The sequence below is a fragment of the Ichthyophthirius multifiliis genome (assembly GCF_000220395.1).
Source record: "Ichthyophthirius multifiliis unplaced genomic scaffold scaff_1120509250879, whole genome shotgun sequence".
In the NCBI taxonomy this organism is placed as follows: domain Eukaryota; phylum Ciliophora; class Oligohymenophorea; order Hymenostomatida; genus Ichthyophthirius; species Ichthyophthirius multifiliis.
This window is the reverse complement of record NW_004086411.1, coordinates 1-59,218: the sequence shown is the minus strand read 5'-3', so window position 1 is coordinate 59,218 and position 59,218 is coordinate 1. Positions and strand designations below refer to the sequence as shown.

Genomic DNA, 59,218 nt, shown 5'->3' with positions numbered 1-59,218 from the left:
AATTGTTTTATTAATAATTAATATTATTTAATTAATTAATATCTTTGTTATTTTAGTTTATTTTTATATTATTTTTAAATAATCGATTGTAATTAGATAAAAAATTATTATTATTTTATTAATAATTATTATATTAATTATATTTTTTTTATATTTATAAATAATTATTAAAAGTATTATTTTAAATATTTTCTTAATCAAAGTTTTTATAATAGTTTATATTTTAAGGCGTTTTTGAATAGATATTAGATATTTCTTTTTAAATATTAGAAATATCATATAAATCATTATATTTATTAATATTGTCTGAATATTCTGTTTTAAAATAAATTTTATTTTCTATACTATAATTCGGAAAAGTATAAACTTTTTAAAATGGTTCTTCTATTAAAATCTAATTTTAAATTTATAATTATTCACATTCTTATTTTTGTTTTTATTAATTTGAATTTATATTATTATTTTTTTATAATTATATTAATTATTATTATTATTATTATTATTATTATTGATATTATTATTAATTTGTTTATATTTTATTATTTTAAATTATTTTTTCTTAATGTTTTTAATTTTAAAATTCCATTTCTTGATCATCTTCTAAATAATAATTTTTTTTATATTTGTTGTCATTAATTAATTTTTTTTTATTTATATTTTATTAATAATTAATTCCATTTTTTTATTTTTCTAAAACTTGAATTTCTTTTAATTTTTATTGTAAATGGAAATTGTAATAATTATCATCTAATTTTAAGAAAAGATAAATAATGTTTTCGTATTTTATATATTTTTTTAAAATTTATTCTTAAACATTTTATTCTGTTTGTAATTCTTATAAAACTTTAATGATTCCTTCAAATATAAGTTCACATTTTTTATCTGAATATTAAAAATAATTTTACAAAATTTTTGTGAAAATACTTAAATCATAATTTCCATCAAAAAATATACTCTAAAATTTCGAAAAATCCTTTTTGACATTTTTATTAAATAAATTAAAATTTCTACAATATTTTCCTCATCAATTTCTTCATTTATATAATAAATCCCCTAAAAAACCGCATGTTAAAATATTTAATTAAATCCAATTCTTTCAACTAAATTAATTGTAAGCATTTTTCTTAACAAATCCTTTCCGTTATTCGATAAAGGCACATTATTTTCAAAAAAAAGTTCTTTATTTTCAATTAATTTTAATAAATCCCTTTCATTTCTTGCATTCCAAGGAGTTTTACCAAAAATCATTTCATAAAAAATAATTCCAACTGACCATATATCACATTTATAATTATATTTATAATTCCCTAAAACGTTTGGATCCATATAAAGCACAGTTCCTACTTTTGACTATACGCATACAGTGTCTGTATTTTCCAGACTTCTCGCGAATCCAAAATCACAAATTTTATATTTTACCTCTTTATTTTTTTCAATATTTAGTAAGATGTTTCCTGGTTTTAAATCTCTATGTACTATATTTTTATTATATAAAGAATAAACGCCATTTAAAATTTAAAAAAGAATCTCTATTGCTTCATTTTCCTTTAAGTTTTTTTTCTTTTATATTATTTCTGATAATTCTCCTCCGTTGCAATAATCCATTATTAAATAATAATTATGATGTCCTATTTTTACATCTACCATTCGAACAACATTTTCACATTGTATCGTTTATTAAAGTTTTATCTCATTTTCTAATGCTTTTTATAATTATTATTCGTTTGATCTTAGTATACTCTTGCTTACTACTTTTATGGCCACAGTTTGTTTTGTATATTAATTTTGCCCTTTATATACACTACCATATGAACCTTTTCCTATTTGGTCTTTGTAATAATATATATAAGGAGGTATTTATTTCATTTTTTTTTATTTAAATATAATTTTTTTTTTTTTTTTTTTTTTTTTTAGTATTATTAATTAAAACATATTTTATTTTATTTCGTTATCATCTTTAATATATTTTTATAATTTATTTAAACAAAAATAATAAAGAAAATCTATATATATCAAGTATTCAGTTTAATAAATATCATAATTATAATTTTCTATGTTTTATTCAATTAAAAATAGAGTATAAATAAATATTTTTAAATTTTATTTAATTTATATTAAAGTAAATTATATATTTTAATTATAATTTTAAGTATAATTATATTTATATAAATATATAATTCATTTTTTTTATATGATAAAGAAAAAAAAAAAAAAAACAATAAAATATATATAAAATTATTTAAATATAATTTATTAAATATATATTTTAATAAATTATATAAAAATATATATAATTAATTCTAATTATTTAAAAAAATAAAATCAGAAGCGTATATATTATGTTTATTTTTTCTTAAAAAGATTTATATCATAATCATATTTACCAGGTCCAATACATTTAGGAACAGATTTAGATGTTAATAGTGTAAAATTTCTAGGTACTTTATCTAAAACATTAATTGAATGATTGTAAGGCTTTTTTAGCTAAAATATATGATTATAGCTTCCAGGACCAATATCTTGATGAGGAGTTTCCTTAAACCTTCCTACTTACGATCCAAAAGGAGAAAAACTTTTTTTTTTTCTTTTTTTTTCTACAGAATGTTATTATTAATGAATAGTAGTTTTTTTTTTTTTTTTCTTGTTATTAATTATACATAGTTCTTAATGATTTTATTATTCTTCAATTTATTAAGTTATATACACTATAATGTTAAAAAAAAAAAAAAAAATAAGTATAAAATAAATTTTTGAAAATAAAAATATGTATTTATATATATATATATATATATATATATATATATATATATATATATATTTATATATATTTTTACCTATTTATTTTTTCATTTTTTATTTTTTAATTTTAAATGATGTATAATTTTTTAATAAAAATCTACTTAACTTTAATCTTCATATATATTTTTATTCATAAACCTCCTAGACCCACTCCCAAAAACTGCCGGATACATACTTTTTTATTATTATTAATATTAATTAAATTTTCTTCTATCTTTTTCTTCACTTATAAAATCATTATCGCATTAATTGTTTTTATTTTATATTTTTCCTTCCCCGAAAAATGTTTTTTATACTTTACAAAATGTAAAACCTGTCTAATTGTAATTTTTATTTTCTAAATTATACTACCCAGGCCCTATTTCTTTAGTTGTTGGTTTATGAAAGTCAAAAAATCTTTTTTCATTTATATCAAAACACTATAGTTTTTCCGGAATCATCCTATATTTAAAAGTCGATAATTTTTTCTCATCATAATAATATCCAGGAGGTGGAACAACATCTTTTTCATTTTTTTCCTTTTTTATTTTTTATATATTAATGTCTAATTCTACATTATAAGCTTTTCTGCTTGTTACAACAGGTTTTTAATAATCTTCTATTTTTCTATATACAAGATCGTATTTTTCCTCTTTCTTTAATGGACTGAATTTTTATTATACATATAAATGCTTTAAACTGACATTTTGTAGTGCTTTTTCAGGATTATTAGGTTCAAATTATTTTTTTGTGTGATTTTCTTTATTAAATTTTTCCTTTATAAATGCTGTATTTGTTTTTTTTTTTGTCATTTCATAGTTTGTGTCATATGTACCAGGTCCTACAGTTGATTAGCTTTCCGTTTTATTAATATTTTTTATTTAAATTAACATTCCGTTACCTAATTCTTAATATCCGGGTTAGAAATGATTACTTGGAATTGAAGGAACTGCATTTACTTTAAATAAAGGTTAAATTATTTGTTTTTGTTTTACAATATTTTACTCTTTTTAAAACTTTTTGTTATAATCAAAACATGTAGAGAGTGTGTATTTTCCAGGACCAGGATTTTTATGTTATTCATAGGAATATTTTTTAAATCTTATGTCTTAAGTAAAGGTTTAAGCTTATTCTGAACCTCCATAATAGTTATTTGCATATTTTAATATTTGAGAATATTTTATGTCATTTCCTAAATAAAAACCAGGTCCTGGGTTATAGTTTTCTTAATTAAATTAAATATTTTTATCTGATTAAAGAAATTTCATTATTTTTAATTTATATTTTATTTTTAAAAAAAAAATGTTATATATATATAGCAAACATATCTATTAATATTTATTTTATTTTTTTTAAGAAAAATATATTTTTTTTAATATAAAAAATAAAATCAATTTTTTTTTTAGGTAAATTTCGGTTCATCTTCTATTTAGTTCATTAAATTTTTCCAATTCAAAAATGAATCTTCTTTATCTTTTTAAAAAAATTCCTAATTTAAAGGATAATCAATATGTCTTTATTTGCTTCTTTAATTTTCATTAATGTTTTTACTACAAATATTTTAAGTAATTCTCAAAAATGATTTAATTAGAAAAACAAGAGGAGACTGATCTTTATACTTGTGTAATACTTATTCATATTAAGTTTGTATTTTTTCAATTATTTTTTTATCATTTAATGTATTATAATTAATTTATTTTGAAATTTCAATTAATTCTAAAATAAATAATTAAAATATATAAAAAATATAGTAAGAAATTAATATATATATATATATATATATATATATTTTATTATTATATACCTTTTATTGGATGGGAATAAGTTTACGAATATTTATAAACTTAAATTATTATTGCTTCTGCGAAAAGAATAATAGTAAATATACATATTACTATTAGTACATTTTAACATTTTTATAATCTCAAATGAAATTCATATTAAAATTATTAAAGTTTTTCTTTTTCACCATAAAAAATTATCAGGTAACTATAATCTTAACTCTATTACTTTTTTATAAAAATTAAATCATATATTTATGATTTATTATCAATATATAAATATACATTTTAATTTATATATGTCTTTATATTAGATGGATCGAAATTATTTTATAAAAAGTAAGGATAAACATAATACTCAACAATTTATTATTCATTATTATATTTTTTCACACTAATTAATTATTAATCATTTAAAAACTAACCAAAACTATATATATTAAATCCACTTATATCTTCCAATTAATATATTTTTGTAAAATTGTTTTCTATATTCCAATATTCAGGAGCAAATAGAAACTTACCTTCTTTATTTATAATAACATATTCATTAAAAGAATCTATTACAAAAACATCTTTTAAAGCATCTATATGAATTTCAATTTAACTTACTTTTTTATATAGAGAGTTATTATTATTTAAATAAAGTTATATATATATAAAAAAAACAAATATTCATATTTATATAAAAAAAAAAACTCACTAACGAATTATCAGATATCTATTTAAATTTCGATATAGATAATAATAAATTATTAGATTCATCTTTAACATCTAAATATGGTCCATAAATAAAAATATTATTATTTTAAAGCTATTTAGCTTATTAGAAAAAATAATCTAGATTTTTATTAAGAAATATATACATAAATATATGAATATTAAATATATATATATAAAATACAATTTTTTTATTATATATCTTCTTGAGGATCAAATTAATTTATCATATTTTATCCTGGATAATATTATATTGCAAAAAAAATACCATTTTAATAAGTTATTGTTATTCTTTTAATTTTATCTTTTTATTTTTCATTTATTAAATTTGGTAAAATCAATTAAAAGTCTTTCATTTTTAAACAAACATTAACAAAGTCTTAATTTGATATTCCCAAATTTTTTTTTAAAGAAGGAAATGTATAAAATCCTACTGTACTAAAATCTTATATTTCAAAAAAAGAGTCTGAATTGTCTAACTATATATATTAGTCTGGAGAATTTAATTCTCTTGTTGGAAATATTATTTTATTACTTCTATTTTCTTTTTATTTATTTTTAAAACAATAAAATAATATATTACCATTTGTTAATAAATCGAAAAATGTGTGTGTTTAAGACACTAATTACGAATAATTAAATAAAAAACTTGAATACGAATTTGCTTATTATTATACGTTATTTTATATATCTTTTAAAATTAATTCATTTAAGTATTATTATGATGATTATTTTGAATTTACAACAATATTATTTTATATTGACTTTGTTTTTTTAGTTTTTTTATTTTATAAAAAAAGTATATTTTTAAAAATTTTATTTTTTACTAATTATATTATCAATAAAATAAATGAAAAAAATGAAACAATCAAGAAAAATTTCAAAAGAAATTAAGTTTTTATGCTATATCTTTAAAAAAAGGTATTTTTTTATTCTGCATAAATTATATTTTTATTAAAATTTATATAAAAAAAAAAAAATATAAATAAATATATATAATATAAAAGGAAATTAAAATATTTGTTTAAAAATAAATAGAATGAATAAAATAAATATATATATATAAATATAAATATATATATATATATTTATTTATATTTATATATATATATACATATTTATATATATATATGTTATTTATTTTTTTCATTTATTAATTTAATTTATATTTTTTTTTTTTTTTTAAATAATATATATTTTTTTTAAAAAATATTTTTTTTTTTATTTATAAATATATTATAATAATCATTATTTAAGCTATTACTATATCATATATTTATATATACATATATTAATTATAAGAAATATTCATTTGTCTTATAATTTTTTTAAACCTATTTTTTTATTTATTATTCCGATATATTTTCTATTAAAAAAATTAAATATGCTCTATTTATGTAAAGTTTATTTTAGTAATAAATTTCTAAAAAAAAAGTAAACATCATTTCATAAAAAAAAGTAAATAGCTTATAAATTATTAAAAAATGTTTTTATATAACTCTAAGGTTATATTTTAAAGTAAAATTTTTTTCTAAGCACTAAAAATATAAAGAAGAAAAGAAAATTCATAATAAAAATTTCTTTCAATAATACTAGATATTGTGATATTTTAAAGAAATTGAAGATTAGAATTTAAATGATGTTTGAAAAGTTATAATAGAACATAATTATTCTAACGGTAATTACGAATTTATTTTTTTATGCTTTTTACTTGATTTTTAATACATGCTAAGTGCAAATTATGTAAAAAGATATAAATTATATTTTACCTTTTATAAAAACTAAAAAACGAAAATTTATCTTAAAAAAATAAATCCCTTAATTCTTTATGTTTTAACTCTGAAAAATACTAAATTTATTAATTTCTTCCCTAAAACAAATTTCTTTGAGAATTTAAAATTAGTATTGAATAATTAAAAAAATTTACAAAACTAATTAGTTTTTTAGATTATAATATTTAAAAAATATAATAAATATATTTAAAGACAAAATTGGGTTTAGTTGTAGTTGAAATATATGTTTCGTACTTTAAGAAAAAGTATAATATAGTGAGAAAAGTAAAATAAATAAATTATAACTAAAAGATACATTAATTTTTTAATAGGTTTATCTATATTAATTCCAATTAAAAAGAAATGTGAAACTTTAGTAACTAACTATTACATTTTTTTCTTTTAAAAGAATTAAAAAACGCTGGCTACTAATTAATGGAAAAATTAACTCAAACTCAAAAAAAAATTAATACTAAGATTTAATAGTTAACTAAATGAAACAAAAAGTACAAAAGACTTAAGTATAATAATAAATAAAACAAAAGAATTTTAGATTATAAAAAAAATTATATATTAAACAATCTATAAATAAACTATAGATATTAGATGCTAAATGGTTAAAAGAAAAATTATAAGTCTAAATTAAAAAAAAAAAAAAAAATTAAAAAGATAATAGAAATGTATTTTCTATCTAAATTTTAAATAAATTTAAATATTAAATATTATATAAATTTAAATATTTATTATACAAAATAACTCTTGTAAAAATATTTTTTATAAAAACTAAAAAAAATATATAAATTTTATAAAGAAAAGAATAATTATAATAAAAATATTAAAAATTATAATATATATAACAAAATAAAATAAAATTATATAAAATTGAATATAATAAATAAAATTTTAAAATAAATATATAAAAATAAAAAAAATAATGATATATATATAATAAAAAATATAAATATATAAATATATAAAATAAATATAAATATATATAAATATATATAAATATATTATATATTTTTATATAATTTTACTTTTGAATTAAGTAAAATAATATATATTTAATTTAATTTTTTTATAATTCATATCAACTCTTATTAGTTTAATTTTTTTTTTAATAATAAATATATTAAAGTAAATAAAAAATTGAAAAAAAAAAATATATATATATATATATAAGTATTTTAAATAAATAAATAAATAATAAATATATCAATTTTATTATTTTAACAATTTTTATTATTATAATTCTTATTTTTTTCTTTTTACTTTAACAATCTTTCTCGGCATTTAAATTTACTCAGATTTCTCATCTCCTTCTTTTTTCTATCCAACCTCACATTAAACTCTTTAAATACATAAAAGATGTTACAAAATTTATTAAACTTAAGGTTAAAATGATTTAATAAATGCATTAAATTCTGCTACTCCCATTTGATTTTTAAGGTTCTCCACTTAACTATTAAAAAATTTAAACTCGTCCACTTATTTAAACTTATATTAGAATAAATCTAATAAAGTCCTATCATCAATTAATTCATTATCAACTCCACCTAATTGATTTTCTTTAAATCTTTCAAAATCTTACTAAGTTTCATCTAAGAAATTGTTTTCATTTTCACTTGAATAATCATCATCATAATCTTCATAATCACTGTCATTTTCTGAATTTTTATGGGCATTTATTCGATTTTTTTTTTCCTAAAGTAGTTTAATTTCTTCACTTTCTTAAGTTTTAACCCACAAGACTATTTTCTTGAAAATATCTAAAAAGCCATTTTTTAATTAAGGTGCAAATTATGAAAAATACAATCCGAAAATTTCAGTTAGGCAAATAATATAGATTTTCCTATCATAAAAACTACTTAATTACACTTACAATATAAACTCGTTAAAATTTAAAAGCCCGAATTTCCTTCCCAAAAATTCCTACATGAAAAAAAAACTTTTCGCAAAACCAATCAAAAGACATCCAAAAAGCCTAATTTTTATTAAAAAATGTAAATTTTCCATATTGATTTTCTATATAATTTTCTCAAAAATAAACTCTAAATCTATACTTTCTAATTTATAAATCTATAATATTTATTAAAGTAAAAGTACCCCTTAGTCCACATTTTATAATTGGTCTTCATTTTCTTCCAAAAATAAAGTCTTTAAGCACATTTCGATTATATTTTTTAATATCTAACTGTTTTATTATATATATTATTCGCCGAAAACAAGTATAGAGTTTAATGGATAGAATAGGTTTTGGAAAATATTAGCCTTTTTATTGAAAAAAGAAGGAAATAAAGGTAATAAATATATACATAAATTTGTTATTTTTTAAGATTTTTGGACTGTACATAACATTATTTATACTAAGTCTTCCTCTAAGTCTTCGTTTGGGTTATTTTCCATATATTTATATAGTATAAGTAGTTATTATTCTATTAAATTTAAATAATTAGGCATATAATTATCATTTTCACATATTCCTTTTATAATACTCATACCCTTTAATTAGAAAATAATTTTTATTTAATTTTTAAATAATTTTTACTTTATTTATACATAAAGTAGAGTTCTAATCTTTCATATTTTTAACATTATCGTATTCTATACACATTCTTTAACATATAGAACCTACTATTTTACCCACTAGAGCCTAATTGAACTTAATATGAGAAGCAAATTTAATACTTATAGAGTATAAGAGGTCAAAAAATCTATTGTTAACATCTTTAAATACCACCAATAAGCCTGTAAGTACCTCCACAGCCCTATCTATTGTCTAAATAAGCCTTTAGGAATGCTATTAATCGAAGTACATACTATCTAGGGCTTCTATGGAGGCTAATTGTAGGCTTTTTTCGCCTTTTAGGAATTCGAAAATTGTATATAAGCATGTATAAAAGGCTGTAAGGTCGTCTTTTTTGTAAAATATTTTATCATAATAAAGAGATATTAAAACATACGAACCTACACTTGGTAATTAAGGAATCTGTTTTTTGGAAAAAATAGAGATTTTATTTTAAAAAATCTTCTAGAAGTAAAATTAAGTCTTCTCTTTCTTACATTTTATATGAAATTTAGGCTATAATCAAAATACTGGTTTCGAGCGAATTTATATCGTTATTTTAGATAGAATCTGATGCTTTTTTTAGGGAAAAAAAGCCTATTTTATAGGTCGAAGAGTCATAATAATCCAAAAAAGTTTCAATTAATTTACAGGCGGCAGTTTTAGGGGAATCTCCAGTCTATTTATTACAACAATCTTCCTATAAAAGGATAAAATCTTCAGGATTTTCAGTCAATAGTTCGTATTCTTTTCTTGTAGATACTAAAAAAGGGAAAATTATTTCCGAAAAAATTCCTTCTAAATTTTATTCGAAGAAATTAGTGTATTCGGGCTCTTTTCCAACTAAAGTAAGGAAGTTAAGGCAAGATATTTATATTTAATGTTCGTTCTTGTCTTCTTTTTGAGAATTTTTAAGTGAATATGTTATTTAAGTTAGTATTTATGGAAAAAAATAGTCTATTAGTGTTATATTGTTATCTTTTTGGAGTTTTTGTTTGTTTTCGAATATGAAATTTAGAAAAATATGGAAAATATTTAAAATTGTAAATTTAAACTCGTTTAGAGATTCGTCAATTTCTTATATTTATGTTTATGATATTATTGTTAATTATTATTATTAATTGTTTTAAAAAAGAATTTTTAAGTTTAAGCTTTTTTATATTATTTCAATTATGTCTTTATTTTATAGAATTTTCCAAAAATGCATTTTATATTATATTGTTACTTTTTCATTAAATATATTTATTATTTTTCTTAATGTTTATGCCCATAAATTTATTATATTAAGACTAAATAGATTATAATAAATTATAAATATATATATATATATATATATATATATATATATATATATATATATATATATAATTATAGATATTTTCATTTTTATTTTTTACCATTCAACAACATCTTTTTTAATGTTTTAAGAAAAATTATTAATTGATTAGAGTGGGTTGAAATAAAAGAGAGGAATTTAACAGAACTATATGCATACGGTTTCGAAAATTTTATATTATTAATCTAGTTCTAATACGTTTTAAACTAAAGCTTATAAAGATAATAAAGAAGCTATAATAAATTAATTATCTTTAATTTAAATCCACTAAAGTATTTTTATAAAAACTTCGGTCTACAATTTATTATTTTTACTACTACTACTTAATACTTAACTTAAACTATAACTTAATTTAAGCTTATTTTTTAATTCAATTCCAGGCTCTTTTAAGGAATTCATAAATAATTCACACCATGATATTTTTTATTCTTTTTTAGTCTTTTTGTCATGCAAAAATATACGTAAATAAGTATTTATATATAAACATGCACTTTCTTTTATTGGACTTTAGATTTCAGTAGAAGAACATATTATTAATAGATTCTATAAAAAATCAGGGTCTTTTTATAAATGTTCATGTAAAAGTTATTCATTTTATTTTTGTTCGGCTGTAGATTATGCTTAAAATGTTCCTTTTAAAATGTTTGCGATTGTTTAATAAGACATTTTTTTTTTTTTTTAAATGTATATTTATAAATTTTAGTTTCTTTTTTTTTCAATGGAAATTATTTAGAATTAAAATAAATATATATATATATATATATATATATATATATATATATATATATGTATTATTTATATTTAATATTGGCTATATTTTTTATTTTTATATTTGTTATTATATTTTTTAATTTTATTGAAAAAATATTTAGAATTATAATAATTAAATTTTTATATATTAAATATTTTATTATTATTTCGCTAATAATAAAAACAATATATATGATTTTAATTATATACTTTTTAAAATTACAAAGATTAAAATTATTAAATATTCTTAGAAAAATCAATTTTATGAATTTCTTTTAATTTATTTCAATTATATTATAACAATTTTTTATTAAATTTGATCTAATTTTATTTTAAATATAAATTACATAATTAACAAAACTTACTATTTATAAATAATATTAAACAAAAATAAATTCAAATAATTATATAATATATGAAAAAAATAACAATAATTGATAAAAAACATTATATATATATATATAAATATATATATATATATATATATATATATATATATATATATATATAAGTATATATTATTAAAAATATATCTAAAAGAAAATAAATAAATATATTAACTAATTTTTTTATAAAAACAATAATTTATCTTATAATAATATAAAATTAATATTATATTTTATTTTTCACAATTTTAAAAAAGAAAAAAAATTATAATTATGGTATTGATTACATTTTGAAAAAAAATAGTGCCTAATTTTTAAAAATGAATGTTAATTTTAATTATAAATGAAAATATATATTAATAAATAACTTAATATAATACTAATAAAACTATCTAATTTATTACTAATATTAAATAAAAGATAAGCTCTTAATTATCTTAAATAACTATAAAAATTATATATATGTATATAATAAAGCTAATATTCCAATTTTCAAAATGATTACAATTTCAAAAAAATCTAATAGTAAAAAAGAAAATATATATTATAAATCTTAATTTAAACATAAATTACTAATAAATTAAATTATTTAAAAACAAAAAATATTATTATATTTATATATATATATATATATATATATATATATATATATATATATAATAATATCATATTTAATATAAATATAAAACTTGAAAAAAATAAATAAAAAAAATGTTTCTAATATAAATAATAATCTTAATAACAACGCTTCCTTTATTAATTAAAACCTCAACCGAAAATCACCCAATAAAAAACATCGTCGTATTAATGATGGAAAACCGTTCATTTGACCATATGTTGGGCTGGATGACTAAAGGCGGAAAATTCGGCAACAAAAATGTAGACGGTCTTACTGGTTAAGAATGTAATCCAAAAAATGTTTATTTCCCGTTTTTAGGTTAAATATGTGTAGATGACAAAGCCTCTGAATTTTCCTAATACGATCCTGATCATGGCCATTAATCTACTGTTTAACGAATTTTTGGTTGCCTATATACCCTTAACTAATAAACAGGTGATAATCCTTGCAAAAATCACTCAACAAATAAGGGAGATGCAAACATGAAAGGATTTGTTATGAGTGCAAGGAGAGAAGGAAAAAATGGAATAACTGAAATGTCTATGTAATCTCCTAAAAATGTACCCATATTGACTACTTTGGCTAATGAATATGCACTTTTTGATAATTATTTTTCCTCTTATCCAGGTCCTACTAATCCTAATAGACTTTTTATGCATTCGGGGACGTGTAATGGTTGCTTGGGTAACGAATAGACGACTGGATCGTTTAAAAATTAGACTTTGTAGTCTGTATTGGAAAGAAATGGACTCTCTTGGAGATATTATTGGGAAAATGATGCTGATGACTGGTTTTTATTTATAAACCATTTCAATGAAAACTTCAATAATTCAACTAAATTTATACCCATGGAATAATTTTATTAAGATGCCGAAAAGGGAGATTTACCAAATTATACATTCATTAATCCTTCCGAATCATACAATAGTACTCTAAATAATACCAAATCTTTCGGTTTAATGAATGATTAGCATCCTAATCATAGTATAAAAGAAGGAGAAAGGCTAATTAAAAATGTCTACGAAGCACTAAGAAACGGACCTTTATGGAATTAGACTTTATTTATAATCACGTATGATGAACATGGTGGTTTTTATGATCATGTATCTCCCCCTTAGGATGGAGTACCTAATCCTGATGGTATAGATAATGTAGATGGGTTCAAATTCAATAGATTAGGTATTAGAGTACCTATGATAGCTGTTTCGCCATGGATTGAAAAAAATACACTTATAAATAAACCTATGGATAATCAAAAACCTTAAAATAGTTCATAATGGGAGCATTCGTCAATAATTTCTACAGTTTTAAGGATTTTTAATTTATAAGACTAATAATTTTCAAAAAGAATAGAATGGGCAGCTCATTTTGATGATATTTTAAAAATAAGAAAAGAACCAAGAACTGATTGTGTTAAAGAATTACCTTATGTACCACCTCCGACTAAGTAAGATTTCTAAAGGTTTTAAAATTAGAAGATTAAAACTAGTCATTAGAAATAAGTTAAGGAAATTTGTGAAACTATAAAGAAAGATGATACTAATTGTGGGGGAAATGTAATAAATTTTAAAGAATTCGAAGTCTTTATAAATGAAAATTTATAAAAATATAAAGAAATAATTCTATAACAGAAATAATAAAAAATGTGAAATTTTAAAAGTTAAATTTTATATGTTATTTTAATAAAAAAATATTTATATTAATAATATAATTTTTTAAAAAATAAAAGATTTAAGAAATAAATAAAAAAAAGAAAAAATATAGTACATAATTTTTATATAAATATATAATAGATAATAAATATGTATTTTTATTATATTAATTTAATTAAAAATATATAGTATAATAATATATATATATATATATATATATAATAAATAAATATATATATATTTATATATTTTTTTATATATATTTATATATTTTTTTATTTATTGTAAAAAATAGTTATTAAACTATAAAAAATTCTATTAAAATAAAAATAGGAAATATTAATTTTTTGTAACAATTATTTTACTAAATATAATTAAAAAAATAAAATTAAAAAATAATCAAATAAATGAATAGTTAATCAAAATATGGAAAAAATGCTCGTCCAGATGAAGAATATGAATATGGAAATACACAAAAAGGTTTTAATAATACTCAATCATAATTCGGATCAAATCCTGCATCTTTAAAAGGCAAATTAATGTCTTTAGAAGTAACAACTTATATTAATATTTATTTTAGAAATAAATATATAGGAAATGATTAAAGGAATTGCTGAGGAAATGAATTTCCATAAGAAAGAAGTATAAATTTTAAAAAGTGAAAAAGATACTTTATAATCAGTTTTATCAATGAAAACTTAGGATGTAAAAAAAACATTAACTAATGAACTTACAAGAATTGAAGAAGAAATGAAACGCCATTTTGCTCATCAAAAAGCTGAAAATGCGCGTTTATAATAATAAATAACATCTCTAAAAGGAGAAAAAACAGCATTATAATAATAATTATTAGGACTTTAAAGACGTATAACTGAATTAGAATTACAAGTAGGAAATGAAGAAGCTAATTGATTATTTAAATATATAATAAATATATATACACATTTATATATATTTATAACAAAAAAAATTAATAAATAAAAAAATAATTATTATTTAAATACATATATATAAATGGAAAAATATATTAAAATTATATTTAAATATGTTTATATTTATTTTTTGTGAAAAAATATTTAAAATTTGCAATATTTTTTAAAATAAAATAAAATAACAAACAAAAATATACAAAAATGATAAAAATTAAATAATATATTTATATTTATATTTATATATATAAAATATAATATAATAATAATAATTAAATAAAAAAAATCTATATATATTTTACTTTTTTTTTAAATAAAAAATAACTCATTTTAACTTTTTTTTTATAGATAATAAAATAAACTCAAATATCTATTTATCAATTCTTTTTATTTTTTTTCCTTATACTTTTTTTTATTTTAACCTTTCTTACATTATTCTTTATTTATCTATTTTTTTATTCAAAACTACTATATTATTTATCAGAAGACTAAAAGTTTTGCTCTTCGTAAATTTATTATTATTTAATCCACTATTTAAACTACTTTACTTTTTCAATACCTATCAAATCAGGTCTTTTTTTCAACAAATTATTAATAAAATTCTAAGGATTAATACTCACATTATCTAAATGGCATTTACAAGGTTTACTTTCTTGAAAAACTGTAAGCCAATTTAAACTTGCGAAATTTACAGCTTCTGCAATGTTAAATCCCCAATTAAATCCTGTATGATAGGCTCCACTAAATACAATAATAAACTCTCCTTCATTTTATGCTATTTTACACATTTTTATATTACCTTTACATTTTCGAAGTATTTAATAAGGATTTATTATACTTGTTTTATGTCGCAAAAATTAATTACATTTTGCAAAAGCATCCGGAAAGTTGTTTTTTGCAATGTTTTCTAGTTTATAATCTTCACTTTTAGGAATACAATACCAAAATCTATTAAAATTAAAATATATTTATATAAGTCATCTAAATTGTTTTTTTTTACTTAGGTTTTCCATAATGTAAAAAATTAATTCCAGATAGATCTAAATCTTCTTTGTGCCATGAAAATAGAGTTTTCCAACTTCCTATATATAAATAAGGAGTATTTACACCAGAAATCTTAGAATCTAATCCTTAACTATATTTTATAAAATATATTTTATTATAAAATACAAACTTATTAGTATTTATATTTATATTTTTATATTTATATATATATGTAAATATAATATTATTTTTGTTTATTATTATTATTTTATTTTTATATTTTTTAATATAAAAGAATATAAATTTTATATTTTAAAAACTTTAGTATAGAATCTAAATTTTTTAAATTCCATTTGACATTTTCATCAAAAATAGACATTTAAATATCTGATCCATATAATGGTGGACTAAATGAAATGCTTTTCCAAAACTAAAAATATTTTAAAAATATTTTTTTTTTTATAAATAAAATTGATTACTAAATCTTCTACTTCTACAATGGATTTTCCATCTGTTACTTTATCAAAGGCTATAGCTTTTTTTTTATATTCACGGAAAGACATTGATTTTCTAATTATATGGACACATTCATAAACACCTAAGAATATTTTAATTTAAAAAAAATAAAAAAATAAAAGTTTTAATAATAATAAATAAATTATATTTAATAAAAAGTAAAATAATTCCAAATATTATATAATATTTAAATACAAGAGGATAAATATTAAATTATCCGAAAAAAATATAATTTATTTTAATAATAATAAAAAAAATACATTAGAAATAAAAAAATTATTAAAATAAACCTTCTTTTCCTTATGGATTTTGTTCTATTGGGTCAATTATTATTTTATTTCCTAAAGCCTCTTAACAATCTGTAGATCTAGCTTTCCATCCTTAAGGAGGAATAATCTTTTTATTATTTACATATTATATAATAAATTAAAAAAAAGAGAATAAAATATAATAAAAATATAATTTTAACTATAAAAATGATAAAAATAAATTATAAATATTAATATTTATTATTTTATTATTATTATATATTATTTTTTATATTAAAAATTATATAAATTAAATATTATAATTATAAATTTTTAAATTAAGAAGTTAAAGAAATACTTTAACCATTCCATATTCTTTAGAATATTCTTTTTCAATTTTTTCTATGTAACTTTAAAATTCATTAAAATCCGTGATAGAAGGATAAAGAACTGGACAAAAAGGAATAATTTAGTAATCAGAAACACGAGATTTCATAAATTTTAAAATTAATTTTATATTTTTTATTATTTTTTAAAGTATTTCTTTTTTATTTTAATTTTTTCTTTTTTCTGTTTCTTTAAATTAAAAAAAAATTATTATGTTTAATTTTTTTTTTTTTCTTTAAATATATTTTATCATTTTTCATTATTTTTTTGTCTATTATAATTATTATAATTTTTTGTTTTATATATATATATATATTATATTTATATGATAATTTTTTATTAATTTTATGTATATATACCATTAAATTAAGGATTTACTACTAATTCATTTTTTGTAAATAGAAAATATATTAAATAAATATGAATTAAAAATATATAAATAGATATAAGAAACCTATAATTATATTAATTTATATGTTTTAAAAATGAATAAATAATAAATTTATCTGTAATTTAAATCAAAAAATAAATTATTTTATTTTTATAATAATATTAAATATTAGATTATATAAAAATTATATTAATTTTCATTCTTAATTGTTATTATAAAAATTTGTAAAATTATAAAAGATAATTTTTGAATTATGAAGGATATTTAAGTATAAGAAATGTTAATTAGCATATAAATTATTTAAGATTATATAAATATATATATTTAAATAAATATATATAAAAAAAATAATATTATTAATAATTTAATAATATATGTTTTTTAATGTAATTAATAATGAAAAAAATAACCTTATTAATTATTCATATAAATATTGAAATAAAATATTATTATTATTATTATATTTATTATTATTTTATTAAAAATTTATAATATTATGTATAAAATTAATATTAATATATATTATTTTTAAGAATAATTTATTTTATAAAGTTTATGAATATTTTTTAAAATTTGTATAATTATTATATTTTTTTTATAATTATTATATTTGGTATATTTTTATAATATAATTTAACAATAAATTTTTTATTTAAAATAATTTTTATTTTAAATATATTTTTTTTAAACTAAATATTATATTTATAAAGAACATTTTTTTTATTATATAGTTAATAATTATAATTAATAAAAAATATTATATATATAAAATAAAATTAATTTATATCAAAAATTTTATATTAAAATAATTTTGTTTTTAATTTTTTTATCCTATTTATAATTATTTTTATTTATAAAATTAATTTTAATTTGAATAGTTTTTATTTTTATTATTAATTATATTCCATTTTAAAATAATTTTTTTTTCCATTTATAATATTTTTTTTTATTTTATTATTTATTTTTAAGAGATTAATAGATATAATAAAATAATAAATAAAATAAAAATAAAATATTTAATATAATAAATTTTATTTAAAAAAATTTTTCTTATTTAATAAATAATCTTTTAAAAAAATATCTATATTAAATATATATATAGATATAAATAAAATATATAATAAATAAATATAAATATATATATATATAAATATATATATTTATACATATAAATAATAAAAATATTTTTCTATAATGTTAAAATAAATATATATTTTTATATTAATTAAAGATAAAAATTAAAAAATTTTAATTTTTTATTTTTATTATGAAAAAATTAATAAAAATTATAAACTATTATTTTTTTATTTAAATATATAAATCTTTCTAATTTATAATATAAAATATTTAAGAATCAGAGAAATATTTATTTTAAATAAATGTTTTAATTTTGCAATATTTATATAAAATTTAATCAAGTAATAAAAAAATTATTATTAAAAAAAAAAAAAAATATTATAATTTTTTTTTCATTTTTAACCCTAAGCATTTGACATCATTTCAAGTACTTATTCTATTAATACTTAGAATTCTTCCATTGATAATTTTCCATCTCCATTTTCATCTAATTCTTTTAAGACCTCATCAACTTCCTCTTTAGTTGGCTTTTCTACACCTATATCTGAAGCAACATTAATCATAACTTATTCAAGCTCGTTTTTTTCTAAGTATCCTGATCCATCAATATCTACAGCTTTAAAGGCGGTTTCAGTGACTTTTTTTAATTTTTGCTTATCATTGATGATATTTTTGATTCCTTGACCACTCATTATTAATATATATAGTTTTTTTTATATATTTTTTTTATTTAATTTTTTTTTTTAAATTAATAGTTATAATTTTTTTAAAATAAAATTGTTATTAATATATAGAGAATAAAAATAATCATAAATATAAAATATAAAAATATTTTTAAAAAATAAATGAATTAAATTATTAAAAGAAAAAGATTAAATAAAATTACTATATATATAAAATAATTATATATATATATATATATATATATTTATATTATTTTATATATTATTTTTCAATTTTCTTATGTTTTTTCTTAGATTTAATCATTTTAATTTTCTTCTTTAACATCCTCTTTTTTTATAAAAATACAATCAATTAATAATAAATAATTATATAATTATATTTACCTTCTTTTTAATTTTCTTCAATTAATTAATCTTATTATTTATCTTAAATAATAGAAATATTATTTTCATATAAAGATCCATTTTTATTTTTTTTACTAGAAACAGGGTTATATCTAATTAAATCTTTTGGATCTTTTTAAATCTTTATATTTAAATCTATATATTATTTATATATATTTAATTTTAACAAAAATAAAATAAAATACCTCTTTTTAAATGTTAATCAGGCTTAGGTTTACTTTCAATAACATTTTTAAGAGCTTCACTAATACCTAATTTGTCATTAGGTAGACCTAAATAATATATAAGAGATTCTAAAGTACAAGACTTAGCCTCTTCTATATTTCCATAATCATCAATTACATTTTTCATTTTTTCTAAAGCTTCAGTTTTTTAAGTTTTAACAGTTTTACTGTCATCTAGTTAATTATTTTTTTACATATTATTTTCTTTATTGGCTATATTTTCCATTTCTAATTAATTTAAATTTTCGCCTTTTTCTATTTTTTCAGAAAACTTATTAAAAATTTTTTTTCCTTTTATAGCTAATCTTACAAGCGCTTCTTTAAATTCTTTTTCATTAACTCCTAATTAATATAAATAAAAGAATACAAATTAATATATATATTTATATATATATAAATAAATATAAATATAAATATATAAATATAAATATAAACATATATTTATATATATATATATATATTTATATATATATATATATTTTTTAAATACCTATAGGTTTATTGTCTATAACTTATTTATTCCTAGTAATAGATCTGAAAATTAGTAAAATATCTTTTGCATTAGTTATGACTTCTGGATAAATATTAAATCTATAAACAAACCAATTAAAAGTCTTAAAATCTATTTCTTCATCATTTAAATCTTATCGTGAAATAACTCTATAATTATATTTTTTTAAATAACTAAATAGTTAAGATATTTTAAATTCATTTTCTTTAAAAACATATTAAATTTCTTAAGATTCAATTAAGTCTTTTATTTTATTATTTGCAATTTTTTCTATTTCTATTCTTTCTTCACTATCTTTTACAATTTTCATAAACAATTTCTCCCTAAGTTTTTTTTGATACTATTCTAATTTTTTATATTCTTCATCCATCTACATATATAAATATTATTAATGATTATATATTTTTAAATATTAATTATTTCTACTTATTTTTCTTTTTCTTTTTATTTTTATTAAGTTTCTTTTAATTTAATAATTTGATTTTTATTAAATTCTTGAAATTCCTTTTCTTTTTTATCTTTTTCTTCTTATTATTTCTTATATAATTCTTCCAATATTCTTTTTTCATCTTCGATTTTTTTAGCTTTTAATTTTTCATAACTTTCTTTTTTTTATTACCAGAATTTATTATTATCCTCAACCCATTTTTTTTCCTATATTTCTTTTTATTATTTGATTTTATTTTCCTTTTCTTTTTTATCTTTTTCCAAAAGTTCGTTCTATTATTATATTTCTTTTGCCCTCATTTAAATAAATTCATGATTTTTTAATCTTTTTTCTAAGCTTTTTTTTTTATGTTTTTCTTCTTCTTCTTCTTCTTATTCTTCCTTTATACTTTACTTATCAAATTTTCTATATCTAGATACACTATCTTTTTTATTCTCAACAGCTTTTATAACATCATCTAAACAAAAAGCACACTATTAAAATATGATTTATTATAGTTATTAAAATATTTAATTGGTATATTAATATATATATAATTATATGAGTAAAATTATATACATATATAAATTTATATATATATATATGTATATATATATATATATATATATATATATATATATATATATTTATATATATATTTACTTGTTCTGCAGTATACTTATCTTTATAACTATATTATGAAATAACTAATTTCATTGTTAAATTTAGATTATGCAAAGAATCAATTTCTAACACTCTCTTATCACTGTATTTTTTTTATCCATATAAAGTACTTGGTAAAGATTTTGTACTGTCTTTAGGCCCTTAATTATCTATTTACATACTTTAATTAATACTTTTTATTTATTTTTTCCCACATGTTTCTGGATATTTAAAATGATCTAAATAATGTGCTTCTACTTCTATAATTTATTATATTATAGGCTATGCTTTTACAACTTCTTTAATTATAGATTTTGGTTCAATTAAATGAAAACCTAGTTTTTCATTTAAAAGCTCATTTAAAAATATATAGGCATATTTAAAGGATTCTTTTATTGGTATATTTCCTTACTTATCTATATTATAATCAAATTTTAATTATTTTTCTTTTATTTTTTTATATCCCTATTAAAAATATATTATTTTATATTATATATATATATATATATATATATATATATATATATAATACTTTTGGTAAAGGATAATCAGGATTTTATTAAAGTTTTTTATTATATTCTTTAATAACTTCACTTTCTCCGAAATATTAATTATCCGGATCATCAAATAAAGCAGTATTTTTATTTTTATTTTTAGTAACAAATCTCATATGGTCAAAAAGTTTCTATAGTGAACAATTTAAAGGTAAATGTCTAAAATCATTAGGCAATTTAGTATATATATAACTCGATAATTATACAATATAATCTTAAAAACCAAAAAAATCGAATGCTTTAACATCTTTAATATCGTTTTTCGCATAATTCCATTGATTTTTTTAACTATTTTTTTCAAACATATTTTATTTTTATTTTTCTTCTTATATTTTTTCCTAGCTTATATTTTCTATATTTTTTTTTAATAATTTTCTATTTCCTTTTGTTGCCACTAATCTTACTAAAACCTTTAATTTTTTTTTTTTTATAATTTAAATAAGAAAAAAAAAAAAAAAAAAAACTTACTTTATGTTCTTCATTAGATAATAAATCTGAAAATTCATAATATTTAACAAATTAATATATTTCTGGTACACTAATCATAGAACTATGTTATTTAATATTATCAAAGCTATTTATATTTTAATTAGTAAATTAAACCGAAAAACCTGAATTTGAATATTTAACAAATATGTTTTTGAGAACTTTATGGTATCTTCTGAGTATTATTTATATCATATTTTTATCCCTTTCTTCTTCTAAATTTAAATCAATGTATTATATTTAATATAATCCCGTATTATTTTCTCTTTTTAATTGTTTTTATCTAGAACCATATTCAAATAATATTTTTGCTTCAACGTCTCTTTAATTATAACTAGCAACTCCTTATTCTAAACTTCTTTTAATTAATATTTTCCTTAAAGTATCTTTTTTATTCCCAAAATCATCTAATTCTTATTAAGCTTTTAATTATTTCATTTCTTATTTATTAATAAAATTATTTTTTATTTCTATTAAATTTTTTAAAATTTTAGGGTCTGCTTTTGGATTTCTTAAAAGTGCTATTTATATAAATATATTAATATATATAAATTATTATATTATTAATATTAATATATATAATTATTTATTTATATATATATCTATTTATATATATATAACCTAATTTAGTTGTTTCTTCTTTTGTTAGTTAATATTTTTTATCTTTAAGTCCTATACCGTATTTTTTTATATTATTTTCAACTGATTTAAGTATATCTTATTATTCTATATCCAAATTATTATAATTTTAATTTTAATCTTCTATTTCTTTTCTTTCTTTTTCTTCCTTTAATAATTGCTATTAATGTTCTTTATATTCAATTTCATATTTCTCTAATATTTACTCAGGATCTCCAAAATATTAAAGAATAGAAAGCATTCCTTTACAATTATGTTACATAAAAACTTTAATTTAGATATTAGTATGAGCAACCAATGGCATAATCTTCTCATTAATCTCCATATTATTTAACTATACTATACTTTTAATAATTTATATGATCTGGGCCCTTTTTTAAGCTTAAAAGATTTCGTTATCGATTTCTACAGGGAGTAAATTATTCACATTTTATGCCGGACTTTTGTTATTATATAAAGGAAGATTTTTTTCTTTTGGTTTTTTTTTTTTTTCACTTGCATAAAACATTGCTAATGCAACCTTTACAAATTTAATCAAAAATTCATTTAAAGTCTCATTTTCAATATATTTTTTTATTAAACTTAAAATTATAAATAACGCAGAATTCGCAAAAACAACATTATTTAGGTAAATTTTAAAAAGCAAATCTAAAATTTAAATTGCATTTTTAAATTATAATTTCTCGTTTTAGCAAATAAAATTAAAAAACTCAAAATCAATGACATTATAAAAATAAGTAATATTCTCACTCACTTATATTTACCTAATTAAAGGTTCTAAAAGAATATTAAAAGGAATATTTTCAACATTAGAGTATATTTAAATAAAGTTATATAACATAAACTCCCTAATCTGAATATTTTAGTGATTTTCAATTAAGCTTAAAGTCAATATACGGTATATATTAGGTGCAGATGGACTTTTTAAAGTAGCAAATTGATCCAGAAGTTCAAAAAGAACCGTCAAACAACTTATTATTAACGAAGTAATTTTCGATTTGGAAGCATTTGTGAACAAAGAAAGAATCATTTAATAACGATTCTCATTTTCTTCAATTTTAAAAGGAAATAAAATCCATACTTCGCCTATAAATTGTAATGAAATAATCCTAGTATCACCAATATTTTTATAATCTTCTTCGGCATACTATATGGCTTAATCAATCCATTCATCTAAAATGCCAGTACTTAACATCTAAGATATAAATAAATTATTAAAATAAATATATATATATATATATATATATATATATATATATATATATTTTTATATATATATATATATAAATTCACTTCTTCTTTTGCTAAATCAGATTATGTTAAAGGTTTTAATATCTAGAAATAAACAGAAATAAGATCCTTTGAATCAACTTATACTCTTTTCATAAAAATTGTAAATAACTCGACAAAATTAAACTTTGCAAACTATAATAAAACACTAAGAATAAGTTCTTTTAAATCAGGATGTCTTTTTAATCCTAATAAACAAGTTTATAAGCCACCATGTTCGCTAATAAACCAATCCCAGCAAGTAGAAAACAAATTAGTATCTGCTAATTCGAATCCCATTTTAGAAAACAAACGAGCTGTCCAAGAAGATACTTCTATATTTTTACTTATAATTCCGGGTTTCAAACACTATATATATTAAGTTTAAAACTATTAATATATATATATAAAAAAATATATTACATTCATAGTAAAAGTTATGTTTTATCGGGTATTGTCTTCATTAAAAAGCTTTATTAAATGAGGAATATTCATATAAACTTCTTAATAAAATTATATTATAGGATCAAATAAACTCTTTACTCCTTTTGCAAAAAGATATGCTAAATATTTATTATTATTAGTAAAAAGACTGATTGTCTGTAATAATTTAAAAACAAATATAAATATATATATATATATATATATATATATATATATATTTATATTTATATTTATATATTTATAAGTTTATATATATACTTATTTAACAGGCAATGAAAGATTATTTGAAAGTAAAATAACGAAAAATTCTAAACAACTTGAAGTTTTTGTAATTTCTTTATTTAAGTCTATTTTACCTATATTTATTTAATCTTTATCTATATTATTTTAAATAAAAATATATTACATTATTATATATATAAATATACAATCATTTTATTTATATTTGCTTTTATATTCTTTTTTAAATTTTTTTCTGTTATTATCTATTAAATATTTTAGATTATATTTAAAATAAATTATTATAAAATATCCTAGTCTCCAGCAATTATTAAAGATTTTATATCAGGCTCTAAAATAATATTTAATTTTTTAAATATTTCGCTTAAAATATTCCAATTATATAATCTGGCTTATGGAGTATTTATTTCTTTTAAAGAATCTAATTCAGGAAAAGGTTATTCCAGTTTTTTTTATGTATCTAATTTTGATATATATTTTATTATTTTAATAAATTTTTGCCCATTTTCTAGTGATTGAGTTGTATTTTTTGACAAAGTATATTAATGTTTGCCGCTTCTTTGTAATTCTTAAGGACTTATTGCATTTACACTTATTAAGAATTACGATATTTATTCTGAAACTTACATTATTTTTTTATATGTTAGTTTATTATTTTTTATTTAAATAATTAATTATTTAATTCCTTTGTAAATATATTAATAATATTTATTAATTTTTAAAAAAATATATTAATTTTGAAATTCGTTTCATAAATATATAAATATACTATATAATTATAAATTTTTATATACATATAAGTATGCATATAAAATAATATAATTAAAAACATATCATTTTTAATAAAATAAAATTTATATTTTATTTACATATTTAGATATATTTAAATTTTTAGAAAAGATTAATTTATATTTTATTCGAATATTTTTTTTATTTATTTAATTTATATATTAAATTGATTTTTAATTTAATAAGAATTTTTTAAAATATATTATTTTATTTAGTCGATGATGTTTTATATTTTATTAAAAATTATTTATATAAATATTTTATTTATTATTATTTTAGTTATAATATATTTTTCTTTTCTTTTTTTCTTTTTTTCAAATTATGAATTAATATATATAAAATATTAGTTAAAATTATTTATTTATAGATATAATATAATTTTTATATATCTATAAATATTTATATTTTTTTATTTCTTAAAATTATTTTTTTTATAATTTTTTAATATTAAAAATTATATTATTTATTAGAAAAAAAATAAAAACATTATATATTTTTTTAAATAAAATTCATTAATATTTGTTTTTTATATCTTAAATTAATTTTTTTTATATTATTTTTAATAATATGAAAGAAGTTAAAGTTTTATATATTAAAATAATTTTATTTCATTTATATTAATTTTATATTGATTACTATATTTTTAAATTTTGGTATATAATTTAAAAATAATTTAATATAAAATAAGTAATTATATATTATTTATATTTTGATTCATTGTTTTTTAGTCATTTATAATCAAAAATATGAATTTTTTATTTATTATTATATTTATAAAATTTTAAAAATATATAATTAATATTAAAATTTATAATTAAAATATATTTATATAATCAATTAATTATATATAAAATATTGTTTTTTTTTTCTATCCTCAAGTAATTTTATTCCATTTATATTAAAAATATATTTTTTTTTTCATATTTTGAATATATATTTATTATTTATACTTTTTAAGTTAAAAATAATGTTATTTTAATATTATAATAATAAAAATATTTAATAAATATATTTTAAATTAATAACACAAAAAAATTTTAACATAAAAATAAATAATTAAATTTTTTAGAAATTATTTATTTATTTTTTTCAATTAAAATAAATTATCAAATTGACCAGATTCCTTTTTTAAAAAAAATTAGATATTTTGAGTTTACTTATATTCCTTATAAGAGAAATTTTTACTTTATTAATTATTTGTAAAACTTAATAGACTTAAAAATTATATATAAATATATATAAATTAAAACCTATTTTAAATCAAAATATATATAATTTTAATTTGAAAATCTTAAAAAGCAATAATTTTATTATTAAAAAATTAATGCTAAACTTAAACAAAAAATCAATTATATTTTTTAAAAATAAATAAAAACATAAAAATCATATATCTATAAAAAATATTAAATCAAAAAGTTTATTTATACAATTTTATAAAAAGAAAAAAAAAATTATTCTTGAAAAGCAAAAAAAACATAACAATGGAAACATATAAAATATTTAAAATAATTAAAAAAATAGAAATTTTGTATAACAATTATAAAAATAAAAATTACTAAAACAAAAAAAATATTCAAAACAAATAAAAAAACATATAATAAATTACCTCTAAAAACAAAAAAACTAAATATTATTAATTATTCATATTAATATAAATAAATGGAAAGTCAAAATTCCCAATAAAAATGGTATTTTCGAAATCCTCGCCTTTCTCCAACTGAAAAAGACGACTGTATCTAAAACTACGAAAATTTTGAATACGTAGATGAAGGAGGAAACGGTTAAATTCGAAAAGTAAAAAAATAAACCTAACAAAAAAAATAAAAATAAAACAGGCAATTAAAAAATCCAATAGATAAACATATGCTATAAAATAAATCAAAAAATCCAAACTAACCCCACAATAAATAAAATTAATAGGTAATGAACTTGAAAATATGTACAGAGTAAATCATGATAATATAATAGATGTCGAATCACATTTTGAAGATAAAGAAAATATATATATAGTGACTAAATATTATCAATAAGGAAATATGTACGACTATTTGAAAAATAAAGGAGGAAAATTAGATTAAAAATAAAGCATTTTTTTCTTAAAATAAATTATATAAGCGATCTCCTATTTGCATAATTTGGACCCCCCAATAATACATAGAGATATAAAACCTGAAAATATACTCCTAGCAAATAATCTTTAAATAAAACTAATTGACTTTGGTTCTTCTAAATAATTTTAAAAAAACTAAGTAAATATGACTTAAACAGGAACTCCAGTATACATGGCCCCTGAAATAATACAAGGAGGAAATTAAAATGAAAAAGTTGATATTTGGTGTTTGGGAGTTCTCATATTCGAATTATTAACAGGGAAAACTCCTTTTGAAGACTAAAAAGATAATATAAGTTTATAATAAATAAATACAAATATTTTAAATTAAGAAATTAATTTTGGAAATGATTTCCCGTTTTTGGCAAAGAATTTAGTTTTAAAAATGCTCGATAAAAATCCTTTAAACAGACCTAATATTGATGAAGTTAAGAATCATTCTTTTTTTAAATAATATAAATATGATATAGTTAAGGTATAGAGTGGAATAGAGAAAAAAAAAGTAAATAAGAATAAAATTTCGAATATTTAAATTCTAAATTAAGAGAATTAAAGTCATTTACTTACGATAGAATAAATAAAGAAAAAATGGAGGAGCTTATTGATTAAATTAATTCTTTAAAAAATGATATTAGTGATTTAGAAATTTAAAAATTCACAGAAAATCAAAAATTTGACTTTTTATTAAATTATTTAACAAATAATAAAGAAATAATTAAACTTAATGTAAAATATTTTTTTTTTTTTTTTAATACTTTTTTTTTATTTTTGAACTAAAAAGAATGCCTTATATCATCCAAATAATATAGAAAAATATATATAAGAAAATGAATTATTTTAATAAAAAAAGCTTATTTTAGAGGAGAAAATCAAATAAAAAGAAATCCAAATATTAAGGAATAATTTAAGTATATAAACAAAAACAATGAAATAGAATAAAAAATAATAAAAAATAAAACCTTATAGAATAATTAAATGAAGAGTTTTAATAAAAAAATGAAGAATTATAAAAATTAAAAGAAATAATAGCAAAAAATGAAGAAACACTATAATAATATCACACTAAATATAAATTAGATTCTTAATAAGAATTAGAAAAAAGTTAATAATATGAGAATAATAGAAAATCATCTGCTTTAAATTAAGATACTTAAAAAAAAATAATTAACGAAATATTAAAATTTATTAGCAACCATAAATTATCAGAAAAAGAAATGAAAGAAAAAATATAAGAGCAGGAATTAGTACAAAAAATAAATTAAATTAAAGAAGAAACAAGTATTCTTATTCACGATAAAGAAGACAAACTAAAAAATATGTACTATACTTTAATATAAGAATAGGAAGAAGAAAACAAGAAAACCTTAGAAATGGAAAATTAAATATATTAAGATAAAATATAAGAGCTTTTTAATACTTATTAGAAAAAACTGGAAAAAGTAGAAAATGTTTCTTAATTTAAGGTTCTTGTATAAGGATATGAAAGCGAAAGCTATATTAAATAAAATGTACTAGAATCTTTAAAAATGTAAAGAGAAATTTATGAATAAAAAAAGCATTTGTTAAAAGTTATTTTTTGAATAAATATCTATTAAATTTAAAAAAAAATTAAATATAACTATATATATTAAAGTTAATTTAATTTTGTATTAAAAAAATACTAGAGTTTATTATTAATTTAAAAATATTTTTATTTTATTTTTTTATATATGTATATTTATTTTATTTTTTTAAATATAAATATATATATAATTTAATAATTATATATTTTAGTATTTTTATTTTTATTTAATTATATTTTTATTTTTAATATTTATAAAAGATAATTTTTTCTTTTATTAGAAAAATGTTATTATAATATATTTTTTATTGAAATTTTTTTAAATATATATATATATATTATAAATAAAATTTATTTTTATTTTAATATTTTCTAAATGTATTTAATTTTGATATTACGATATATAGGTAAAATATATAAATAAATATTTGAATGAGATTAATGTCAAAAAATTTAAATTTACATTTATAAAAAAATAAAAAAATATTAAATTTAAAACATTTACTCTATAAAATTAAACATATTTCAATATATATTAATAAGTATATATGTATTTAACATTCATCTTTTAGCAATATTAAATTTTTTAAAAACAAATATTTTTTAATAGATTTTTTAATTGATTAATTATTAATTTAAAACATTATTGATTAAATATTAAATTTAAAATAAAGAATATATATATTAAAAATTTATATATTAAATGTATTAAAAATAGAAAGTTTATAATTATTTAAATATGAATTCATCAAAATAAATATGGTATATTATATATTATATTATATATATAAATATATAAATATATATCTTTAAATATCTTTTATTTATATATTAATTTTATATTTATATTTATCTTTAAATAAAATATATAATCTTTTTTTTTTAAAAATATTTATTTTATATTAACATATTTTTCTAATAAAATATCAATTAAAATATTTTTACTTAATCTTTTATTTTTTTTATTTATTTTTTTTTTATTTTTTTAATAATTAAAATATCTTAATTTAAAAAAAAAAAATAAAAAAAAAAATATTAAAAAAAAATAAAAATAAAAAATAAAAAATAAAAATAAAAAATAAAAATAAAAAAAAATAAAAAAAAATAATAAAATAAAAAATAAAAAAAATATATAAATATAAATATGAAAACATAGAAATATGAAAAAAATAGATAAATAATATTAATTTAATTATTATATTTGAAAGGAGTTGCATGTATATTTTATTAAATAATATTTTGTTTAAATTAAAAAAGTAATATACTTAAGTACTTTCGCTTCTTTTTTTATATAAATTCCTGCATTATATGGGACTGATGGTTTATTACCAATAAAAGTTAAAAAAAACATATATATAAAATATATAATTTTATTGTCAAAAATTACAATAGAATTTATTTAAAATAATAAGATAAAAATAACCTAATTTGAGTTTTTTCTAATACCCGACAATATTTATATATAGTTAATAAATAAACAGTTATATAATAAAATTATTTACTTAACTTTCCCAAAATGATGAATTTGATAATACATTTCATTTTTTATGTATTATTGGAATTTTTTTAAGTTTTTGTGTACTTTTTGATAGAAAATAAAAATATTTTTATAATTTTATAACTTTTGGTATACTTTGGTTTTTATATTTATCTATTTTTCATGTCGGTTAGGTTTTTACTTCATTTTAATGGGACATTATGCTACTAGAAGCGGGTTTTATAACTATATTTTTTACTCCAAGTTTTAACAAGAATATAATTTATGTAGATGAATTTTCAAGTATTGCTAAAGATTTATTAAAATGGATTTCGTTTAGGTTAAATTATGCAAGCGGAATAGTTAAATTGACAAGGTATATTTAAAGATAATTTTATAAAAGATATTTTTTAAAAAAAAAGTTAATGCCCTACATGGTGGAACTTAACTGCTTTAAATTATCATTTCGAATCTTAACCCCTTCCTAATGTAATTTCTTGGTATTTTCATAATTTACCTGATTATATAAAGAAAATTTTTGTTGCCTAGAATTTTATTATTTTAGTAAATAAAAAATAACATAAATATAAATATAAATATAAATTTATAAAAAAAAGATAGGAGGTACTTTACTTATGTATTTTCCTATAAGGAAATTTTAAATTTTTGGATTTTTATTAGTAGTAAGTGAATAAATAATGATTATTTTAACAGGAAATTATAATTTTTTTAATTTTTTAACCATTTTAGTGTAAAACAATAAATAAAAAATAAATATATTTTAATATATAAATATATTTTCTTTATTCAATATTATTAGTTCTTTTTGTTCTATAGATGATTCTTTCTTATAATCTATTATTCCTAATTTAATATTTGTTATTTTAGGTATTAAAAAGCCATTAAAAAATAAAAAATTAAATAATATAATAAAACAAAGTCTTTTAAAAGTTATATTTCTTATTTTTAAATATTCCTATTAATATTTTTAATGATATTCTTTCATTATTATTTTTTTTATGAAACTGTTTTTAGAAACAAAGCATTACCTTTTAATCTTTAATAAATTAAAGACATTTTTGTAGAAGGATAATTACCTTTAGTAGTATGTTTTTATCTTTTTTTATTCCCTTAGTAATATGTTTTATTACTCTTACTAAAACAATAGTTAAAGCTTTTATTAAAAAATTTTCAAAAAATATACTGCATTAATTTTCTTAATATTGATATATTCTTGTACTTTTTATTCATTTTTTTAAGGCTTAGAAAAGTCTCGAAATTCATTTCCATTAAATCTTCCTTACCAATAACATATAAACTAATTTACACAACCATTTCTTATAGCAAATAACTATGGGCTTTTTAGAAGAATGACAGGTATTGAAGGACGAGAGGAATTAATTTTTGAAGGAAGTTTAGATGGAAAAAATTATAAAGAAATAAATTTATATTATAAACCAGGAAATTTAAAAGATTTTCCGAAAGTAAATATACCTCATTAGCCTAGGTTAGACTGGTAATTATGGTTTTCGGCTATGTAGCCTTATATAAGTGATACTTATTTAGTTACTATGGTTTATAAAATATTGGCTAATAGTAAAAGTTTAAATACTTTAATAAAAGAAAATCCGTTTTTTTAAAATTAAGGTCCTAAATATATTAAAGTAAGTAAATATATTTATTCTTTTACTAATCCAGAAGAGAAATAATAGACAGGGTATATTCTTTTTATTATTATTTTATATTTTTTAATTTAAACAAATAAATATAGATAATATTGGAAAAGAAAATTTAAATAAAATTTAGTTAACAATCTATAAATAACAGATAAATAATTTATTAAATAGTTAAAAAACTTTAATATAGATATAGAATCTAACAATTATCCTATTAACCCTTTATAAAAAATATATTTACTTTAATTAATTTTTACACTTTTAATTTCATTATTTATATATAATTATATAAAGTAATGAATTTTAATGTTTTTTTTTTTTTAACAAAAAAATAATTAAATTAAAAAAAATTTAAATTTTATTTTTATATAAAAAGTTTCTTTTTTTTAAAAAAACATAAATAAAACAAAAAATACTAAAAAGCTATAACATCAAACATCAAAAAAATAACATTATAAATACAACAATGGATAAACAAAAAGAAAATAAAAGAGCTTAAATGGAAAGTGAATTTGATGTAAAAGATATTATTGTAATAGATAATGGTGCAGATTCAGTCAAAATTGGAATTTCAGGTGAAGATCATCCAAGAGTAAAAAAAAAAAAACAAATAATGAAAAGTTAAAAAAAAAAAAAAAAAGATAGTATTAGAATCTGTAGGAGGAATTCCTTAACTAAATCCAAATGACGAAGCAACAAATTAAAAACCGTAATAAAAAATTAAAATATCAAAAAAATTAACTAAAAAAAGGTCATATTTATTTGGATAATAACTTTAATAAGCAAAATTAGACAATAAATTTAAATTAGATATTTCTTATCCAATAAAAGATGGGGTTTTTTTTAAAAAATAATAATAATAATATATTTTATAAAAGAAAATCGTTGATATTGACGCTATGAGAGATATGTATGTATATGTGTTAGATTAATTATTATAAGTAAATGAAATATCTTCATGTAATATTTTAATTATAGACTCACCATTGAACTCTAAAGAATATAAAAAACAAATAGCTGATATATTATTTGATGATATGAAAGTATAAATAATTTAAATATATATATGACATAAAAAATAGGTAAATTCAGTTCTTTTCTAAAATAGCTCTACATTAAGCTTATTTTCGACTGGAGAAACTACAGGACTAGTAATTGAATCTGGACATAGTTAAACTACATGTATTCCTGTTTTCGAAGGTTTTCCAATTCTTCATGCATTTTAACATACAAACTTAGCAGGATAAAAAATAACTGAAATTTTGAAAGAAGTAAAATATATATATTATTTCTTTTTTTTAATAAATACATATATAATTAAGGAATTAAATAAAGCTTCTAGTATAACTGTTACAGATGCAATATATAAAAGCATAAAAGAAACTATGTGTAATGTAGCTAGGGATTATCATATTGATGTAATAATTTTTTATTTTATTTTTAAACAAAAAAAATTCATTATAATATAAAAAAATAGTTAAATAATGATAATATAAGTTTAGAAGAAAAATCTTATGAATTACCAGATGGAAATATACTTGATATTACAAATACTATGAAATATAAACCACCTGAGATATTATTTAAGTAATTATATATAAAAAATATATAATATATTAATAATATTTTTCCCAATAAATAAATTAAAATATATAGTCCTAGTATTATTGGAGATAATAGTATGTCTATTAATTAAATGATTATGGATACTTTAGGTAGATGTGATAACGAGTTTTAAGAAGAATTATTAAGAAATGTTGTTCTTTGTGGAGGAAGCTCTTTATTTAAAGGATTTTTGCAAAGAATTGAAAAAGAATTAATTTCTTAAGTTCCTAGTCATATATAAAGAAAAGATATTAACTTTATTTAAAATTCTCATAGAAGATATTCTGCATGGATAGGTTTATTTATTTTAAGAAATATTTGTACATAATTTTTGTTTTTTGTTTTTTTTCAATATTGAAAAAAATAATATTAGGAGGATCGATGTTAGGATCTTTATCAACGTTTTAAAGTTTAGCTATAACAAAAAACGAATATGAAGAAAATTCTGAATAAAAATTAACTATTATAAATAAAAAAGTATTTTGATAAAGAAATAAAAGTATTAAAGACAGAAGTTTATTTTTTTAATAATTTTTATAAATTTAATTATTTGAATTAATTCATATTATCGATTTAATAATGTTTTCTTTTAATTAAATTTTACATAAATAGATAAGTTTATATTATATAAATTATTAAATATAAAAATTTAATATAATCATTACTGTTTATTATAAAAATATTTATAAATTATGAAATTAAAATAATAAAATAATTATAATTTTACATAAAATTCCTCTATATACTTATAAACGAAAATTTAAAAGGTAAATATATATATATATATATATATTTAAGTAATAATTTATTTATAATATATATATTTTAGTTTTTACAAATTTTTATATATTATTTTCATAATTATTTTTTATTAAATATACCTTTTAACTTAATTTTTTCATTTTAAATGTCTATTTCTTTTTAAGAAATATCTTGTAAAGATTTTAAATATAAGCATGAGTTATTTTTTTTATTTTATATATTTAACATAATTTTTAACTTCTATTTTTATTAATTATTAATTTCTTTTAGAAAATTTATTTTATATTAATGATTTTCAATTATTTTAATATAATTTTAATTATTATTCTTTTTTCTATTAATATTTAAAAATAAATATTATAAGAATATAAAAAAATACTACAATTAATAATTAATTTAATCTTATAATTTTCTGTTTTAAGTTTTTTAATCTATCAATTTTTTTTTATTTTAAACATTTTCATTTAAAAGTTTTTAAAATTCTTCTTAAAAATTTATCTATATATATTATACAAAAAAAACTTAAATAATTTATTTGTTTTTTACAAAAATCTAATTAAATTATTAAATAATAATTTATTATTTAGATTTTTCCATCTAAAAAAATTTTCCAAATTTTCTTAATTTTATAAATATTAAAATTTAATTTAATCAAAACTCTATTTCTATTAAAATATCTATTAAAAAAAAATACAAAAAAATAATAAATATATAGTATAACGTTTTATTTAAAATCTTCATTTTATTTTTATATTTCTTGAATAAAATTTTATTAAATTGATAATTTTTATTCATATTTTTCTTCTAAATTATTTTCAATAGTAAGTTAATTAGTAGTTTTTATTTTTTTCTATTAATAAAATAAATAAATAAACCATTTAAAAATAATTAATTACTTAACTAATCATCCATCTACTAATATATTTCTTACTAGGTTTTTCATCCAAGAAAAAATCTTCATCTTTAAATTCCATTCCAAGTGCATTTTCTTTATTTTCTCTTTCAAAACTTTAATTACATTTAATTTAATTTTACAAACCTTAAATCATATTTTAAGCCAAATCTAATTTCTCTTCCAAATTTTAAATATCATTTAATGCTTCTTTTAGAGTATCTTCATATTGGTGATTATTTTCAATTAATTCTTTTATTTCTTATTCTTTACTTATCAATATTTTAACAAATTAATCTTTTTATTATTAAATTTTCTAAATTTGTTCATCTTTTTCTTCCTATAACTGCTATATATTACTTTAAAATTATTAATTTTATTTTTTCAAACTAAAATTTTTATTTTTAGACTTTTCATTTTTTTATTTTAACTATTAATTTAAAAATTTTTATTATTATAATTAATCTTATATTAGATTTAATTCCTATTAAAAATTGTTAATAATTATTTATTATTCTTAATCTTTTAACAATAAGTCTTTGTTTATTTTTTCTAAAATTGAAATTTCTTCTTATTATTTTTGTTCTAATTCAACTTTTTTCTCAAATTCTAATTAAAAATTCTTATTATATCTTTCTTCGTATTCCAAAATCTGTTTCTAATATATTTTATATTAAATTTAATATTATTCTTAATTCAAATCAATTAAATATTATTTCTCTTTATTTTAATTATTCAAGTTTTCTATTGAAACCTTGTTCTAATCTAATTAATCTTACAAGAAAAAAATTTAATTCATTTTTTCAGTAATATCGTTTATAGCTACATTTTTGAATTCTTCAATATTTGTTTATAAATTTTAATTTTCTTATTCTAAAGTTTTATTCTAATTTTATAAATCAATACATAATTATAATAATTTCTCCTTTATATATAAAAATATGAGAATATATATAAATATAATTATTGTTTTTATAAACAAGAAGTATGATTTTTTTCTTTTTATTACTTAATCTATTTCTTTATTATTTATTTAAAGAATATTAAACCTTTCATTTGATATATTTTATTAAGATTTTTATTATTAAATATTAGTCAATTAATTCTTAGTTTTATTAAAGTTTATATTTTTTCTGATTAAATTTAATGTTAATATTAGTTGTTTTGCATTTTTTTTTTAATTAAAAATTAAAATAATTTTTTTTTTTAGTTTAAATTAATTTAATTATAAAATTTATTCATTCTATTTAAAATTAATTTCTATTTTTAAATATATTTTTAAGTAATATTTATAAATTCTTTATTTCGTATTTTTTTTATCTAATTTTTAACTAACATTAATTTAATTATAAATTATATAAAATTAAAAATTATTAATATAAATTTTGCAATAAGAAATATATATAAAATTAAAAATATAGGTTTTTTAATATAAAATTCAAATATTAATTAATTAATATTTATTTATTATAATGGAAAACATAAATAAATTTGATATCTTTAAATAAATATATTTTAAATAATAAAAACATATATATATATATATATATATATATAGAGAATATAAATTAAATTATATTTATAAATTTACTAAAAAATACGAAAAAACAACAATAATAATTATTAATAAAATTAAAATTTATATCTTAAAATAATAAAATTATAAAGATTATAAACATACAATAATAACAATTTATTTTTACTTATCTATAATATTTAGTTTTATCAATAATATTTATATTTTTTATAATAAAAATATTGAATTGCTGCCATAAATAAATAAAAGAAAATAATATCAATAATTTTTTTTAAAAATTATAAATAAATATAAAATGAAAAATTAAAAATAAAATATTATTGTTTTGAAATTCGATGATAACTTTTTGATTACATTTTTTTTTCTCATAAATAATTTATTTAAAATGCATGTTAAAATTATAATCAAAACTTAACTAAAAATAGATTAAATAAATATTAATTGAAAATTATGAAATTAATAAAGATAATTTTATAAATTATAAGATGATTAGAATTAGTAATTTTTTATAATATATTTTATACTAAAAAAAAACATAAAAATTATTAATTATATATTTTTTTAAAAAATAATTAAAAATACAATAAAAAATGTTAAAAAAATAATTGTAGATATAAATTATAAACATGAAAAAATATATTAAAAATACAGATAATTATGATATTAAATATTTATTGAAAGTAATAAAAACAAATATAAAAATTATAAAAGATAAATTAATAATATAAAATAATGTTAAAATAAATATATAGTTATTATGAATATATAAGTATTAAAAATAATATTGTTTTATTTTAATAATAAAAGAAAAATATTTAATTTTTTTTAATATATACAAATATATATTTATAGATATAAACATAACTTTATATAAATATATAAAAATATATACAAATTTATAAAAAATATTTAATTATATATATAAATATATATAAAAAAATAAATATATAAATATATAAAAATATATATATATTCAATTTATACTATAAAATAATAATTAATCAAGTTTCAACTTACAAGTTTTTAAATGTTATTTTTTAATTTTCTTGCCCTATTTTTTAAACTAAGAATTTCTCTATTAAAAATATTGACATATTATTATTTAAAATCCAATCCAACTTTATCATATTCTCCACTTACTAATTTATATGTATTATATTCTTCTTATAAATATTTATTAATATCTTTTTTCGATGGTTTTGAAACTCTATAGTTGCTTAAATTTTTACTATTTTCTTATTATAAATTATTTAATTATTTTTCTTTTGGAAAATTCAATCTATCATTTATTGAATTTCCCGAGTTTTTATTGTCTTATTTATTCATATTTACTAAATGTTAATAATTTAATATGGAATTTACTTTAATGTTTTTTTTGGGAATATCATCAACTGAATTATTTTCTACTTTGTAAAAAACATATTTATTATTTTTTTTTTTAGTTTATCCTATTATCTTATTACATTATAAAGTTTAAAGTAACTCTTATTTATTTTCAAAAATAATCGATGATTTATTTTTTTAAGTATTTTATTATTTATTAAAATTAATCCTACAATCATTTATTTTATCAATATTATAAATAAAAAATTTATGATTAATATAATTTTCCCTTTCCGCTAAAGTTTCTTTCTTTTTGTATATGTTTCTTGAAAATATATTAGTTTAAGATCTTCTTTTTAAATACTTATCTAAACAATCATTTACGTTTTCTGTTTATTCTTAATTGTAATGATCTTTTATTAAATTGCTTAATAGATATTAATTTAAAATAGATTTTTTTATATTATATTCACTTTTTATTTATGAATTATTATGAAATTTTTTATTTTTATTTGTCAATAAATAACCTATATTATCACGTTCTTAAATAAAAGGTAAAAACTTTTATTTTTAACATTTTTTTTTTATATTAGACTATTTATTCTATTCACTTGTTTCCGAAAATAAATATTAGATTATTATTTTTTTTGGATTCATTAATGTTTAATTTAAACTGGTTTACTGCCGTTAATCTTAGATTGATTTCGATTTTATTAAACGTTTCTTATTATTTTATTTAGATTATTACATTTTTTTTTAATAATAACGAATTAATGTAATTATATTTTAATAAATTTATACATATTATATATAAAATAATTTTATTTTATTATTATTACAATATAAATAAATATTATTTATATATGTTAATAAAAGAACAAAAATAAAAAAGAAATGTTAATTAAAAAAATTAATAATTAAATATATAAATTTAAAATAATATTTAAATTATTATATTATTGATATTTATTATTTCTTAAATAATAAAATATCTCTTATTAGATAAAATTATATTTAAATAATATTTTATATATATACTTCACTAAATAAACTATATATATTTTTGTTTAAATTCTATACTATTTTTAAATCAACTTTTCATGTCTTTTTATATTAATAAAAAATAATATTGTTGTTGTTCAAATAATTAGAATTATTTAAATATAATTATAAATTAATATATGATATTAATAATTTCTTTAAATTTTTATTTTTTTTATAAAAAAAAGAATTAAATTAATACGATTTCATAAAGTAATTCCGAACATTAAATTTCTCGACATTTTAACGAAAATTAAATGACATAAATATAATAAAAAAATAAATACTTAAAAGATAAAGTTAATCAATTAGATATTATAATAATAAAAAAAAATGCCTTCTTTTTCATAGAATAAATAAAGGATAAAATATTCGAAATGTGTATTCTATTATAAAATTAAAATAAATCATTTGAATAGAAAAATTAAGATTTAGAATAGAAAATAGAATAAATAAAAGAAATCGCAATAAATACTATAACCGAAATAAAAACAAGATATAATGCAATTAAATGAAGAAATAGAAGAAGCGTAACATTTTATATAATTAAGAAACTAATATGAATAAAAAATAAATTAATATGAATAAAAAATGGATTAATATTAATTATAATAAAGTATATATGAGTAAAAACTATAAGACTTCCAAGAGCAAAATGTATAGAATTAAATAATGTAATAAAATTTAGAAAAAGATTAAAAAAAGATAAAATCAATTAGTCTTTTGGAGGAAAAAATAACTGAATAATAAATAAAAGAAACTGAATATATAATTTAAATCTAAAATTATAAACAGGAATTATAAAAATTACAAATATAATTAGAAATATAAAAAATTTAATAAGAATAATTTTTCGTAAGAAAAAAATAAATAATTTGAAATTAAAAAAGGGAAATATAAAGAAAAATAAAAACATCTTAAAATAAGCTCAAGAAAAAGGAAATTAAGAAAATGAAAACTTGATTTTTAAGCTTTAAAAAGGAAAAATATAAATCATTAAAATTAACTGTTTTTTATCAAGAAAGAAAATATTGAATTATAAGAAAAAATTGATCAATAAGAAAATCTTATTTAAAAATAATTTCATAAAATTTTATAATTAGAGGAAAAAATTGAATAGTCTTAGTAATAAGTTTTTAATTTATAAAATTAAATATAAAACAATTTATAAAATAACAAACTAAATCTTAATTCTATAAGAACCGAATTAAATGATGAAGATTTTAATATGTAATTTGATGATGAAAAATAATTAAAAACATAATTTACTTAATAAGTTTAATTTTTTTTATTTTTGTTGTTGTATTATTTATTATCTTATATATTTATTAGTAAAAATTTAAAAGATTTGTTTAAACAAATAGCGAATATAATTATAATTTAGATAATATAAATATAGAAAAATTATAAATTTTGGGATAAAATAAATAGAAAAATGGAATGTATATTAAATATATTTAATAAGAAAATATTGATTTAAAATCTTAAGTATTAAAATAAAATAAAAATCAAATAAAAAATTGTTTTTAGTAAAAAAAATAAAATAAAAAATTAAAAAATTCACTTTATATATATAAATAAAAATAACAAGAAATTATAAATTATTGTAATTAGTTATTAGTAAGATAAATATAATTATAGTTATAGTATAATATAATATAATTATAATTGTAATTATTTTTAACAAATAAAGGCAAATTATTAAGAAGAAATTCATTAAACTAAATTATAATATGTATAATGTAAAAAAGAATTAATAGAAAATAATCTTTATATAAAAAAATTAAAAAAATAAATACAATATTTTAAAAGTAATATATAATAATTTTTTTCTTTTTCTTTAATTTATAGACAAAATAATATTTAAAAGTTTTAATAGTCAATAAATATTTTACAAGATAATAAAAATTTATTAAAATATTTAATCTTAGATTATACAGTATAAGTAAGATTTTTAAAAGATTAATTAGAAAAGAAAAATGAGATAATTTTCTAACTTTAAAAAAAGATAAAAAACACTTCACAAAATGAAATTAATTAAATAAAAACATATTATGAGTAAAAAAATAATGGATTTAAAACATAAACACACTCATTTTTGTAAAAAATATAAAATTTAAACTAAAAGTGAGAAAAAAACAATTAAAAAATGATAAAAATAGATATTAATTTTTTAAAAGTTTATAATAAATTTTGTAGAGTCTAAATAATAATATGTATTTTAAATACTTAATAAATTAATGAGGATAATTAAAAACAAATAAATCTATATTAATATTATTATTTAATTAATTCAATTATTAATTTAATTCTTACAAAAATTTATTATTAATATTTTATAAAACAACAAAAAGAATCTCAATATAAATTAAGAAAATTTAAATATTATATAAATAAATATATATTTAAACTTTTTTTTTTTTTTCTAAATAATAAATACTATATATATTTTATTTAAAAATCAGTAATATTATTATTATCAAAAATAATAATATATAATTTTTTTTTTTGTTATATATTTTATTATATTTGGCACAATTTTTTAAAATTTTGAAAATTTTTGTATTTATTTGTCAAATATTTTAATAAAAAATAATTAGAATTTTTTATTAAATATTTTTATATTATAACTAATTTAAGTATTTAAAAATTTTATATAGATATTTTATATAGATTAATTCTTAGTATATAAAAATTTTCTTTTTTTTTTAAAAAAAAAAAAAATATATAATTTAAATTTTTTTTTTTTTTTTTTTTAAGATTATTTAATTATTATAAAAATGGGTTAATTAAAAAAAAAAAAATATAATAGAAATTAATTGTATATATTAAAAAATAATGAAAAAAAAATCAATTTAATTAAAACAAAAATTAATTAAAACTAAAAAAATTATAGTTGTTAATAAATTAATAAAGTTTAAATTGATAAATTATTAAAACAATATAAAATTTAAAATAAAAAAGTCAGATAATAATAAAATAATTTTAGCATAATATATAAAAAAAAGATAAATAAAAATAATTATTATATATGTCTATCTTATTATATAAGGAATAAAGAAAATAAACAAAAAATAAACAAAAAATAAAAGACAAATCTTTTTTTTATATTTATATTTAATTTTTTTTTTTAAAAAAAATAATAAAATTATATTTTAAAAAAAATAATAAATAAATAAAAAAAATATTAAAAATCTTTATTAATATAAGTTAAATGAAACATTAAAAATCAGAATAAGTTATTATAAATCTACAAAAAATAAGCGGAGGATATTAAGTAACATCAATAGAACAAACTCCATAAAGTAAAAAATTAAAAAAAAAAAAAAAAAAAAAAACTAATAAATTAATATAGATTAAAAAGTGAAAGAAGTCAAAGAATAATAAAATAAAAAATTAAACACAAAAAATATATAAAAAGCTTAAAGTGAAGAAAGTGAAACTAAACAATAAAACTCGCCAAAAGAAGAGTAAATAAAACTTTAATAAAACTCATAATAATAATAATAATAGTAATAAATATAATAAATAAATATATCTTAAATATAATAATAATCATAACAATTATAATTACCCTAAATATAAACATAATAATAATAATAATTATAAAAATAATCAATTTTAAACTAAAATTAACCTTAATATAATAACATAAACACATAAATTCCAAATGCAAATTAATAGTAAATTATTTTATATAAAAATAACATATTATATAAAACAAAAATATTAATATGTTAATATCTTTATAAATGTTTGAATAAAAAAATATAAATATATGTATATATATATATATATTTATATATATATTTAATTTATTCTATTTTTTTGTTTTTTTTAATTTAATTTTATTTAAATAATAGCTAAAGTTAATAATCATAAGCAAAATTAGAAGAAAAGGATATTTTCATATATAAAAAAGAAGGCCAAAAACTTGATTTATAAGATCTTAATAATACTAACTAAACAGAAATAAAAAAATATTAAATTATTATACCTTCATGTTCTAGATGGTAAAAAGAATTTTTTATTTTATTTTAAATATTAATATAAAAATAGGTTAGATTTAGATAAAATACATTAAATAGAAAAAGAGGCTTTACCTGAATTTTTTTAAGGAAAACCATCAAAAACGCCTGAAATATATAAAAAATACAGAAATTTTATTATTATGTTATACAGAGAAAATCCCCGAAATTATATAACAGCAACAGCCTGTAGAAAAAATTTAGCAGGAGATGTTTGTTCTATATTAAGAATTCATGCTTTTTTGGAACATTGGGGTATAATTAATTTCAGTTGTGATCCAAAATAAAATAGTTAATCAATTTTGCTTTAAAAACCTTCTTTAGGCAATTAATCTTTATATAAATTTGCTGAACAATAAAGTATTTATATATATTTACTTTTATAAATACATACATATAAATAGAAAGACTAGAACATTTGGAATTAAATGGAAGTATAAATTAAGAAAATAATGAATATGATTTAATTATTAATTCAGTTAAAATTTTATCTAAAAACTACAGGTATTTTTTTCTTTATATATAAATATATATATAAATTTATTTTTATATATATATATTAATTTTTATATATATTATTATTTTTTTATAGACCTATATGTGATTTTTGTGGTATAATTTGTGGTTTTGTATGGTTTTAATAAAAATAAATTTAAGAAAACTATCCTGGAATGATTTTATGTGTAAAATGTTATACAGATAATAACTACCCTAATATTTTAAGTGATAAAGATTTCGATAAACATGACATAATAAATAAATTATAATAATAATAATAAATGTAAAATTCTGAGCTTAAATAAACAAGTAAACCCTGGACAAATGAAGAAACATATAAATTACTAGAACTTATAGACTAACATTAAGATAATTGGGATACTATAATGTAAAGTATATCTAATAGATCAAGGGAGGAAATCATTTTGCATTTTTTAAAATTGCCAATATAAAATATAACTAAAGTGAACTTATTCTAAAATGATAGCAATTAATAGAAAATAGGAAAATATCCATACGAAACAATATGTGAAGAAGATCCGAATATTTTTTCTGATTATTCAAATCCTATAATATAACACGTATATATATAAATAATATAAATAATACAAATATATATATATATAAATATATTTATTTTTAATTTTATATATAAATATATTTATTTTTAATTTTATATATAAATATAAAAATAAGGTTGCTTTATTTAAAAGTTTATTAGACAAATACAAAAAACAACAAGAATATGAAAACATTGTTAAAAAAGAGTAAAAAGTTCAACAAGAAGCGAAAAATATTCAAGAAGTAAAATAATAAGAAGAAAACAAGATAAATGAAATGGAAATCGAATAAAATAATAATAATAAAAATATTAAAAGTTAAACTAAAATAATTAATAAAATCGAAGAAGTAAATGATATAGATGGTTAGATATTGCTACAATTAGAAAAAAACACAATTGATAGAGCTAAATATTTGCAAAATAGAGAAGATGAAAAGATACAAAAACTAGTTCAAAATCTAATCAGTCTATAATTAAGTAAACTCGAAAATAAATTAAGTTATTTAGAAGAATACGAAAAGCTACTTTGGTATGAAAGAAATCAGCTAGAGGTTATTTAAAGTAATCATATAGCAGAAACAGTGTCTTTATCATATAGAAGAAATGATTTTAATAAATAATTTACAAAAATGTATTAGGAATAACATAAATAGAAATAATAATAATAATAATAATAATAATAATAATAATAATAATAGTAATAATAATAATAATAACCAGCTATTATGAATCAATTTTTATAAAAATCATCTTAATTATCATAATAAAATATTAACTTAAATCATTTATCTTTATAATAATAATCTTTATAAAGCATTCCAAATTAAAATTAAAATTTAAATTAAAATTCAGTTCATAGTTAAAATTAGTAAACCTCTTAATAATAATTAAATTAACAAAATTTGTCTAATATTTAAAGTGATTCATCTTTAAGTCAAAAAAATTCATAACCCTCATAAAAATAATAGAGTAATTCTTAATAGGTCCAACTTTAATAATAATAGCCCAATTCTTATTCATAATTACAGCATGGAATTTAACATACTCCCCCATAATAAAACTAATAGCAATCATTTTAATAATAATTAAATATTTAACCTTTAAATATTAGTTCTTTTTATTAATAATAAACTAGGGAAGCTTAAGGACCTTAGTATCAATAAAATTATTAATAATAATAATCTATTACTGGATAATAATTTGGAATCAATAATAGTTAATTATATCAACTAAATTAATAATAAGGTCTTTATAATAATTATTTAATGGAACCTTAAAATTTATAGGAAATTAAGAATAATAAGTAAGCATAGAACCCAAATTATAATAATTTTGATTAATTTTAATGATTTTATTTATTATTCTTTTCTTATTAACATAAATAGTTAATTATTTATTATCATTATATTTTTTTTATTTTTAATTTTTTTTTTTTTTTAATTTTTTTATTTTCTATAATTTTTATATTAAAATATTTTAATAAAATAATTATATTTATTATTATTTTTTTTTATTTAAAATAAAAAAAAGGTCATTTAATAGGATTTTTAATTTAGAAAAAAAAAAATAAAAAAATAAAAAAAAAAATAATAAAAATTTCCATATGTATTTTTTTTTTTAAATCACATTTATTCTTTAATAATACTTATTACTTTTCTTTCCATTAATTATTTATCTTTTATTTCTTCATGGGATAAACTAAAGTTTTTAATTTCAATATATTTAAACCCAATATTCTCTAAAAATTATTTCTTTAAGTAAGTAATCCCATCTAAATAAAAAACATTATTTTCTTAAACAACATAATGAAATTATCCATTAATTTCAAAACATAAGCTTCCTTTTCTGCAATCAATAGTGAAAGGTACAACTAACTGTTCTTAAGGAAATAATTTATTATCTTCTAATAATTTCAAATCATCATAAAAAACTAGAGGTATTTAATTATTCTTTATATATTAAAAAATAATAAAATAATTATTTTTAAATTACTTACTTTTTATATAACTAATATATTATTTTCAGGATTCGGATCTTTAACCTTTTTATGAATAATTTATGAAATTTACTTTTCAATTTCTGATTTAAAATATTTCTTATTAACTTTAAAAAATTTCACTAATATATCTTTCTAACTTATAATAATATTTCTAATTTGTTCCATATTTTCAACAAAGACTATTTTATTTTAACAATATTACAAAATAATAAAAAACTAATACAAATAATTCAAATATATTGGATTTTTTATATATTTCTATCTCTCATTTAAAATAATATTAACCAATTTTATTATAATCTATTTAAATTAAACTGTATTATCAAGCAATAGTAAAGAATAGATAATAACAAATGCCTATTAATAATTAATTAATTCATCTTTTATTTCATTCAAGTAATTAAAAATACTCTAAAAAAGTTGACTTTCTTAATTTACTTATCTTCTTAAAATACCTAAAGAATACATAAATTAAATCAAAGAATCTAATTGGACATTTTTTATGTTTAAGGAAATGTAACTTTCAATAACTTAAACTAAATTTTCATTTAAAATTCGAGAATTTGCATAACTCCAATATATGTTAATAAGCTCTCTTTCATTAAATTAATCTGTTTTATTTATTACAAAAGGAACTATTTATTAAAATAAATTCAAGTTTTATTCATTTAAACGAGAATATGAGTAAATTAAATCGTTTATTTATTTAGGTGTATATTTTTATAAGTAATCAACTACTTTTTGTTAAAGAATTTTATAAAGTTTTCTGTAGTTATTGTTTATTAAATTTGGGAATATAAAATGAAATAATAATTAAGGGTATTTATCATAATATATTTTTTCGATTTAATTTATTAAGTAAGTCTCGATTTTTCCCCATAAAATTTCTAAATCTATATTTATTAGTTATTATAATATAATGTAATATTAATATATATATATATATATATTTTATTTTATTTTATATTTATTTTATTTTATTTTACTTTATTAAAGTTCTTTATCTAATTAGTTTTTTTATTAAACAGTAAATGTAGCTTATTAAATATTAATATTTGTAGTAAATTTATATAAATATTTAGTTTAAATTGATAAAGAAGGTATAAACTTAACTAATAAATCAAAGAACTCTATTTTTTAAAAATTGGAATTATATAGAAAATAATTAATTATATATTTAATTGTTTTAATTTATCCCTTTTATAAATTAGTTAATGATTAAAATGTTATTAATAAAGCGATTGTAGGATTAGCATTAAAATCACTTAATTTAATAATTTAATTTTCCAATTCTATAATCGTCTATTCATCATTATTAAACGTAATTGTAGAGAAAATTTCCAGTAATTTAGACAAAAGTAACAAATTTTTTTCTTCTGGAATATTTTTTTATATCAATTAATTTCTAAAATTTTAAATATAAATAAAAAACAAAAAATTAATTTGTTTATATTTTTTTTTATACATTTCATAATTAATTTTAAAGTTTTATTTTGTTTTTGATAAAAAATATAAAAAAGGAACAATTTCTTAGATTTTCTAAGGTTTAAATGTCTCAAAAGTTTAAAAAATAATCTAAATAATATAGTTATTTAAATAAATAGGAGGAGCCTACAAATATTTTTTCAAATACCTTATAGTTTTATCAATATCATTAAATTTTCTTGATTATGAAAAATTTAAAAGTAGTTAATTTAAAATATTATTAATTTTACTTTAAATAAGAATAATTTCCCTATTTTTTTATATATTACAATATTATAATAGATTATTATTTATTTCACAAAACATTAAAATATCCATATTTTCTTAATTAATTCCAGTAAGTCCTTAAATCATTATTTATTGACTTTTTTTCATTAATAAAATTTAATTTTCATTAGTTTTTTCTTCATTTGAAAATTTTAATAAATCTTTATTCTTTTATATATAGTACACCAAATTTCCAATTTAAGAAAGAATTTCAATATTTTCAATTGAAATATCTTAAATTTTATTTAATAAAATATTAATTTTATCTTTATTTGATAAATTTTATATTATTTTATTGTAAAATAAAGTCTCGCATATTGTCAAAACATTAAAAATTGAAAAATTATTTATATTTTTTTCTATTAAATCAATGCTTTTTTCATAGAACAAATCATGCCTAACTTTTTTTAATCCACTAACTAATATTAAACCTCTCATAATATCTCCATTGTCCTCTTTTAGTAAATTTTCGTTTTTTTAAAACAATAAAAGACTTTAATCAAGAATTTATTTTGTTTAATTATATTCTAAATAAATATTATATCTTGTACATTTATCTAATATTGCTAATAAAGATTAAGGTTTTTCGATGTTTTTGATATTTTAATTTATTATTTAGAGCATAGAATTTATTTCTATTTCCTTATTTTTAGTAAATTATTAAGAAATAAGGTACAAAAATTTATTAATATATTATTTTTCATTAAATGATTAGATTTTTAATGTATTATGGAATTATTTTATAGAATAAACTAAATTTATATTAAATAAATTTAAAAATGAATTTTTTATCATTTTTTTTTTTTTTTATTAATATATCTTTTTTTTTATTTATAAAAAAATAAAAAATTATAAATTTTATTTAATATATATTTTATATTTATTTATATATATATATATATATATATATATATATATATATATATATATATTCATATATTTCAAACTAGTTATATTTAATTATTTATAGAAACATTATTTTAAGTTTATTAAGTAATTTTTGTTTTTAAAATTTACCCATTTAAAATTATTTAGTTTTAATTGTATGTTGTTTATATTAATTATTCTGTTAGATAATTTCAATTTGGATTTTCTCCTATTTAATTTAATTTTTTTATAAAAGGATTTATATTTTTTCCTCCTAAAACATATTGAAAATTTCCAAAGCTAAAATTATATACATTATTAATATTTCCTGAAATTTCAATTACTTAATATAAAATAAAGCATAATACAATCTTAAAAAAAATAATATAAAAATATAATAAATTAATAAATACTTTTATAATAAGACAAAAAAAACAAAAAATTAATGTAAATCTTAAAAGCCAAGCCATTTATTAAGGATGTATATCTTTTTATTTATTAGGATACCATAAATCCTTTTTTTTCATTATATATATATAAATATAAAATAATATAAAAATTACTTCTATATAAAATATTATCCAGGTGAAGTCTCCTAAAATCGAAAAAACAGTCAAAGCAAAGATTAATTAAAATTTTTCTTTTTCAAAAAAATTTAATATATAACCTAAAACAATAAATATTCCTAATAAAATCTTTTTTATTTTTTATTTTTATTAAAAAAAAAAAATGAAAATTACATCATAAAAAGCAACTTTATGTAAACATTAAAACAAACAAAAAAACATTAATTAAAAAGCTAAAATATACAAATATTTTATACAAGAAGGTATTTTTGCTTCTTGCACCATATTTTAGATTGTTTATCTATTATCAATTTAAATATTATGGTTATCTCCTTAACATTATGTTTCAACTTAAAGTTACATAGCATTATGTAAATCAGGGTTAACTGTGAAAATTTAATCAATCATTTTAATATAGTTTTAAAAATCATCAATATCCAATTGAGATTATTCAATCAAAGAATTTAAATCATCTATAATCTTTTGATAATAAGTAACTTTATTAAAAACCCAATGTAAGGAAAGTTTAATTTTTCCTTATATTTCAGCAAAATTTTTATCATATAATTAAAAAAAATCTTCTACTTTATTTTAATGATTTAAATCTTTCACAGGAATAGATAATTAGCCAATAAAATAATTAACATTTTTTTATATATCGAAACTAACTACTTCAATTAATATTTCTTCAGAACCCATAAAAATAGGTCTAATTTAATATATATAAATATAAATAAAATATAAATATAAATATAAATATATATATATATATATATATATATATTATATATATATATATATTTTTTTTTTAAATTTTTTAATTTTTTTACATTTAAAATTATTAATTCCATTATTAATTTTAATTTGAAACACCTGATGTAAATTTATATTATCCACATTTTATAATAGTATAAGGAGCTTCTTAATCATTCCATTCTTAATATAAATTTTTTCCTTCAATAATTTCTAATTATAACTTTGAATCTATTTCTATATCAAATTAATTTAGCTATTGATTTTATTAAAACTAATAAAGAAATGTTTATGCTGAATATATTTATTTCTAAAATTCGTTTATACTAATATTTTATTAATAAATTTTATTTTTTAATATTAATATTCCATCTATACATACTCTGATAAAATCTTCTATTTATATTGTTTAATCGTAATCTTTTTAACATTATTCAAATAATTATTAACCTATTATTCTATCAAACTAATGACATACCTATTATTTATTTTTTTATTTATTTATTATTTTTATTATTTTTACTATTTTATCTAATGCAGCATATATTTATTGTTTACTATATCTTTTATTTGCAATTATTCCAAAAAAATTGAACTTTTAGAGAACATGTAAAACTTTGGAATTATCAAATTAAGAATGAGGCTATAATAAAGATTAACCATCTCTTTATTATGAAATCGCTGTTTCATTTAATAACTTTGACATTTGTTTGTATTAATTATTATAAAATTTTATTTACAAAATAAAAGTAAAGTAATTTATTTTTATTAAAAATATGTTAAGTATTAATTAAATGAATAATGCTATTTTTAATAAAAAAAAAAAAAGATTATATAAAAAATACTAAAAAAAATCTAATCAAAATAAAAACGATATAATATTTTCAAAATTAAACAAATAAAAAATAAAATAAAAAAAATCAATTTTTAATTAAAACACCATTTTCAAATACTCCATTTTCTATTTTCCCATCTACATGACAAAGAACTCCTTCTCCATTTTTTTCCCAATTTTTAATCATCCCATTATATATACTTCCGTCCTTATATTTAATAATTTATTACTTGCTTTCATCCAAGACCCCGTTCTTAAAAAATCCTTGATATACATTTTTACTTTCCAGTATTTCATACTGACCTTATCCATTAAATTTTCCATCTTAAAACTCTCCTTTGTATACAAAAGAAACACCTTAAAGTTCCCCTTATCCATGCATTTTTCCCTTTTTGAAATCTCCTGAATATACGTCACCATTATTGGAAAATATTATTTATCCTTTACCTTCAAATAAATCATTTTCAAATTATCCAATATAACAAATTTCGTTATTTTTAAACTTTCCCATACCTTTTTTTTTATTGTTTTAGAATTCTCCTTCATATATACTAGCGTCATTTTCATTTACTAATTATCCTTATCCATGTAATTTATCATTTTTAAAATTTCCTGTATATTTTTAATTTTCAAAAATCAAATTCCCAAAACCTTCCCTCATATCATTAATGTATTAACCTTCAAAATAAAATTCAGAATTTCGAATACTTTTTATAACAGTATGACCTTATTTTAAATTATTTAAATAATTTTCACATATTTCAATTTTTTAATCTATTTAATCAAATTTACAACCTATTATTTAAAAATAAAATATATATATATATATATATATATATATAATTATATATATATATCCTTATATATTATTTATTTACCCTTTCCATTTTTTAAACCATTTTACATTCCTCCTGCATAAACTTCCCCGTTTTAAAAAAAAATAATTGCTTTAGTATTATTTTCAATAGAATTAATACTTCTCAAAGCAATAGATTCATCATGATTTTATTTCCAGAACTTATAATTTTAAGTTTATAAGTATTCAAAAATAAACTTAGTATTATATTTTTTAAGAAAATTATAGCTATTTTTAATAAGTTTTTTTTATTATTTTAAATACTTAATTTTATCATCTTCTACTCCTTTCATTTATTAATAATTTTAACTTTATTATTAACTTTCATCATCTGACTCTAAATAATCTTCAAAATCTTCTAAATCCTTCGACAAATTTTCATTTTTCTTCTATTCAAACCTACCCTTAATCATCTATAATTCACATACAAGATTAATAAAATATTCATAAAATTAAATCCTTATCCAGTCATTACTTCCCACAAACTATGTAAAAGTTGCTGAATATTCCATATTTTTCCAGTCCTTTTATTCTTCCGAAATATATTATTTACTTATTTTATATATATTTTCCATGAATTTTTTCTCTTCACTGTTTAACTAAAGTAAATTTTTTATATTTTCATTTTAATAAATAATTGAATTTTAATCCAAATCAATAATTAAATCAGCCTGAGTTTTTTTATGAGTTTTTATTAATTAACTAGTAGTTCCTATCAAATAGCTTTTATATTTTTCGATTTAATCTAAATTTTACACTGTAAAATACATTTCAATAGGCTTATCTATTTCATTGAAAATCCTCAAAGGAAACCCATATTCATTTAACGCTTTTTTTACAATACTAATATAAAAACTATTAGAAAAATTAAAATGAGAAAGCCCCGGAAACAAGCTTATAATCGAAATAATAAAATTACTACAAGCACAACTATTTAAAGAATACACTATAATTCTTTTTTCCAATAAAATAGCCTTTACAATCTACAAAACTTTCTCTTTGAAAAAATAAACTAAAGTTTTTACAGGAGTCCCTATATATATTTCACTATCTTTTAAATTATGTGTATTTTTTAAACTCTAGTTCATATTCTAATAAGCACTTTCTAAAATCTCATAATCATTAATATTTATTTGGTTAAAATAAGCCCTTGTAGTAGGTTCTAAACGACTCATTATATATCCTTATAAAGGCAAAGTTGAAAGTACAAAAAGACTTTTTTATAAATGACTTCTGGTTAATTCTTTATTGTTTTATCTCATTTAATCACTTACCTAAAATAATAAAATAAAAATAAAATATATATAAATAATATATATATATATATATATATATATATGTATGTATATTTATTTTTGTATTATATATATATAAATATATATTATTTTTTACTTTTTTACTTATATTTATTTAAAATAAGAAACGCAGTATAGCATTACATCATCTATAATTATTGTAAAATAAATAAAATCTTCATTTTTATTATGAATTGCATCCGGCATACAATAAATAGGTAACCAGTCTTTTATATATTATTGCTTTTTTTCATCTAATCCATGAATATTTGAAGGATAATAAAATTCTATTATTGATCCTTTTTTATGATGAAAACCTACTACTCCGATTAGAAAAAGAGGATTTTATAATAATATATTTTATTCATTTTTTTACTATTATTAAGGAATTATTTATTCATTTAATATATTTTGTATTTTATCGTTTGAAAAATCGATTTCCATATCTATTTAACGTAGTTTAGATGTTATCGATATGTAGTTTTCAGGAATTTGAGAATAATATAATGAGTTATTCAGCTTTAAGAAAGTTTCGTCATCTATTGGACTTGGAGAAAGTATTAATCTACTTAAATTTAATAGTTTGCTGCCTTTAAATTAGTTTGAAATAATTTTTTCGACTGTTTTGACTTCTTCTTCTTTTTAATCGTCATTTCTTTTCTTTTTAGTTTGCTCTTCTTCTATTTTCTTTATATATTATTTACCCTTTTCTATTAATTTTTTCATATTTAAAATAAATAATTTATACTAATATTTATATTATATATATATTTATATTTATATATAATAATAAATATATATACAAATATATTAATAAATAGAAATATAAATAAATATAATTATATAATATATTTTAAATTAATAACTAAAAACTAAAAAAAAAACAAAAAAAACAACATAAAATTTAAATAAAAAAAAAAAAAAAATTTTTTTTTTTTTTCATAACTATTTTTTAGTTCCCCATTTAAGATATTTTTTATATATTCTTCTTGATTTAGGTCTTTATTTAATTTTATGCTTTTGTTTCATTTCGTACGGAATATATCTTTCCTATCTAAATCTATGGTTAAATTCATCTTAATTTTCTGGCAAAGTGATTCCTTTTTCTTTTAAATTTTTTAAAAATCTATGAGTTTGTGACATAAATTAATAGCAATTTAATAATTTATTCACTTCTTCAATTGTGCATTAAGTCACGGCGGCAATTTCTCTTTTTTCATAAAATTTAATTTTTTTAAAATCTAAAAGCTCATCATCATAAAATGCGTTCAAAATAGTTTTTTATTTTAATAAACCAGCTTCTGTTTCTTCAGTTCCTGACATAAATTTCGCTTTCAAACCTTTTTTTAACTTCACTAATTAATCTAATATTCTCTATTTGTAATCTTACATAGTAAACTCGGGTTTATTAGCCATAAATTCCATTTCTTTTTTGAATTCTTATTCTTATTTTTCTCTTTGCTTTTTTTCCATTTTCTCTTTTATGGTTGCAAAAGAAAATTAAGGAGATTAATATAAATTCATTTTTATTAATTGTCTTTAAGGAAATTATAAATATATACTGTTTTAAAATCCTTTACTCATAAAAATACTATTTTTAACTAATATTTATTTCAACATTTTTTTTATGATAATAAGTATATTTATTATATATATTTTAATATATCTTTTATTATTTTAATTAATTTAATAAAAAAATAAATAAAATAAAATATTATTTTTAATAAATAATATTTATGAAATAAAAAAAAAAAATTAAAATATCTCTATATAAATTATTATTTTTTTAAATTAAAACAAAGAAACAAACAAAAAATAAAAAAATCATTCTTTAGGTAATTCGATTTTCCCAACATAATCATTACTTGTAAATTCTCTAATAATAGTGTGAACAGAAGTAGGTGGAACTGGTCCAATTTCAGTGACAACCTAATTATTTAATTATTTTATTGTTTAAATATTAAATTATAGTTAAATTAATAATTATAAATAAGGATATATATATAATTATTTATGTTTATATATAATTAAAAATTAATAAATATATACATATAAATTTATAAATTTATATATTATTTTTATATAAATATATTTTATGATTTTTATAAAAAATTTTTTATTATTTTTTTTTATACCATATTAATGTTTTAACATGGAGTTAAATCATATCTTAGATTGATTTCAATAATATTTATATTTGTTGTTTATCTTTATACATTTAATTCATTTTATGATAAAGAATCAAGTTAACTTTTTTCTGAAAATTTATAACTTTCACAAAAAACATGGAAAGGAATTCTATGTTCTTTAGAAACACAAGATAGCTTAAAAATTAAACATATATATTTATATTTTGATAAAAAAATTACTAGTGCAGTTCCTACACGAGAAACTAAAGAACCATTTTTCAACATAGAAGAAGCTCCAACGAAAATTTTAGAGGTTTTTTTTATAAAATAAGGTACATTAGAAAGTAAAGTATATATACATTAAATTCCTTACTTAGTTAGATTATTAAAAAGTTATTTCCCTTCATTAAAAGGAGGATTATCTACAACAATAACAGTGAATTATTTTCCTTTTTTATGAGCTTAAATTAAAAGACTTTCAACAACTTAAGAATGTGCATATATTAAAATATAATCGCCATTATTAATAAATTATAGACCCTAATATATATTATATAATTAAAAAAATTTAAAATAAATAAAAATACTATTTAAATAATTAATTCTTAAGCATTATATATTTTTTATTTAATAAAATAATTTATTTATTAACAAAGCCACTATTATTAGGTTTCTATAGATACTTGACTATTATATAAATATCCAATTAACTATTTAATATATTAAAAAGCAGTATTCATCCCTTCAGATATAGCCCTAAAGTTTTAAATGAAATTGATTATTTTATCAATAGATATACTCAATTCTTTTACAAATGAAAAATCTGGCTCATTTGTTCGAAAATCGCAAATTAATTTTTTTAAAGCTTCCATTAAATATATACATCTTTTATTTGAACCCATTATTAAATTATTATTGAATTTTAAACCGATATCAATTAAAGATTAATGTAATAAGATATGCTAAATAAAATTTATATATTATATGGATTAATAAAAATAAATTTAAATATATATATATATATATATATATATATATATATATATATATATTTATTTATAAATTTTTTTCAATTTTATTTATTATAAATTAATACTTAATGTCTGTCTTTTTAATACTTTTCTCTTATTTCTTTATATGTCTGGCTTTTTTATTGCACTAAATGAGAAATAAAATTACTTGTACGATTTCTTTCTTTAATCTTTTAATTATTATTTGGTTCCGCTTTTTGTTCATATTTTTTTTCTTGTTATTCTACTTTGGTTTATTTTTCTGTTTATTATAATTAATCTTCTTTTTGTCCTTCAAATGATGTGTTTTATTAAGAAATTTATTATTAATTATTTTATTATTAAGGATTTTATTTTTCTTATTGTTTTCTTTTCCATTCTTCTGCTGCTTATTTTTTCTTTATTTCGTTTTCTTTCTTTTTTTATTTTGCTAAATTTTTTTTAGATTCAGGTGATAGATTATCTTCGTTTTAGTACATTTTTTATAATTAATTTGTTATTATAAATAAAAATAAAGATATTTATTATTTATTAAATTTTTAAATTTTCTTGATAAAAAAATTATTTAATATTTAATAATTTTTATTTTCTATTTATTTATATTTTATTTTTCTATTTATTTTATACTATTTCATTTTTAAATATAAATAAAAATAGAAAAATTAAATAAAATTACGTTCTATTAAATAAATAAATTGCTTATAGCTGAAAAATAAAATAAAAGAATATAATAACTATAAAAAGATTTATAAGTAATACAAAGAGTTTACATTTTTAGAATTTGAAAGTTAAAATCTTATACTGAAATAAAAAAAAATATAGAAATGTAAAACATAATTATTAAAAATTAAAAAAAAAAAATATTAATAATTAATATTATAATAGCAAAATCATATGAATTATAAAATATATTCAATATAATATTCTACTTATTAAATATAAAAAATAAATAAATAATAATTATATATTTATATACTTTTTTTTTAAAAAAAATTATATTTTTATATAAATTACACAAAATATAATTTTATATTTATAAAATAAAATGAAAAATAAGAATTAATTTTTTGATCTTATAAAATTTAATTATTGTAGTTGAAATAGTTCTTTATGAATATTTATTTAATGCATATTTATATATATTTTATTAATAAATTTTATTTTTATTGTAAAAAGAATAATAAACTTCATTAATAAAAATACTACAATATTTGTATTATCCAAAAACATTTAAATAAAAAATTTAATTAAAAAATAAAATAATAAAAAGTAAAATAATTGAAAATTAAATAAACTATTTATAATAATAAATTAAAAAAAAATAAAGAAAAATCTATTTGATAGTGATAATTTGAATTGAATATATAAAAATTAATATAAAAAACTCAAATAGTAAAATTTAGAACATGTGTATAATAACGAATTAATATTGAATTTAATAAAATAAAAATAAATATAAGTAAATAAGTTTTAATTAAACATAGACTATTATTAATTTATCTTAACTTAGAAAAAATAAGATAATACGTTTAATGTACAAAGTTTATGTTTAAATAAAAAATTATTAAATACAAACAATTATATAAATAAAAAAATATAAAAACTCTGTTGAAAATATAATATAAAATTAAAATAATATTTAAATATAGACAGATATATTTTTAACAAAAGTAAAATATATTTTTTTAATAAATAAGTTAAAAAATATAATTTAAAACTTAATATATAATAAGTAATAAATTTTCTATAAAAATTAATAAAATAAATAAAAAAAAAATATATATAAGAATAAATATTTAAAATAAATGATATGACATAATAAATATAAATTATAATATAAAATAAAAATATAAAAATA

General features: G+C 15.8%; 13 protein-coding genes across 13 annotated transcripts, besides 144 other annotated features; 4 read left to right on the top strand and 9 right to left on the bottom strand. All coding sequences in view use genetic code 6, as the record gives it.

Annotated features, from left to right (window-relative positions):
• Window positions 1-170: part of a microsatellite that runs on past the window's edge.
• Window positions 171-448: 278 nt separating this feature from the next.
• Window positions 449-544: a microsatellite.
• Window positions 454-523: a microsatellite.
• A 64-nt stretch (window positions 545-608) lies between the features above and the next one.
• Window positions 609-670: a microsatellite.
• Window positions 671-1,886: 1,216 nt separating this feature from the next.
• Window positions 1,887-1,912: a microsatellite.
• A 210-nt stretch (window positions 1,913-2,122) lies between these two features.
• Window positions 2,123-2,157: a microsatellite.
• A 64-nt stretch (window positions 2,158-2,221) lies between these two features.
• Window positions 2,222-2,290: a microsatellite.
• Window positions 2,234-2,313: a microsatellite.
• Window positions 2,237-2,292: a microsatellite.
• Window positions 2,240-2,281: a microsatellite.
• A 449-nt stretch (window positions 2,314-2,762) lies between the features above and the next one.
• Window positions 2,763-2,830: a microsatellite.
• Window positions 2,763-2,833: a microsatellite.
• Window positions 2,772-2,828: a microsatellite.
• Window positions 2,834-2,837: 4 nt separating the features above from the next.
• Window positions 2,838-2,868: a microsatellite.
• A 342-nt stretch (window positions 2,869-3,210) lies between these two features.
• Window positions 3,211-4,046, bottom strand: IMG5_106420 (hypothetical protein; the record flags this gene model as incomplete). Its single annotated transcript, XM_004035028.1, has 2 exons — window positions 3,211-3,240; window positions 3,774-4,046. 2 exons carry the CDS (start codon window positions 4,044-4,046, stop codon window positions 3,211-3,213), a joined length of 303 nt encoding a protein of 100 aa, XP_004035076.1.
• Window positions 4,047-4,539: 493 nt separating this feature from the next.
• Window positions 4,540-4,567: a microsatellite.
• An 850-nt stretch (window positions 4,568-5,417) lies between these two features.
• Window positions 5,418-5,459: a microsatellite.
• Window positions 5,460-6,331: 872 nt separating this feature from the next.
• Window positions 6,332-6,411: a microsatellite.
• Window positions 6,332-6,420: a microsatellite.
• A 31-nt stretch (window positions 6,421-6,451) lies between these two features.
• Window positions 6,452-6,502: a microsatellite.
• Window positions 6,503-7,743: 1,241 nt separating this feature from the next.
• Window positions 7,744-7,792: a microsatellite.
• Window positions 7,793-7,913: 121 nt separating this feature from the next.
• Window positions 7,914-7,973: a microsatellite.
• Window positions 7,938-8,062: a microsatellite.
• Window positions 7,957-8,072: a microsatellite.
• Window positions 7,960-8,065: a microsatellite.
• Window positions 7,989-8,072: a microsatellite.
• A 943-nt stretch (window positions 8,073-9,015) lies between these two features.
• IMG5_106410 (hypothetical protein) lies at window positions 9,016-9,522 on the bottom strand (the record flags this gene model as incomplete). The annotated part of the gene is made up of 1 exon (XM_004035027.1): window positions 9,016-9,522. One exon carries the CDS (start codon window positions 9,520-9,522, stop codon window positions 9,016-9,018), a length of 507 nt encoding a protein of 168 aa, XP_004035075.1.
• A 2-nt stretch (window positions 9,523-9,524) lies between these two features.
• IMG5_106400 (hypothetical protein) lies at window positions 9,525-11,027 on the bottom strand (the record flags this gene model as incomplete). The annotated part of the gene is made up of 4 exons (XM_004035026.1): window positions 9,525-9,553; window positions 9,611-9,967; window positions 10,269-10,514; window positions 11,015-11,027. The coding sequence occupies 4 exons, from the start codon at window positions 11,025-11,027 to the stop codon at window positions 9,525-9,527; spliced, it is 645 nt and encodes a 214-aa protein (XP_004035074.1).
• Window positions 9,565-9,598: a microsatellite.
• Window positions 9,567-9,614: a microsatellite.
• Window positions 10,927-10,984: a microsatellite.
• A 670-nt stretch (window positions 11,028-11,697) lies between the features above and the next one.
• Window positions 11,698-11,754: a microsatellite.
• An 81-nt stretch (window positions 11,755-11,835) lies between these two features.
• Window positions 11,836-11,869: a microsatellite.
• Window positions 11,870-12,151: 282 nt separating this feature from the next.
• Window positions 12,152-12,222: a microsatellite.
• A 476-nt stretch (window positions 12,223-12,698) lies between these two features.
• Window positions 12,699-12,774: a microsatellite.
• Window positions 12,775-12,800: 26 nt separating this feature from the next.
• On the top strand, window positions 12,801-15,272 carry IMG5_106390 (phosphoesterase family protein, putative; the record flags this gene model as incomplete). Its single annotated transcript, XM_004035025.1, has 5 exons — window positions 12,801-14,264; window positions 14,438-14,471; window positions 14,694-14,709; window positions 14,776-14,911; window positions 14,955-15,272. The coding sequence occupies 5 exons, from the start codon at window positions 12,801-12,803 to the stop codon at window positions 15,270-15,272; spliced, it is 1,968 nt and encodes a 655-aa protein (XP_004035073.1).
• Window positions 14,537-14,606: a microsatellite.
• Window positions 14,542-14,631: a microsatellite.
• Window positions 14,557-14,643: a microsatellite.
• Window positions 14,591-14,644: a microsatellite.
• Window positions 14,593-14,639: a microsatellite.
• Window positions 14,648-14,693: a microsatellite.
• Window positions 14,727-14,756: a microsatellite.
• A 312-nt stretch (window positions 15,273-15,584) lies between the features above and the next one.
• Window positions 15,585-15,644: a microsatellite.
• A 22-nt stretch (window positions 15,645-15,666) lies between these two features.
• On the bottom strand, window positions 15,667-17,607 carry IMG5_106380 (jumonji domain protein 2c; the record flags this gene model as incomplete). The annotated part of the gene is made up of 6 exons (XM_004035024.1): window positions 17,396-17,607; window positions 17,050-17,185; window positions 16,753-16,871; window positions 16,594-16,703; window positions 16,290-16,424; window positions 15,667-16,237 (listed from the first exon to the last, which is right to left on the bottom strand). Exons 1-6 carry the CDS (start codon window positions 17,531-17,533, stop codon window positions 15,667-15,669), a joined length of 1,209 nt encoding a protein of 402 aa, XP_004035072.1. The 5' UTR covers window positions 17,534-17,607.
• Window positions 16,473-16,499: a microsatellite.
• Window positions 17,040-17,078: a microsatellite.
• Window positions 17,280-17,331: a microsatellite.
• Window positions 17,287-17,334: a microsatellite.
• Window positions 17,608-18,122: 515 nt separating the features above from the next.
• Window positions 18,123-18,158: a microsatellite.
• A 101-nt stretch (window positions 18,159-18,259) lies between these two features.
• Window positions 18,260-18,296: a microsatellite.
• An 81-nt stretch (window positions 18,297-18,377) lies between these two features.
• Window positions 18,378-18,438: a microsatellite.
• An 8-nt stretch (window positions 18,439-18,446) lies between these two features.
• Window positions 18,447-18,499: a microsatellite.
• Window positions 18,447-18,535: a microsatellite.
• Window positions 18,536-18,548: 13 nt separating this feature from the next.
• Window positions 18,549-18,627: a microsatellite.
• Window positions 18,557-18,624: a microsatellite.
• Window positions 18,628-18,717: 90 nt separating the features above from the next.
• Window positions 18,718-18,763: a microsatellite.
• Window positions 18,764-18,788: 25 nt separating this feature from the next.
• Window positions 18,789-18,822: a microsatellite.
• Window positions 18,797-18,830: a microsatellite.
• Window positions 18,799-18,844: a microsatellite.
• Window positions 18,845-18,890: 46 nt separating this feature from the next.
• Window positions 18,891-18,990: a microsatellite.
• Window positions 18,893-18,986: a microsatellite.
• Window positions 18,991-19,164: 174 nt separating the features above from the next.
• On the bottom strand, window positions 19,165-19,660 carry IMG5_106370 (hypothetical protein). The gene has a single exon (XM_004035023.1). It carries the CDS (start codon window positions 19,582-19,584, stop codon window positions 19,285-19,287), a length of 300 nt encoding a protein of 99 aa, XP_004035071.1. The 5' UTR covers window positions 19,585-19,660; the 3' UTR covers window positions 19,165-19,284.
• Window positions 19,593-19,634: a microsatellite.
• Window positions 19,600-19,639: a microsatellite.
• Window positions 19,661-19,768: 108 nt separating the features above from the next.
• Window positions 19,769-19,805: a microsatellite.
• Window positions 19,779-19,838: a microsatellite.
• Window positions 19,798-19,843: a microsatellite.
• Window position 19,844: 1 nt separating this feature from the next.
• On the bottom strand, window positions 19,845-25,605 carry IMG5_106360 (hypothetical protein; the record flags this gene model as incomplete). Its single annotated transcript, XM_004035022.1, has 12 exons — window positions 19,845-19,903; window positions 19,960-20,115; window positions 20,166-20,546; window positions 20,695-21,085; window positions 21,142-21,636; window positions 21,806-22,270; window positions 22,338-22,769; window positions 22,828-23,366; window positions 23,524-24,679; window positions 24,778-25,122; window positions 25,177-25,353; window positions 25,456-25,605. 12 exons carry the CDS (start codon window positions 25,603-25,605, stop codon window positions 19,845-19,847), a joined length of 4,746 nt encoding a protein of 1,581 aa, XP_004035070.1.
• Window positions 20,095-20,124: a microsatellite.
• Window positions 20,578-20,683: a microsatellite.
• Window positions 21,681-21,801: a microsatellite.
• Window positions 21,688-21,801: a microsatellite.
• Window positions 21,715-21,801: a microsatellite.
• Window positions 22,291-22,333: a microsatellite.
• Window positions 23,368-23,447: a microsatellite.
• Window positions 23,368-23,463: a microsatellite.
• Window positions 23,372-23,464: a microsatellite.
• Window positions 23,372-23,465: a microsatellite.
• Window positions 24,708-24,770: a microsatellite.
• Window positions 25,374-25,454: a microsatellite.
• Window positions 25,389-25,454: a microsatellite.
• A 530-nt stretch (window positions 25,606-26,135) lies between the features above and the next one.
• Window positions 26,136-26,176: a microsatellite.
• A 293-nt stretch (window positions 26,177-26,469) lies between these two features.
• Window positions 26,470-26,519: a microsatellite.
• Window positions 26,520-26,620: 101 nt separating this feature from the next.
• Window positions 26,621-26,676: a microsatellite.
• Window positions 26,623-26,693: a microsatellite.
• Window positions 26,694-26,701: 8 nt separating this feature from the next.
• Window positions 26,702-26,752: a microsatellite.
• Window positions 26,753-27,769: 1,017 nt separating this feature from the next.
• Window positions 27,770-27,815: a microsatellite.
• A 666-nt stretch (window positions 27,816-28,481) lies between these two features.
• IMG5_106350 (lmf2 protein, putative) lies at window positions 28,482-32,369 on the top strand (the record flags this gene model as incomplete). Its single annotated transcript, XM_004035021.1, has 5 exons — window positions 28,482-28,763; window positions 30,616-30,659; window positions 31,797-31,938; window positions 31,992-32,125; window positions 32,195-32,369. The coding sequence occupies 5 exons, from the start codon at window positions 28,482-28,484 to the stop codon at window positions 32,367-32,369; spliced, it is 777 nt and encodes a 258-aa protein (XP_004035069.1).
• Window positions 29,067-29,106: a microsatellite.
• Window positions 29,303-29,354: a microsatellite.
• Window positions 30,019-30,075: a microsatellite.
• Window positions 30,094-30,142: a microsatellite.
• Window positions 30,834-30,882: a microsatellite.
• Window positions 30,849-30,884: a microsatellite.
• Window positions 30,906-31,023: a microsatellite.
• Window positions 30,906-31,024: a microsatellite.
• Window positions 30,907-31,023: a microsatellite.
• Window positions 30,907-31,026: a microsatellite.
• Window positions 30,909-31,040: a microsatellite.
• Window positions 30,913-31,040: a microsatellite.
• Window positions 32,370-33,516: 1,147 nt separating the features above from the next.
• IMG5_106340 (hypothetical protein) lies at window positions 33,517-35,223 on the top strand (the record flags this gene model as incomplete). Its single annotated transcript, XM_004035020.1, has 6 exons — window positions 33,517-33,642; window positions 33,929-34,093; window positions 34,133-34,468; window positions 34,528-34,637; window positions 34,707-34,951; window positions 35,029-35,223. 6 exons carry the CDS (start codon window positions 33,517-33,519, stop codon window positions 35,139-35,141), a joined length of 1,095 nt encoding a protein of 364 aa, XP_004035068.1. The 3' UTR covers window positions 35,142-35,223.
• A 2,255-nt stretch (window positions 35,224-37,478) lies between these two features.
• Window positions 37,479-37,536: a microsatellite.
• Window positions 37,537-37,839: 303 nt separating this feature from the next.
• Window positions 37,840-37,866: a microsatellite.
• An 847-nt stretch (window positions 37,867-38,713) lies between these two features.
• Window positions 38,714-38,814: a microsatellite.
• Window positions 38,714-38,819: a microsatellite.
• Window positions 38,721-38,818: a microsatellite.
• Window positions 38,820-40,137: 1,318 nt separating the features above from the next.
• Window positions 40,138-40,193: a microsatellite.
• Window positions 40,194-40,609: 416 nt separating this feature from the next.
• Window positions 40,610-40,654: a microsatellite.
• Window positions 40,610-40,661: a microsatellite.
• A 91-nt stretch (window positions 40,662-40,752) lies between these two features.
• Window positions 40,753-40,798: a microsatellite.
• Window positions 40,766-40,813: a microsatellite.
• Window positions 40,814-41,821: 1,008 nt separating this feature from the next.
• Window positions 41,822-41,877: a microsatellite.
• Window positions 41,878-42,489: 612 nt separating this feature from the next.
• Window positions 42,490-42,522: a microsatellite.
• A 131-nt stretch (window positions 42,523-42,653) lies between these two features.
• Window positions 42,654-42,707: a microsatellite.
• A 152-nt stretch (window positions 42,708-42,859) lies between these two features.
• Window positions 42,860-42,885: a microsatellite.
• Window positions 42,886-43,046: 161 nt separating this feature from the next.
• Window positions 43,047-43,087: a microsatellite.
• Window positions 43,066-43,098: a microsatellite.
• Window positions 43,099-43,270: 172 nt separating this feature from the next.
• Window positions 43,271-43,300: a microsatellite.
• Window positions 43,301-43,978: 678 nt separating this feature from the next.
• Window positions 43,979-44,020: a microsatellite.
• IMG5_106330 (swi snf and rsc complex subunit ssr2, putative) lies at window positions 43,989-45,485 on the top strand (the record flags this gene model as incomplete). The annotated part of the gene is made up of 3 exons (XM_004035019.1): window positions 43,989-44,598; window positions 44,652-44,742; window positions 44,831-45,485. 3 exons carry the CDS (start codon window positions 43,989-43,991, stop codon window positions 45,483-45,485), a joined length of 1,356 nt encoding a protein of 451 aa, XP_004035067.1.
• Window positions 44,766-44,829: a microsatellite.
• Window positions 45,324-45,366: a microsatellite.
• Window positions 45,355-45,424: a microsatellite.
• A 467-nt stretch (window positions 45,486-45,952) lies between the features above and the next one.
• Window positions 45,953-46,014: a microsatellite.
• A 686-nt stretch (window positions 46,015-46,700) lies between these two features.
• Window positions 46,701-46,766: a microsatellite.
• Window positions 46,705-46,766: a microsatellite.
• Window positions 46,767-46,854: 88 nt separating this feature from the next.
• Window positions 46,855-46,894: a microsatellite.
• Window positions 46,855-46,895: a microsatellite.
• Window positions 46,856-46,894: a microsatellite.
• Window positions 46,896-48,238: 1,343 nt separating the features above from the next.
• Window positions 48,239-48,282: a microsatellite.
• Window positions 48,245-48,289: a microsatellite.
• Window positions 48,290-49,914: 1,625 nt separating this feature from the next.
• Window positions 49,915-49,981: a microsatellite.
• Window positions 49,916-49,989: a microsatellite.
• A 1,210-nt stretch (window positions 49,990-51,199) lies between these two features.
• Window positions 51,200-51,283: a microsatellite.
• A 431-nt stretch (window positions 51,284-51,714) lies between these two features.
• Window positions 51,715-51,754: a microsatellite.
• Window positions 51,715-51,764: a microsatellite.
• Window positions 51,765-52,155: 391 nt separating this feature from the next.
• On the bottom strand, window positions 52,156-54,797 carry IMG5_106320 (hypothetical protein; the record flags this gene model as incomplete). Its single annotated transcript, XM_004035018.1, has 3 exons — window positions 54,319-54,797; window positions 52,949-54,195; window positions 52,156-52,865 (listed from the first exon to the last, which is right to left on the bottom strand). The coding sequence occupies exons 1-3, from the start codon at window positions 54,663-54,665 to the stop codon at window positions 52,156-52,158; spliced, it is 2,304 nt and encodes a 767-aa protein (XP_004035066.1). The 5' UTR covers window positions 54,666-54,797.
• Window positions 52,884-52,927: a microsatellite.
• Window positions 52,885-52,937: a microsatellite.
• Window positions 54,225-54,308: a microsatellite.
• Window positions 54,798-54,961: 164 nt separating the features above from the next.
• Window positions 54,962-55,004: a microsatellite.
• Window positions 54,972-55,007: a microsatellite.
• Window positions 55,008-55,246: 239 nt separating this feature from the next.
• On the bottom strand, window positions 55,247-55,694 carry IMG5_106310 (hypothetical protein; the record flags this gene model as incomplete). Its single annotated transcript, XM_004035017.1, has 2 exons — window positions 55,247-55,327; window positions 55,395-55,694. 2 exons carry the CDS (start codon window positions 55,692-55,694, stop codon window positions 55,247-55,249), a joined length of 381 nt encoding a protein of 126 aa, XP_004035065.1.
• A 351-nt stretch (window positions 55,695-56,045) lies between these two features.
• IMG5_106300 (hypothetical protein) lies at window positions 56,046-57,642 on the bottom strand (the record flags this gene model as incomplete). The annotated part of the gene is made up of 5 exons (XM_004035016.1): window positions 56,046-56,150; window positions 56,357-56,545; window positions 56,591-56,890; window positions 56,938-57,312; window positions 57,447-57,642. Coding segments are annotated over 5 exons (1,164 nt in total), but the record flags the coding sequence as incomplete, so codon positions are not given.
• Window positions 56,240-56,297: a microsatellite.
• Window positions 56,280-56,348: a microsatellite.
• Window positions 56,283-56,348: a microsatellite.
• Window positions 57,359-57,402: a microsatellite.
• Window positions 57,360-57,433: a microsatellite.
• Window positions 57,643-57,668: 26 nt separating the features above from the next.
• Window positions 57,669-57,715: a microsatellite.
• Window positions 57,716-57,929: 214 nt separating this feature from the next.
• Window positions 57,930-57,982: a microsatellite.
• Window positions 57,942-57,983: a microsatellite.
• Window positions 57,984-58,188: 205 nt separating this feature from the next.
• Window positions 58,189-58,234: a microsatellite.
• Window positions 58,235-58,582: 348 nt separating this feature from the next.
• Window positions 58,583-58,616: a microsatellite.
• Window positions 58,609-58,639: a microsatellite.
• Window positions 58,640-59,106: 467 nt separating this feature from the next.
• Window positions 59,107-59,215: a microsatellite.
• Window positions 59,216-59,218: the final 3 nt, after the last annotated feature.